The sequence below is a fragment of the Eurypyga helias genome, unplaced genomic scaffold (genome assembly GCF_000690775.1).
Source record: "Eurypyga helias isolate BGI_N326 unplaced genomic scaffold, ASM69077v1 scaffold3184, whole genome shotgun sequence".
Lineage (NCBI taxonomy): Eukaryota > Metazoa > Chordata > Aves > Eurypygiformes > Eurypygidae > Eurypyga > Eurypyga helias.
In genome coordinates, this window is record NW_010246629.1 from 1 (window position 1) to 51,724 (window position 51,724).

General features: G+C 42.8%; 1 protein-coding gene across 1 annotated transcript; it reads left to right on the forward strand.

Moving 5' to 3' along the window:
- Positions 1-925: 925 nt before the first annotated feature.
- LOC104508732 (piezo-type mechanosensitive ion channel component 2-like) lies at positions 926-37,893 on the forward strand (the record flags this gene model as incomplete). Its single annotated transcript, XM_010150454.1, has 22 exons — positions 926-1,037; positions 1,443-1,445; positions 2,769-2,834; positions 6,036-6,202; positions 7,634-7,809; positions 13,833-14,000; positions 16,038-16,430; positions 17,787-18,045; positions 18,550-18,732; positions 19,156-19,409; positions 20,139-20,270; positions 20,699-20,846; positions 20,962-21,176; positions 23,497-23,655; positions 25,017-25,164; positions 27,610-27,798; positions 28,230-28,322; positions 29,448-29,620; positions 31,566-31,682; positions 33,734-33,813; positions 35,883-36,063; positions 36,956-37,893. Coding segments are annotated over 22 exons (3,669 nt in total), but the record flags the coding sequence as incomplete, so codon positions are not given.
- Between the last annotated feature and the right edge of the window lie 13,831 nt (positions 37,894-51,724).

Consider the following 51,724-nt stretch of genomic DNA (forward strand, 5'->3'; position numbering starts at 1 on the left):
CTTTCCTGATTGAACCCAGCACAGAGTGTTACTGCTTTTTTTCTGTAACCTTCCTTACAGCTTGAGCAGAACTATTCAAAAAGTTACTTTTGAGTAACTTTTTTTTTTTACTTTTTGTTTTTCCACTGCTGTAGCATTTACATGTATTTCGGGCCAATTCCATGCTTCATGTAGTCATACAGGTCAACAGACTGTTGATCTGAGTGAGTGCTGTGGGCAGGATTTGGCCCCATAAAATCCCCTTGATGTATAGGTAAGTATTACTGTCTTCAGTTTACAACTGGAAAAACAATAGCAGAAGGATTCATAAGTGAACTTATCTGAAGCAACAAAGGGAGCCATTGTCAAAATCAGGATGAAATTTGAGGGATTCCTGACTGCCAGGTTTGGGACTGTGCATAGATGGCAAATATGTAAATGTTCCTCTGGGATCTGCAGAGGGGAATAAAAACACCTGAAGTACAAAGAACGTACGAGCACAAATACCTGTACGGAGATATGACTACATCTTTTGCTGCCTTATTGAGTTGATTACAGCACTTTCTCTTAAAGTTTCCATTATTATGCATCTTGCTTGTAAAATGATAAAGTAGAAATATAGAATTAAATGGAGAGATTCAGGTGCAGTAGCTCATATATACAACAGGGTATTAATTCCCAAAGTTCAGAGCATGAACTTTTGTGGGTTCTAATGAAACTCGGTTCACCCACAAGTGTTTTCACATTTGGTTTTATGCTTGCAAAAATAGCCCATGAAAACTCAGCAGATCTGCAGGGGAGGTGTTTGATTTGGGATTCAAAATATTTCCTTACTCCTGCAGATCTGAATGTGTTTACTCAAACTATATAGTCCTGCTTGTGGCTTTTCTATGGCTTGCTCTCAAAACATGAAGAACCTTGAAATAAATGAGTTTGTTCCTTCCAGTTTGTTTATCAGGCCTGGATCACTGACCCTAAAACAGCGCTACGACAGAGGCGCAAAGAGAAGAAAAGTTTTGGGAAAGAAGAGAAGCGAAGGCGAAAAGGATCTGGGGATGGTAGGTAGACCTCTGTATTTAAGAAAGAAAAAATGTAATGTTAACTAGGCTGCCTGGGAGTGAGAGGCAGCTGAGTTTTAGAGGCCAAGTGCTTTCAGTTCTGGCTAGGAACTGGAAAAATGAGTTTGGCTTTGGTTGGCTGTCTCTCCCTTCGCCAGCCCATGACAAGACCAGCCATAGCTACATCCTGTCATTCTACACAACACACATTGGGGGAGATAAAGAAGAAGAGGGGATATATGTGTTTTCCATGGAGTTGCAAGACACATGCCCATATCTTTTTCCAAATAGGAAGACTCAACACATGGCAGAAAACATCAGCTATATGAAAACATTTGTGTAAGTGAAGTATTTGCAAGAGAAAGCCGTAACTCTGTGAAGGCGTAACTTTATAAAGCAAATAAGCTGGTAGTTAACAGTGTTTCTCCAGAATATGGGGATGTAAATGCCAGGTGTTTGGCCAGAAACAGGCGGAGCAGGGACGTTACCCTTTCATTCCCTCACCTCATAAAAAGGTTTGTCTTAGTCTCCAGGTGTTTCTAGGGTTGCTCAAACTCTCTCATTTTGATGATAAATTCATGTTAGGGAAACTAACTACCTGCTTCATGTTAGGGAACTTTCCCAGGGAAAGTTTGGCATGCGACAGCCTTACGTTTTGTGTTGAAGAACTGTTTCATGAGGAAGCTCCTGAAGAGCTGCAGTTCAAGTGGAGCTGTAAGAAAAATTCAATGAAATAGCCACATATTATTTCTTTTTGTCACATTTCCTATATTGTTCCCTAAAGAAGCTTGAGTTGATACATGGGGAAGAATATCAAGAAATGTTTTTCACTTTCCATGCTGTATTCACTGAGGAACCCAAACATCCTTACCCCTGAATTCACAGTGAATTCAGCAGGTAGCAAAAGGAAAACATACAAATGTTAATAGGTTTTTATTGGCACTGTAAAATCATTCATACCTCTGAAAAAAACACCTTATATGTTGTTCATATCTCTCCATCTTTTTCTTCTTTTTTAAACAAGAAAAAAGTAGAAATTCAGAAGCTTTTCTGGTTGGTATAGATGGGGAATTGGGAGGCCCTTTCAGGCTGAATCAGCTGCACTTTTCCTCCGTTTGGCACCTTCATCCATCAGAAAGAAGGAGCTTTATAATTTGACTGCTCCACTGAAACTGTAGCTTCAATTGTTGGATGTTAGATAGAAGTCTGTCCTTCGGTTCTGCCTGCGACTCTACATCACTCTTCTGCTATGGGCTGTGGTGGTTTCAAACCAACTGCTGCTTCAGGTCAACCTGAAGTTCCCCCTCAATTTGTTTGGGTTTGCTGGGTCTGGGCAGGAAGTCAGAGCACTGATCAGGTTGCCCTTTGCAGAAGCTGAAGAAACGAGCTCAAGTGTGAGTCAGCGGAAGGTGATGCCGCTGAGTGTGGAAGTGGTGTGACTAAGGAATCACCTGGGTTTACACCAACAGATGTTCTTGCTCAGCAGCCTATCTAGCAAGAAAATGTCACTGCAAATTATGAGAGAGGGGTGGTCATTCATGAACACCTTCATTGACAGGGTTGTCGCCTCACTTGAGCCCTACTGAGATGGAAATGTGCTTTTTGTCATAGAGGTAGGTGAGGAGCTTGTCACCACTGCTTAGTAACTGTAGTGTTTTCTAGCTTGAATGGTATTTACACCCACACTTCCACAGGTTTAACACTCACTGTTTCACTCATTGTTTACAATAGGGGGTACTGATGCAGACTGTGAAGACAGTGAAGAGGAACCTGTCAAGAAGAAATCTGATGGACCTGGTATGGAATGCAAAAGGAGGATTTCTCTGCTGTTACAATGCAGTCGTGACTGGTGGCATAAGCAGCATATCACAGAGACAGTGTGGCAGTGATCCCACAGTTGCTTGTGTAAACACCACAACATCCACTCTAACCTGTGCAGTGAGAACTTCCTAGCTACTGTCAGGTTTTCATTTGCCAGATTTACAAGTCCTGAGCATAGGAACATCTACTTCTGGACTATTAGCTACTGCACCTATTCTCTACCTACTTTAGTAAAGACATCTGCAGGCTCAAACTTGAGCTCTTGCTATATATTTTACATATAGAACAACTTACACCTCAGTTTAGCTTCCAGTCCTGATAGCATACAGCTCTGTGTTAAAAACTCCATTGATTTTGAATGTCTGGAATGTTATTATTAGCACAAAGACCTTATGTTCTAGCAAGGTTGATATCATGCTTTTGTCTGGTACTCACCCGTTCAGCAAGATGCGATAATCTCCTCTAAAAAATGGTGTTTCCCCAATCTTACCCATTCTCATTCATAATCAGACTTAAGGTTGCTCTCTGCACAACAGAAGAAATGCCAGCAGTTTGCAAGTTCTTGTCCACATTAAAAGTTTTCCTACAAAGAATTGTAATAGATAATAAATCTAAGCTTGTCTCTTTGCTTCTAACTGGAGTAGAACAAGAAAACAGACTCTCCTCTTAAGTAAGTCTTCATCATGGCTTACTTTGAGTGAGACTTTGTCTTCAAAAGCTATTTTTCTTCTCTATTGCAAGTTAGTTCCCACAGGTGCAATTAGAATTGTATCCCTGAGTGAATGACAGGCTAGAAGATGTTACAAGGATGTGGGAGTTCTAATTTCTTTCTCACAAGGGCAGTGGTCTCGAAAAAATGAGTTGCATTGCTGTAGGGGGGGTTTTGGTGGGATTTGAGAGCATTTTTATTTGTTACTTGCTGGCGATGCATTTACCTGTGATAAAACACTGAAGTGAATCACTCAAACACATCTCTAGGGAAATACTGTTGGTGCTACACAGGAGTTAGGGAAAAAGAAGGAAGTTTATAATTAATTTATATTGAAAATACTCAATTTAAGGTGCTTTATATTTTAGTTGAAATACTTATACCATTCCTAGGTAAAATTTGTTAAAGAAGGTGGTTGGGAAAATTAGATGGTAATTGTTTAATGAAGCATTAGTATCATTATTAACCTTAGATCAAATTCTGCCTCACACTCTCTGGCAGAGAGAAGCCTTCTCTGCATTTGACCCTTTAAGTTAGAATAACAGTCTGTGCAGAAAATAAATATTTGCTTCCCTTTTTGAAGATGTTTAGATGCAATCGATCCCCAAAAGATTATTTTTAAGAAGTTTTGGAGACCAGCAAAAGCTGCCAGAACAGCTACAGCATCATTAAAAATGTATACTTAATCACCTTCATCCCAGAGAGAAAAATGACCTTTCATATTAGACTGGGAGTGCTTGGCAAAGCACAGTGGTGACACTATGGCATGCCAGTGGTGGCCAATAAGGATAATTTCAACCTGAGAGCTGCGATTCTCCTTAAATCAGTAGCAGAAGTTAGAGAGGAAGAGTGTGGGTTAAAAAAAGGACATTTATATATTGTATATTTTTGTGTTTGAGTCCTACGTTTTCTTTTAACCTATTCATAATATTATCTGGGATTCAAACGAAATGAATGCTTCTTAAAGTAGAAACAGCCCTTACGTTTACTTTTCAGTGGCAAGATTTCCTTAGCTTCAAGACCTGCACATTGAAATAAGAGTGAATAAAATTTAAGTAGATAAATCTTAAAATATCTCCAATTCTAAATGACATAGAAAAAGCCTGGAAAAAGGGGAAAATGTTACTGAAATAATTACATGACCAAGTGAAGGGGGCTAAATGCTCTGACGTTCAGAGGTACCAGACCAGTCCCATGGCATCGCTCAGGTACATTTCAGCATCCACTTTACTGCAATGTACCACGTGCGTTTCCCTCCATAGGAAATCCTCAGCTTTGTTACAGCTTCACCTTTGCATCCTTTAGAATGAGCAAATGTGCGTTCCACAAAGTTTGGCGTGCCATCTTGTGGTACAGCTGAGAAGTGAGGCTGTTGGGAGCATCGTGCTTTAGCACATAGGTTGGCTCCTTGGTATCTACTTCGGACATTTTGTCCCTGCATGGCAGATTATTGAGGGTTTTCTGTTATTTCTTAGACTGGCTACTCTAAAACTGATCTTTACGAAGAGTGTTCTGGGATTTGTAGCCTGGCAGGGACAAGTGTCTCTGGAACTGGCTAGTTGGAAAGAAATTTTTTGGTATTCATGCAACACTATATAAGAAGGTAGTATGGTGTGTATGTTTGTGAGTGGAAGAAAAATATGCTGAAAGTGCTGCTTTTTTGGGTGAGAAATGAAGTTGCTAATGCTAAAGGAACTACTGAAATGACAAATTAACTTGAGACAGCTGTGCTGAGCAAAATAAAGCTACTGTTGTTGGTATAAGCCCATGGGGAAGTGTACTGTTTTGGCAAAATGGTGCAAGGGTAATGTTTTATAAAATATTTACGTGATTTGTCCTAGTGGGGCTAGTTCATCTGAGATCACTGATGACACAGTGCAGCTTATTTAAACAAAGAGAGGCTTTGGAACCAGTAAATACAGAGAGGTGTGCTTAGGTGGCTGGAAAACTGGGAGAGAGTCAAAGATTGTTTAGGAACATTAGACTTTAACACTCAGCTAAGCAAGTTCAAGCACAAAAGTTAAACTCTGTGCAGAGAGAAACCCGCACAATTGCATAAACAGGTAAGAGGTTCACCTCAACACGCTGGCTGTTGAGATCACCACAGCTGGGGACGTTAAATAGGTGTCAGGAGATGTCCAAATCTTTGGGTTTCATTTTGCAGACCTGTGCACACAGCATCTCTCTACAATCAGGGACTGTTTATGTGACTAGTGAGTACTGAACTGGGGAGTTACAGGGTGGAAAAGGCATTCCAGATGATGAGCCTGGACATACAGGCAGTAAAGTGGCCCAGACAGCCAAAAGGCCTGCAGAGAGGCATCTCCTTCAGAGATGCCTTCCTATGACAGGGTCTTGCAGCCTGGATTATTATTATCAGACAATAAAGGAAGAATGAATCTAACTCCAAGCAGAAATACAATGAAAGATACTTGTATTCATTAACTATTGCTTTTCCTTCCCCTTAGATAACATCATCAAGAGGATATTTAATATCTTGAAGTTCACTTGGGTCCTTTTCCTGGCAACACTAGACAGTTTTACAGCTTGGCTTAATTCCATCTCAAGAGAACACATCGATATCTCCACTGTCCTAAGAATCGAGCGCTGTATGCTGACCAGGGAGATTAAGAAGGTAATGCCTTTGGTCTTTTTTATCTGTTAATGCCATTTCCAGCTCAGGGAAAAAAGAAAGGTTGTCTTTTCAGATCACTGTGTTAAGGAGAAAAATTATAAAAATCTCACTTACACATGCATTGTAAAATAAGTCTAGACTCTTTTATTGCTTGCTGGTTTATAAACATATAAATAATAAGTTACTTCCATTGTCTGGTCACCAAACAAATTATTAAAAAAAATAATTCTTTGAGAGGTTGATACAAGGATTTGTTTGAAACACCCCTGTGATAAAGTGTGGTTTTGAGGGGACAGGATAGATGTAAGTAAAGAGGAAAAGGCATGACATTTTAAACAGCTCAATAGCTACCTCAGTCTGCATCTTTCAGTCTTTTTGTAGACAAACCTGCCTTGGAAATTACTGAAAACATACAGGCATTATTTTCTTCACTCCCAGTGAAGCTATGCAGTCCTCCACAAACTAGTTATATATTAGTAAAGCCCATTATTATCCAAGATTAATGTGAATAGTGTAACTAGAAATGTATTTGGATCTTGAAAATGCAAGTACTTGATACCTTGAAGTTGAATAAAGCTCTCATTTTAAGCACAGGTGTTTTTATATATATCACTGACTACCCAACTATTCCTGGAAACCTGGCATAGAAACCTCATTTTACTTTTTTTCCAGTTTTTGTTAAAAGCTGCAGACTGTCTCAGATGAATAGGTCGAAAAGGTCAGCAACTTAGTAGTACTCCAGACCTTAATAAAGCCCCATATTGCCCAGCCACTCTAGAATTCTGATTGCAGTTTTGTAGCCAGAAAGACTTGATCCTATGCCCAGATATGGGCTGATAGTTAATAAAACCATCATTTCATAAACTTGGTTGTATGTTGAAGTCACAGAGAAAGAGTAAAGGTCTTCAGTGTATTTTTCATGGTTTTCCAGCTGTATTTATACTTCATGAATCAGTTCTTATTTTGAGAAACTAATGAAAGTCTAGATCAGTTTGTACATGCCCTGTTTCTTTTTTTTTTTTTGTTTAAGAAAACTGCTACTGAGTACTAATCTTAGAGTCGGTGAAGCTATCTAAATGAGGTATCTCAGGAGTTGATGGAGTACAGGTTGAGTCACAGTGCCAGCCCACAACTCATTTCCATGCTGAATGATCTGCAGTCCCCCCAGCAGAGTTTTGTTGGCTATGTATAGCCTGAAACCACTTGTGTTGCTCCAGTTTTACTTGAAAACCCAACACTTTGTGTTGTGCTTCTTTAGGTCCAAAGCTGACTTGCATTCTGAAAAGGAGCTATTAGTGGGAGGTTATTATTTACTAGGAAGCTGTTTGCACAGTCCTTAGTCTGTTTCTTTCCAAATGACAGAAGAAACCCGTTCCTCAAAAAATACACATCCCCCCTGCCATGTACCTCTATCTCTACTCTCTTCCACAGGGAAACGTTCCGACGCGGGAGAGCATCCATATGTATTACCAGAATCACATGATGAAGCTCTCTAAGGAGTCAGGACTAGACTCAATTGATAAAAATCCTGGTCAAGCTTCTGGTTTGCAAGCATCTGAGAGAATGGATAGTTTAGATTCAGCAGCTTCTCGTGACAGTATCTCCAGGTATTGATTTAATTTTATTTTGTGAAAGATGGAAGGATCATGCAGTAGATGGAATTTTAGGTAATATCTAAGTACTGATAAACTTTCTAATCAACGTTGAATCCTCTTTTTGATTTATCCATGCCATTTCCATAGTGAAAACTGCTATTACTCCTTTATAGTGGTGGACTCAGTCGTTGGCTTAACTCCTTTTCCACTTCATGACTACCCCACTGCTTTCTGTTTCCCTTTGAATTAGGAGTCACTGACAGGGGTTCTGGTCTTGTAAAAAGTAATGGAAAATAAGAGCCTGCTGAGGTTGCTTATGGGATACCGTTTTAGGAATTCAGGCATGGAGTTTGGGGAAGGGTGATTCATTGTGAATGTTTTGTCCTTGTAAAAATAAATTGTTGTCTATTACCCACAAATCAAGAAAGGATTTGCATTGAAAAGGATGCTGGATTTGAGAGAACAAAATCCCTCTCTCGTACACACAGGGCAACGATCATCTGAAGAGTCTGATTTCCTAACTGCTATGATTCAGTCCAGCAGAGCTGCACAGTTTGTGGATGAAATAGCCATACTAGTTCAGGAAAACCACCTTCCTCATTCTTTTCTGAAGACGGAGGCCGTCAGGTCCCTTGCCAAAACTAATGCATGCTCCTGCTGCTCTGTGCACACAGAGGCACACACATTCACTTCCTTCTCTTACAGAGGCAGCCTGTTCCCACCGTGTCCCTGGTGTTCTTACAAGAGACTGCAGAAATTGTTCAACATGGGAGGGGGTGGGGGAGAAGGGAGGGCTTTGGAAATCCAGCTGTTCCATAATCCATTGCATTCTGCTCTCTCCTGTTTTTATCTGAAGTGTGGCAGTATCATACTGTGTTTCATACTCCCAGCAACATCGGTAGCTTCTGTGTACAGTAAATTATGCTTGGCTTTTGCTAATGACATATGGGTGGATGTTAGCAGACTGAAAATAACGAGGTCTTGTCTTCCTTTGTGATGTTATTGAAAAGCAAGTGTAAGAGAGTGCCTGTGAGTACTATGCATCAACAAAATATTCACAAATTGGTCCCCAGGGTGAGCACTGACCTTTGGGAGGTTCACTCCAGTAAAAACACCAAATCCCAGCAAATCTTTCTCAGTGGCTAGCTACCCAACTAAGCAACACCTTTGTGTTTTGTCTCAAAGTTTTACAGGAGTCAGATGACATGAGAAAAATGTAAAGCCAAATTCTATTACCAGCTCATTTGGAGCCACTTGGATATCTACAAGGCAGAATTTAACTCCACAAAGTTCTGTCTCACCTAAAGAAAGAATACTAATACCAGTCCTGTTTTCATTAAATAGTTTTTGGTCACACTGTTTACTATAGGTAGAAGAAGTTACCATTATTATACAACCATTAACAAGAGCTTTAACTAGAAGCACAGGGAAGCCAATTCCCAAATGAATTATAAAAAAAGAAAGACAACTTTTCTAATTTTTTTGTACATTCTGCCTCTTCATTGAGAGGGTATCCAGTGTTGAACTCCACTTAGGTCTTTCTTCAGAATAACCACCCATTTGTCACCCTGCTTTCAGCATGCATTTAAAATCTCTTTTTCAAACTCAGAGAATTTCGTGGTTCTGTGAAGTTGCTTTGCAACAGAAAAAGTTAAGTCTTTCCCATGTGTTACTTTCATCTCCATTTCCTCAGAAGATGTCACAGGACCTGTCAACAAAGGAATAGCAAAGGCAGTATTATGACGGATTTCTCTAATCTTGTATTCTCTTTCTGGCAATAAATGATCAAATATTTTTGCACTGAGAGTATTGACAAATCGTGCACATCTGCTACCATAATAATGACCTGTAATTCAGGAAGCAAAAATGAGTCTGGTGATTGAGTGATAATGCCATCTGTTTATTGGGCCACCATTGCATGTCTTTTCCTGGGATTACAGAAGTGCTTATGAGCTTTTTTAGGAATGTGAAATGTTTTAAACTTACTGAGTGATTTTTTTTTTTTTTTAAATTGCCCAAACAAGAGAAGGGGGCATTTTACACTTCAAAATAATGATTTCCAGTAAATGTAAAAGCAGCTAATTAAATCTAAAGCATCCCCGTGATCATGGTTCTAGGATTGCAGTAGAAGACTTTTGGGAAGGGGCAGAGGGTTCCTAACCAGCATTCTGGTTATTCTACTTTGGTTGCCTCACACAAAATTCTGTAGTGGACATTAGTTCCATGAATAAGATGGGCATGTCTGGAAGCATACAGGGCTGCAGAACCACAGAAGCTATTCTAGTATAAGAATGCATATTCCTCAGTACTCAGGACAGGAATAACTGTAGGTATCTGCTCAGTGCTCTGAACACTGGATTTTCAGAGGGTACAACCCTCCTGATCAGTTGCAGGAACTCTTGTGAAGTCCAGGGCTGACCCTTGTAAGTCTTATCCAGAGATGATGTTCTTAGGCTAGATAAAGCTCTAAAAGGAGTTTTTCAGAGTGTCCTTTGGGATATTCTCTTTTAGTAGAGAGATTTATTCTCAGTCCTTTACTCTCAGACTGTCATTTATTCTCAGTCCTTTTTCTATACAGAGGTGTAACGAGGTATTCGTAATGTAATTTTTCGGTTTCTCTTCATGTATAAATACTCTCATCTATCCTAAAGGCAAAGTGCAAAGTTCATATGGGCTAGGAGGAGAAGAGACTGATGGTGATCCTTAAATCTTTGAGGACCACCACCAGATGGGATCCGGAGCTAGCATGGTAGAGCATTCGCTGGTGTTTGTTTCCATTTGACTGCTGAACTATTTTCAGTAACATGGTTGGAAACTTACTAAAACCAGTTGTCAGCCTTCATGGGACTTTGCCTATGATTATGAAATGACAGCTAGATGCAGGTCCTGAGTCAGATTTCACGATACCCCAGGTGTTTTATCTGGCTTAGTTTGTATTAATTTTTGTCCATCACAAATAATGTATTCAGTTTCTAACTCCACCTGGGTGTAGGCTTTTATGGGAGCTTCAGGTGTGACGCCCTGACCCTCCTGTAGGAACATGCATGTGAGGTCAGGGTATTTATGGACACCACTTTTCATCTGTTCTTCCCTCACCAGATGTGACAATAGGGCTGGAGGCGGGGAGTGCTCTAAAGTAACATTTGCCTTGGGAGGCAACAGAAGGGATGAGTGGAGAGTCCCAGTTTGGGCCTGGATCCGGGTTTGATTTAGGAGTGTGAATGGTTAGGAAATGTTGGGGATCTTTGGTTGCAGGTGTGGGGTGTGTAGTAATTCATAAAGGTAATTCTGGTCAGTAACTTGCCCATGGACAGAAAAAAGCCCAGAAAAATTTGTAAGTCACCCCTTAAACTAATAAAGTTTCTGAGAAGGGTAAATTTGTTTTGCAAAAAGGAAGTCATAAAGTAAGAAATTTCCTGCTCACTGAGGATAAAAACATCTCTGCTATATATATCCCCATTTGAAATGTATACCAAATCAACTTTACATAAAATGCTTGAACTTGGGGCTTTTAATGAACATTCAATTAAAAATACGTAGTCCTTGAATGATTTCAAGAGGCTAATGCTTTTCAAGGTCTCCAAGGACACAAATCTGAAAAGTCACCCAGGAAGATATGCTTGGATTAAATTTATGTGATAGTCGATGACTGAGTCAACATCAGCTTTGCCAAGTGTAAATCTCTCAGTTTTATTGGTGTTCTCATTTCCTCCGTGTTCGGAAGCATGTTCCTAAAGTACATAAAGAATATACAGATAGGGCTACAGGTGTCATCTCATACGCGTCTCCTGACATTCAAGGATACAGAGCAGCTACTCCGACAATAATTCTACTGGTGATTCATCCTTCATTTAGGACAGCTTTAAACCAAATTACTGTAGGGACTCTGTCTGGGTGCATTTTTTTATCTTATTGGGATTAGTAGATGTTTTTCCTTTGATTTTTCTGGGACCCAGCTCAGAACTTACATCTTTTGGAGGGCAGCTGACATAGGTTTCTTCCACATGAACAGGCATGTGCTACTTTGATTACAACAGCTGCTCTGCTTAAGGTCCTTGGAAGGTTCCCTTTGAACTGTGTTGGCACTTGAAATACTTCAACACCTTAGTGAGAGGTGTTGCTCTTAAAAAGAATAAACTCAGCCCTTGAGATGTAAAGTAACATGTGGATAACATTGTAGCACACAGAAGGATAATCTGTGAAAACAGATTGTCTACTTGCTGCCATCTCCCTATATTTTAGCACCAAGACCTCACTGATAGTACAACCTGGCTATACTCCATATGTGTATGTGCAGAGGGAAACCTCCTCCCTCACGACACCCTTGAGTCAGTAACACGGAGCTCCAACTGATTTCTGTGCTGCTGAATCAGGCCTCTAAAGTGGATCTCCTGTTCCCGTAGGAAGCACCGGTCACTGCTTCATCATAACCCTGCGCCGTGTAGACAGCCCTCCAGGTTTTGTCTGGAGAACGCTTTTGTGTGCCTTTGCGTGCACGCAGCAAAAAACAAGTGGCTTGTGAAGTGTTTTGGCAGAATGAACTGGCAGGACAGAGGTGCCCCTGCCATTAATACTGTTTTTAAACAAAGTATTTTACAATACTTTTGGGTATCTTGGTGATACTTCTATTCAAGGGCCAAAGTATGCTTTTAGCCTCAGCCCATTCTGTCAAAAAGGACCATCAGTGAGTGTAGGCCTAAGAATAACTCCTTCTTCGCTCCACGTATTTTGCTGTTTTCCTTCCCATTTTCCTTAAGGCAAGAATTGCAAACCATCACTTCATGCCGGCAGGCTGTTTTCCTCACTTCAAGCTAGCAAGACCGAAGTCACATGGAAAACGCCATTGCACTTCCCTTCTGACCTCTTTCCCAACGCTCTCTGCCCCTCCAGACATAATGCTTGCCAAGGAAGCAAAGCCCCAGCTGCCGCTGCTCAGGTGTAACACAGATGGACTCTGAAGAAGAAAAGTAGAGTGCAAACCCTGCATTTTGGGGTCCTTTTTTCTCTCATTCTATCTGAGAGACTTGGGCGGGTCACTGCATGTGTTAAAACACCAGGTCCATCAACTTACTTCATAGACGTCTGTGTTTTTCAAAGATATTTATAGGAGAAATAATACTTTTACCTACCATATGTCATTAATGTATTTGCTTCTTTCCTGTTGCTACGTTATATGCTTGTATTTAATTATGTACCTTCTTTCTCATAACTCACCCAATTCTTCTTCTTTTCTCCAGTAACACGTAAATGCTTCATGTATGGTGTATGTCTCTGGTGTCCTGTTGTATTTGATAAGTGAAAGGAGATAAGGGTTTATTGTATCTGTTCTTTCTTTCAAGATGTGCATGGTACCAATTTTGCAATAGTTTTTAAACTGCGATTGAAATAAATGAAATCTTCTGGAAAGAATCATCAGGGCTTACTACTAAATATCAGAATAAAAGCCATCCCATGCAGAGCAGGTTATATTTGGCATGCATGTACTGGCTAAGTAACATATCCGATTTGGCTCTTTGGTTCGGAAAGAGGATTAGCCAATGTCTGACAGCTATTTTTCTATTTGTGGAATATGATCTTATTCAGTTTTAAGGGGTCTTTTAGGGCATTGGCTTGTACCTGTGTAAAAAGGTTCAGCACAGTATATCATTAATAAAATAAAATCTCTACAGAGGAGATCACTTCTCAAAACATTTTTGTGGAATTTGGAAATTTTGGGGGGAAGCAAAGAAAATAAAACCTCCTCGCACATGTAAGTTGGTGCCCCCGGAAAGCATGTAGAGCATTGTGTTGTTTTCGTATCTCTTTGGATAGTGAATAGATGGCTGTTAGTCTTCTGTAGCCCCTGTATGAATATGACCATGAGCAACCTGTGCGCTCATGTTTACACGGTGACTCACAAATCCTTATCTTCTCTCTGAACGTTTTTTCTCTGTGTCAGTGTTTTGCTGCATGGCGAGCATATTTGTTTACTGAACCATGTGTATAGTAATATCATTTGTATTTAACACTGTCTTTATAACTGTTTGCGCTGCTAGCTGCTACACTGAAGCAACCATGCTGTTCTCAAGGCAGTCAACCCTTGATGATTTAGATGGACCAGACACTGTTCCTAAAACAAGTGAGCGCGCTCGACCTAGGCTTCGTAAAATGCAGAGCATGGATATGTCCTCCTCATCAGCTGACAGTGGCAGTATAGTGTCAAGGTGCTTAACTCATGCATGCTTTGTTCACCCCTTTATCCATACCATTATACTTGCTGCAGAGTACATAAATACGAGTTTTGCAGATATGTGGTGCACAGAGTGGTTTGCGTAGTTAATGGAAGCTTTCCTCCCTTCTGTGTTGTGGCATGATTCTGAGGCTCAATGTCAGGGTCATAATCTAAGGCTCTTTTGCCGTTTCACTTCTTATTCTGTGTTGAGTTGGGTTATCTTGAATTCATGTATTTTTCAAAGTTGTTCCATTACATTATACTGGCTGTCTAAAACCAGACTAAAGTCTGTATTTATTCAGCTAAAAAAGCCTGATTTTTAGAGTTACTCGGCTGATGGTTGTTCTTATTAAAACTGGAAGCTGGAAGTGAAGTTTCTCAGCTAATCAGTTATCCTAAATATGGACTTAGATGTCTAATTTTAGAAACTAAGATAGGCAAACGTTGGCCCTGCTCTTTGAATTTTTAGTTTTCCCCATATAGGAAAGATTGCTAAATATGTTTTGATTACTTAACCATTGATTTACAGTCTGTGAGGTGTTGGAATTAAGAAAGGCAAAATAGCTATGCAAAGATAGTGAATAATAGTAATATCCAGTGTAAGAGAGAACTGTTCAGAGCCGTTCACTCACTTTTTAGCAGGTAAAAAACAGGGTTTATATGACATTGGGAATCAGTGTGTCACCTAGTATTATATATATTAGGTGACATTTTATGGTGTACTACATCATTCTTTTTCAGTGTTTAAAGTTGGTTTACAAATTTTTGGTGTTGATCAGTTTTGAATTGATGGGATGTTATGGTTTTGTGCATTTTAACCAGGACGAATGCTACCATGAATCATCAAAACACACGTCCTAATAATAGCGTTAGACATTCTAATTAAAAGTCTGCTAGAAATAGTGATCTAACGTAGCCACAAGAAGTTTGGAAGCAGTGTAAAAGAAAAAGAAATGGAACTTAATTTTTAATTTTGGTAGGAGAGGATAGTGCCAGCTGGCTTTGCCAGTGCCAGTTTTCTTTAAAAGGTTATACTTTAGGTGAAAATATGACCCCATTCATTTCATAGGAACTATGTGGAATCTGGTATTGTCTCTGTTGGGCAGCAAGAACATGCAGCCAAGAAAAGACACTGAATTGATGCCTGTTGTCTAACCTATGGAGAAGCACTGGAATGTTGACTAAAAAGAGAGAGTTATGGTGAAGGGTAGGGGTGAAAAAAAAACTTGTGAGGGATGAAAAGGGTGAAAGCAAAGCCAAGAAAATATTTTTTAAATGATGGTGTCCAGATTCCCATCTGGAGTCATGAATTTACATCAGCTGAAACTGTTACAGAGCATTAAGAAAAGAAGTGATTATGAACATGCAATGCTGAGAATAAGCAAGGTGAACAAGCAGAGAACTGAACAGAGTGAATAAGAACAGTTGAATACGAAAATAGGTACATACAGAAGAAAGCCAAGTAAGGGAAAAATGAAGACTGTATTGAAGAACATAGGGCAATCTAAAGGTAAGCAAGATACCCTGTTGCTGGAACAGTTTTGTTATCTGGGTTGTATTTCTCCATGTTAGCTATTTACTTGTTTTTTTATTTGGAATCAGAGTTGATGTGTGTGTTCAGCTCATGTTCCAGTTGCATACTGTACAGTGGGTGTTAAAAGCATGTTTAGAAGGAACCCCATGGCCATGTATCCTTCACTATGGAGCATGCTTTACATAGATGTAACAGAAAGTCCCGATTCTGGTCAGAAAGTGTTTGAACTACTTTGAGAAAGTTAATGTAGTTTCTCTTGAATTATGTTGCCCTTTGCCGGTGTGAAAAGATAGTGAACCACTGTGAGTTCACTGGAAGCTCGTTCAGGGGGCAGATGGTCCATCTGTGTAAGGGGAGATCATGATGATATGTTTTCTACCACATTATATGAACTTTGAAGGCCTGGGAGTGCGGTGGGGCTTCTCAGCTGTCCGCGTCATTCTTTAGCAATTAACACACTTAGCTTGGTTATCTCTCTTTATCCGTCCCCGACAGTGAACCTACGCAGGTCACCATGCTCTATTCTCGTCAGGGGACGACAGAAACCATTGAGGAGGTAGAAGGGGAGCATGAAGAAGAAGGAGCTCATTCTGCATCAGGGCTGGAGGAAGAGGAAGTGGAAGATTATAGCCTGGGTTCAGAAGGAGCTGCGTATACTCCCGATACTGATGTGCCATTGTACTCCACTGTGGATAGCAACGCAGAAGCTCCACCTTCCTATAGCAAAGCTGTTAGCTTTGAACACCTTCCATTTGGATCCCCAGATGACTCAGCTGGTAAGAGCCTCATGATGGTGAGCCCAGACGACAGTCGGACAGACAAACTTCATGATACGATTCTCCCTCCATTGACGCACGAGCTAACGGCTAGTGAGCTGCTTCTGAACAAGTAAGGACCTTCAGCAGGGAAAAATTATTGGTCCCAGTCTGTGAAGTTTTGTCATTACTTGGTTTCCTTTGTCTCAGAACTAGCATACAGTTTGTGATCCAGACCTTGTGCTAAGTTTGATTTAAGGGAAGAAGCTCATTTCCTGCGCAGTTGTTCTAATTACAGATTTCTAAAATGATTCAAACTCACATTGGAAAGAATCTCCTCTTTCTCCCCAGATACCATAGTTAATTGTTCCAATTAGCATCGGATTTCTGTGCTGCAATTGTCATGGGGTGAAGGACTTTTCTAAATATTCCTCATGGAGAGGGTTTCTCTTCTTCAGGCAGCTGTGATTTCAAATAAGTTTCCTCCAGGGCTATCTGGGAAAATGTTTCTCCTTTAATTATTTTGGATTACTATAAGGGAAACTCTGACCTTTGGCAGAGTTTTTATTTAAGCCAGTAGGAACTGAGGGCTTTGTAGGGAATTCACCTTGCTAAATACTTTCATAAGGGATAGAATGTTCCCTCTTTGCCCCTCAGACACTGTGCTCAGTAGTACAACCAGCATTGAGGTGTGGGTGGTGCCCCTGCTCTTCTTCCTTTGCTTTCCGTCTCAGCTTGGGGACAGCTTCCCCAGATGCAAGAACAAAATCTTAAACCACAGAAATGCCTTTCAGCCTGACTGCATCTGGTGAGAGAGAGGCTTAGTAGATCTGACTTTGCAGGTGTAGTGTCTTTTCTTCTGTTTTTCCGTAATAATTTTTGCTTTCCAGTGAGATCTCTTCTCAGGCTAGGGCACTCTTTATGAAAAGCAAAGAGAATTGTGAATGTATGTCAAAGTCGTATAATGATTTCTTGCTGCCTTTTATATTTATTTGAGTTAGGTAAAGGGGAGAAGATTGGACACATCTAATGCTCAAGGGTATTTATTATGTTCTAAACTTATGTCACAGGACTGTTCATAACATATGTCTCCTGATGGGCCTCTGGAGTTTCTCCAAATTCCCACCTGTGTTGATAAATCAGATATGAATCCAGACAGGGCCACACCAGCATGGTGTGATTTACTTGATATATATTGGTTGGATAACTGTAGGAAAGTGGTGCTTGTAGAAGTTCTTGGGCCAGGACAACTCTCTGGGTAAACTAAAAAGCAGCAGAACAGTCATTCTAGTTACTTTGCCTGAAATTGTTTTCTGAGCTTAGAATCAGGCTATTTGATGATAGTACCAAATTCCATCTTTTTTTTTTTTCCCCATTGAACTCAGCAGCAGAATTTTATACTTTTTCAAACAGAAAAATAGTAGTGATTTAAGAGGCAGGTCTTGTGAAATTAATTTTCATTTCATTAACGGTACTTTGCTTCTCACAGGATGTTTCATGATGACGAGCTGGAGGAGTCAGAGAAGTTCTATGTTGGTCAGCCTCGAGTCTTGCTTCTTATTTATGCCTTGTACAATACGCTGGTGGCCCGGTCAGAAATGGTGTGCTATTTTGTGATCATCCTTAACCACATGGTCTCTGCTTCCATGATAACCCTGGTGCTTCCCATCCTTATATTTCTTTGGGCCATGCTGTCTGTTCCTCGGCCAAGCAAGCGTTTCTGGATGACAGCCATTGTCTACACTGAGGTATGCTGCTGTTTTTGCAACCCCCAGTCTAACACAGAAAGGTTAAATTGTAAGCTTTGCATAGTGTCTTTTCTGGTTTTGATCTCTTGGATCAGGGGCCTTTGGCCCTTCATATTAATATAAATATTTGCTAAAATCCTCAGCAATTTTCTGTGGTATGAAAAGGTCTTGTTTGCTTTTTCTTCATTGCAATGAGCAATGTCCTTCTTGGCATGTAAAGCAGTTATCACAAGAACAGACCATTTGCAAACAGAATTGGTAATCAAGAGACCGAATACACTGCTTGTGGTATTTCAGGTACCATTGAGCATCATCTGTTGGTAAATGTTGATTGACTTTATTACTGAGGAAATGTGAACTGTTGTTCCTCTGTAGCAATGAATATGCTTGTTTATCTTCTCATAAAACTGACAAAATAGTCGTATTTCTCCCCTCTTAATGTCACGAGGCTATTATAGCTGCCATGCTTATAAAAAACCTAAAGTGTGTTGTGTTTCTGAATAGGTGGCCATTGTCATCAAATACTTCTTCCAGTTTGGCTTCTTTCCTTGGAATAAATATGTGGATTACACGAAGGATAAACCTTACCATCCACCCAATATTATTGGCATTGAGAAGAAAGAGGGCTATGTGCACTATGATCTGGTTCAGCTCCTTGCTTTATTCTTCCACAGATCTATTTTAAAGGTAATCGGAGTTCAGGTAGTTTCTTATTTTATATTTAATTCTGGTTTAAAATTTTTTAGTCAGTCATGTGATGGAGGAAAGTCATTCATTTGCATATTAGGAAAAATTTCTGCACTGAAAGGGTTGTCAAGCACTCGAACAGGCTTCCCAGGAAGGTGGTTGAGTCACCATCCCTGGAGGTATTTAAAGGATGTGTAGATGTGGAACTTCTGTAGATGGGAAATGGTTTAGTGGTGGACTTGGCATTGTTAGGCTTGATGGTCTTAAAGGTCTTTTCCAACCTAAACGATTCTCTGATATCCCAACACAATGAATTTGTCTTGAATCATAGAATCGTCTTCTCCCTTGTGAACACATGACTGAACTTAGCGATTCCTGTGATAAATCTGAGGTTGAAATGCTCTCTTCTTCTTTTTCCACTAGTGCCATGGATTATGGGATGAAGATGAGAAAGGGGACAGCTCCAGTAATAAAGAGGATACCGATGATGACCTCTCTCTGACAGGAGGCAGGAGAGACTCTTCTGCCTCTTTGAAATCTGTCAATCTTGCGGCATCGGTGGAGTCCATCCATGTCCACTTCCCAGAGCAGCAGACTGCCATCAGGAGGAAGAGCTCTAGCAGCGTATCGCAGCTTTCGCACAGGTCCAGCTTCTCCTCACACAGATCTAAGAGAGGTAAATGTCATGGCATTTCTGGGATTTGAGGAGCAAACGTTCATTTCCCATTGGATCATCCTGCCGAAACCTTGTGCCAGTTGCTGTGGAGATCCCAGAGGCTACTGAATGCTGCTGCTGCCTCTCAGTGAGGAAACAGGATACAAATCAAAGTGTCTTCATGTTTGAACACGCTCCAAGCCTTCTTAAAGTTCAGAGAGCCGTACTTTGTGATTCACTATGTTTTTAAAATGACATTATCCAAAAGTTGGGAGAGGAATGCTCAGTGTGGCCCAGGTCCAGAATTTCTGGTTCAGCCTAATCTTCAACTAGAGGAAATGCAAAGCATATGTATGTTTTGTATCTACATGTGATGATTCTTGAAGTGAGAAAAAGTTTTGATTAGGTATCTTGAAACAGATTACCTCTCCTGTCTTGTAAAAAGGACAGGCTTACTCTAGCCTGAATGCATATATTACCAGTCGAGATGACTGAGTCAGACCAATCTAATACTTGCCTTTATCACTAGTCTTCTCTTTTTATAGTTTTTAATCAAGGTTTGATCTGGCAGCGATTAGACCTTTGCTGGATGGTCTGAAGATATTATCACAGCGGAAAAAAAGCATAAGAATTCATTTCAAAGCTTCCTTCAAGTGTGGGACTCAAGATACAGGATGGGAATCTCTAGATTTATTACTTTCTACGTTTTTTTAATTTAAACCTTGATTTTGAATTAGCTTCTCTTTCAAAAAAAAACCAGTACACGAAACAGCAGTCAGAAAGGAAGCAGTGTTTTAAGCATCAAGCAAAAATCTAGAAAAGAGCTTCTTATGGAAAAGTTTCGAGAACAAATGATCAAAGCCAAGGCCTTTACAATTAAAAAGTGAGCAATGTGAGGTGCTGTGTGGTTCGGGGGGGGAGGTTCCAAACAGTGAAGCAGTAAAACATCGTTTACTACTACTGTTAATACAAGGGAATGAATGAGTACGTACACAGTTCATTGTATTCAGGTGCTTTCACTCTAAATCCCACCAGCTGAACATTAGACAGATCAGCAGTTGTTCAAATAGCATCTGCCTGATTAAAAAGCTAAATATCCCACGTGAACTTGGTCAGCTATGTACATTTCTATGGAACAAATGCTAATACAGTGGTTTAAAAACATTGAGAACAAGGGGCTGGTGTCTGTGAGGGCTGTCAGAGTAGACCTTAGATATCTTTAGAAACCTAAGTCACATCACACCCAGACATCCTTTTCTTCAGTGCCAGTTACGGTGTTGTTAAATCACATTGCGGTCTGTGTTGTTTTAGGACTCTCCAGGTGTATGTGCCCATCAGACAGTTTTTCTACAACCTTATTCATCCAGACTACAGTGCGGTGACTGATGTGTATGTGCTGATGTTCCTCGCAGATACAGTGGACTTCATCATCATTGTGTTTGGATTTTGGGCCTTTGGGGTATGTCATAGAGGCATCTATTTTTAAATCCTTGGTGGGATTTACATGCTGTAGATGCAAAGTCTTACGTGAGTGTCCTCCTGCCTCAACCACTCTGTTATGTTTTTCTTTTCAGAAACATTCTGCAGCAGCAGATATCACCTCTTCATTATCAGAGGACCAGGTCCCAGAGGCATTTTTGGTGATGGTGCTCATTCAGTTTGGTACCATGGTGGTAGATCGAGCACTGTATCTCAAAAAGACTGTCATGGGAAAGGTCATCTTCCAGGTCATACTGGTTTTTGGAATACATTTCTGGATGTTCTTCATCTTGCCCGGAGTGACAGAAAGGTATAACCCTTATAATCACACAGTATGGGTTGAATACTGATGCTGTGCAAAGTTGTTTCTATTTAAAGTTGAGATGGTTATAGCTCAGCTTTGGAATCATAACCAGGTTTCTTCTTGGTCTCATTTCTAAGCAGAATGCTCGAGTGTCTTTTCACAGCAATAACTGTGGCCAACATAAGTTTGAGGAAGAATTAATTTTATAAGTATGTACAGAAATATTCACAACTTAGGCCAAAATTCAAGTGGTTGAAGAGAACTTGCTTGTAATTCAGTGATTAGAGCCCTCAGCTGAGACAATGTTGGTCTCTGATTCGGTTTCCTACTCTTAAGACTGCTGCACACTGATTTAGAAGAGCGAGTAGAAAATGTCTCTCTCAGAGTAACTTATAATTTAGCACTTTCCTGGAATGTGTGAACTGTGGATTTAAATCTTTGACTGAGGAATGTCTAAAGCCCATGTCTCTTCTGAAGCGCAGTTGTTCTCCTCCCCTGCTCCTACCACATGGCTGTGGAGGTGATGTGGCAGTGGTCACCTGCTGCATGAAATCACATGCCCGGTCAGGTTCACCCCCAAATCTGACATTTCTCATTGCATAGCTCAAGGCAGTTACCATCTCAGTCTGCATTGCAGAGGTGTTAACGTTCCTTCTCTCGTGGTTGGCTAACTCCCCTCTTACTTAGGACTTCAAATTGCCTTGAAGTATGTACCTCACACTGACAGGGAAATTGAGTGTGTCACCTGGGCACATTACACTTTGCTAGTAGTCAAGTTATTTTACTGGGAAAAAAACGAAATAGATGCACAGTGTAAAGAAAGGCTGGAAGGTCTCATTTCTCATCAAAAACACATGTCTATTTTCCTCATTACAGTAGCGATTGTGCCCCAACTTGATAAAGATTGCATTTTTCAAGTAGATTGCCTGTGCACTGTGCACAGAATTGATATGAAACTTACGGCTTTATTTGGTCACTTGAAAGGCAATAAAATTAGTTTTCCTTTTTGTGTGCTTTTATGAAGTTTATATCAAGTTGTTAATCTCAGATCTGCATCTGAACCCTCCTAAGTCAGGCTGATTCTTAGAAGCCCTTGCAAATTTCTTAATGAAAACAGTTTTGCGGGACATAATTGAATATACTGGACCTTGTTTGGCTCAGGAATCCTGTCTGTCATGAGACATCTCCTGCAGTTCCACCATGCTGCTGAACTGCAGTCAGAAGTGGCACATGTTCACCATGATGGTCAGGGGAATGGAGCATATGGCATGTGAGGACAGGTTGAGGGAACAGGGCTAGTTCAGTCGGGAGAAGAGAAAGTGAAGAGCTGTTTTCAACCACCTATTAAGAGGGCACTGAGGAGAAGCTAAGCTCTTTTCAGATAGGACAAGAGGCCACAAGTTGAAAATAAAGAGAAATTCCAGTTACATGTGATGAAAAATCTTTTCACCGTGACAGTAGTCCAACACTGGAGCAGGTCGCCCAGACAGGCTGTGGGATTTCCATCTTCAGAGGTAGTCAAAACTCAACTGGACAGGTCTCTGAACAATTTGGTGTAATTAGGCCTGATTCAAGCTGCGGAGGGTGAAAAAGGTGATCTTCAGAGGTCACTCCAACTTAATTTCCTGTATGATGAGTTCATGACCTTGGAGATGCCCCCATGAACACAAATAGCTATTAAAGCTGTCTAGATTCAGTCCAGATGTCAGCCTTCTGAAAAGCCAAGAACAGCAGTGTCTACCCAGGGCTCACAGAGGGATATGCTGCCCTGGGGGCTGTGGGCAGACTCTCCTGTGTTGAGCAGCAAAGCACTTCTAGCATCCAGAGGGAGAGGGCACTACCCAAAAGCCCTAACTCTTCAGGAAGTCTATTCCCAGTCTCTCCCCTGTGACCCTGAGGTGACAGCAGATGCTGTTCATACACTTTCTCATCCAGCATCTTTCAAATACTGAGAACAGCAGTGTCTACCCAGGGCTCACAGAGGGATATGCTGCCCTGGGGGCTGTGGGCAGACTCTCCTGTGTTGAGCAGCAAAGCACTTCTAGCATCCAGAGGGAGAGGGCACTACCCAAAAGCCCTAACTCTTCAGGAAGTCTATTCCCAGTCTCTCCCCTGTGACCCTGAGGTGACAGCAGATGCTGTTCATACACTTTCTCATCCAGCATCTTTCAAATACTGTCTTAACCTGCAATGAGGTCAGAAACCAAGGGCTTTTCAAAGGATCTCAGGAAAGAAAATGCCAGGAGCATGAAACATTTCAAGCTAATTTGGTCATACACATATACAAAGCTGATCATTTTCCCTTATCTGTCTTTTTCCATTACAGGAAATTTAGCCAGAACACAGTTGCCCAGCTCTGGTATTTCGTGAAATGTGTTTATTTTGGCTTATCAGCATATCAGATACGCTGCGGATATCCAACTCGTGTTCTTGGCAACTTCCTCACAAAGAGTTATAACTATGTCAACCTGTTCTTATTTCAAGGGTAAGTCTAGACCTGCTGCCCTCCTCCTTTCTTTTGTGAAGTAAGGATCTGTTATGATGAGATGCTGGGGTTATTCATGATTTCTCTTCACAGGCTGCTGGAAATAAGACAGCGAATTTTGCACAGCACACTCTATATATGCCATATGTCCCCTGTAGTCCACAAAAAATGAATTTCAGGAATGCAGATTTCAGAAAGACCAGTCTCCCACTCTGAATCCAGAAGCTGACATACCAGTCAGCCATTCAGGCTCCTGTGGCAGAGACATTTCTAACACTTCTAAGAAATCACCTTTGTGAACAGAAATAGGGGCTACACATTGTAGGTCATGTTACTTGCTCTGCAGTCCTAAAAAGCAGTAAGGCATCAAACCCCAAAGAGGACTTTGGAGCAGGTCTACAAGCTCTGCCTCAGGAGGTGAGAAGAATAAAGTGGAAGACAATACACAGGAGAACTGAGGAGAATCTGTGCATCAAACAATGTTTCCGTTGTGTATCTTTTGAGAAGTGCTGCACATTTGAAACTCTTCTGGACTTAGGAGTGTTAGTGCAACTAACAGGCACAGCGTCACCTCGGAGTGAAAGGTGGTGTTCAGGAGGCATACCCCACCCTACTGTTACCATGATGTTGTGATTAATCCAGTTCAAAGCACATACATACTCCACAGAAAAGCTGGAATAGTTTCAGCCTTTTTTCCCAGTATTTTCAGTATGGGCTTGTTGCATTCCAGTAGAAAAAGTTACAGAAGAAAGCTTTCTTCGCATGAAATAGTCTTTGTGACCTGGCCAAGCAGAAAAGTGTGGGACTACTAAAGGGAATGAAGCACTTGCAGCAGCTGATATATGCATGTTGGTTTCCTGTTAGCCCACCTACTTCTGCTGCTTAATCCCGAGTCATAACGCCCAGTTCCATACGCAGCTGAGCTCTGGCTGCCTACTGCAAAGAAGCCATGCACCGCTTGGTGTAAGGAGGTATAAACCAAATTCCCACCATCCTGTGGAAAAGATGTTCCTCTACTCTGCTCCCAAGTCAGAGGAATATGAGGATACAAAAAAGTCTCTCTTGTACCATTCTATTGGTGGCTCAATAAAGATGACTCGACATAATGATACAAGGCGTATTTATGGCCTGAGAAGGAGATCTAGAGGAACATGAGATATGGCAAAAGTTACCACCCCCAAAACATAAATACTAGCTGTGCAATCTCAGGATATGATTCTGTTTGTGTTTGCAAAATCTCCCATTAAACTATCTTTTAACATTGGCTTAATTCTCTCTCGCATCATATATAGACTTACTGTGCTCATTTAGTGTGATCCCCCCCCATTTCTGATGAGTTACCTGCTGTGGTCTCCCTTCAGGTTCCGTCTGGTTCCATTTTTGACTGAGCTGAGAGCAGTAATGGACTGGGTTTGGACTGATACCACTCTCAGTCTTTCCAGCTGGATCTGTGTTGAAGATATCTATGCTCATATATTCATCCTGAAGTGTTGGCGAGAGTCAGAAAAAGTAAGGAAGCCCCATTGGAATGATCCAGGCCTTCTCTCCCCCATGCAGAAATGAAGATAAATAAACACGAGTCCCTGAATAATTGGGAAATCCACCATAAAACAAGTTTGATAGAAGATACACCTGGTGTTTATGTTCAGAAATATTCAGACTGTTGGGTACTTTATGTTAGCTGGCAGTCAGCACACGTAAAGTTTCAAACGGCTTCTCTTTTGTGCCTAGCTGGTTTTTCCACCCTTAACGTGAACTCCACAAGCATGCTCCTGCTAGCTTAATTGCATGCCTGAGTTTCAAGGCTGGGGTTGAAAGTCCTGTTACTCACACAGGCTCGCTTTGTCCATAACAACTAAATGAGTAACCGCAGTAGCAGAAAAACTAGCTGAAGAGAAAGGTCAGCAGAAGGAAGAGCTCGTACCTCCACGGTGTAGGTCCCAGGGACAGCTGGTTCGTGTAATCGCAGAGGGAATCCAGCTGGCTTCTTTATCTCGGGAGAGTCCCCGCACATCCACAACTGAACTGCAGGCCAGATAAACCCACCATTTGTCTGACTGAAATTTCAGTCTTTTTTAATCATTTAAGCTTCAGTTCAAATTAAACTTGCAAATTCTGGATTCCTCCTAACCACTCTAAAGATTGCAACCATATGCTTGCTTATTTTGCCAATTTGAAAAAGAAATTAAGCATTCTTTTAAGAGTGACCCAACCAGTCAGAAATTGTACATCTGCAATGAGATGGCTGTATTTTTAAGTGTTACTGACGTATTTCTACTTTTATTATAATCCTGCTTCTTAATGGCAATTACTTTCCAAGTATGTCACTAGATTAACTCAGAGCTTAAGTGCACGCAAATCTTGTATATAGGCTTTTTCTGTGTGACTTTCATGTCTGCCACGAATGGAGTGTCATCCGAGGCTTCAGGAGTCAGAGAAATAATCCAGTTCCACATTGACTGTCCATCTTCCTGCATTTTTTTACACTGCAAGGTCACTCTGCATTCTGTAAAGCATAGATCTGACGTGGGAAGATTTCCATGTCTAAGCTAGCATGTGAGTGCTAATGCCATGTAGAAAAATAACTGCCCGTGGCTTTATGAGTGTTGTTCAAGGTACTTTGGTTCCCTCTGTCTCTCTCACATTGAGTGGTATGCCTAAGTTCTTGGACTGCTAGAGGCTCTCTGAGCTGTTCAGTAACATCATTAAAGGTGCCTGAACTAATCTCATACAGACAAGTAATATAGCCCTGGTGATCTTGATATGATACTTTAATGAAAACAGTATTCTATAGTGCAAGACAAATGCCTTGATACACTGCTTTTGAAAAGTAACTAATTTGTTTTAAATAGAGTATTGTATTACAAATTTAATATTCTCCTAGGGCTTTATGGATTCATGTTGTAAAGCAAGAACAATTTCCTGAAAGCCAGATTCCTGGCATGTGTTTGAGGTGCAGTGCAATACAATGCATCTTTATTTTGCACATGCAGTATGTGAAAGACAGGATCCTAAAAACCTAAAAGAGGATATACCAAAATAAATTACAGTGATGGTAAGGCATTTTAGAGGATGCTGAGACTATTAAAGTATTCAATCATGAGGCCAATAACAGAGGTCAGGAATTATGGACAAGGCAGAACAGATGTGCTCTATAATTGGCTTTGGAAAGAGAAGGGTAAAAGCAAAGTCACTTTTGGTCTGAGAAGCTAAGAAAGGGAAGGATGTTACATCAGCAGTGTCAAGACTTCAGGAATAGCAACAAAACTTTAAGTCATTTAAATGCAGTTGGTGTGGGATTCACTAGAAACAGATCGGATCAAGCCTGTGAGCAACTCCTAGAAATACTGAACGTGAGATGTGAAATGAGTGTGGAGGTAGTGCAGGATCAGAGAGTCCTACCGATGGCACATGTCAGTTACTGGCAAACAATTTTTTTCCCCCCTGAAATACAGTTTGCAGCCTTTCAAGCTCTGTGAGACAAATTCTTCCTTAAGGAGCTCTGTGATAATTTTTTTGAAGAACAGATACAAGAAAGCGGGCCATTTCCAGTATAGGTTTTTTTAACAAGTTGGTGTGTCACTGTTGGTGCTATTATTTTACGTTTGGTCCCTGTGAGTTCATGCTTGCACTCATTCAGAAAAAAAATTAGATTACCCTACCCAATTTTTTCCCTTCTTTATGGTTGTGAATTTTTTTCTATTTTTCAAACTCATTTTCAAAACTATTTTTCACACCAGACACACACTTGACATGGGTTCCTTTGGCACTATTCTCTGTCGTCAGTAAAAATTCAGTGTCTGTGCAGTTTGGCCTAAAATCTCAAAATAACGGCCTGACAATGGAGACCACAGATTACCACAGAAGATGGTAATCAATCAATATATATTTACCCATCAAATGATACTATCTCTGATAGGTGAGACATTACCATGTTGCTGTTTGCTTTTGCAGAGATATCCCCAACCAAGAGGCCAGAAGAAAAAGAAAGTTGTGAAGTATGGAATGGGTGGCATGATTATCGTCTTGCTGATTTGTATTGTCTGGTTCCCACTGCTCTTCATGTCTTTAATCAAATCTGTTGCAGGCATCACCAACAAGCCTCTAGATGTATCAATCACAATAACTCTAGGAGGTTATCAGGTAAAAAAGAAGAAAGACTAAAAGCAAACTCTGTTTTTGCACAGTATTTCCTTGTGCTATTTCTTATTCCCTTCATTGAATTGAACCCTTCTGCCTCATTCAAGAGATGAAGCAAGCTCCCACAAATGATCCCTTTTGGGTTTAAAAACATGTTAGTTTATCACTGATGTAAAATATCTTCATTTACAAATTAAAACCGGAACCTAATGGCAGTGGAATCTGAATAAATTATCCTACATCAGGTGTGCTCAGATAACTGCCTACAGGCCCACATGGTAAATATAATTGGAGGTAGCTTATTTCTTAGTGAAAATAACCACCTGCTGTTGAACTGAGTGTAATAATTGTCTTGGACTGTGATGGAGAGGATGCTCTACTGTGTGTGTAGCAGCTGATGTAAAGTGACAAGTGTATGTTCTTTTGTTTCCCAGCCTATTTTTACAATGAGTGCTCAACAGAGTCAACTCAAGGATTTGAATCAGACTGGTTTCAATGCGTTTCTGGGAAGCTATAGGGGTAACACTGTAAGTGAAATGTAGAATACCTCATTACTTAAAAATGTGTGCATGTTTCCTTGGAGGCCTTTTGTGAGTTTTGTTTGTGTGGTTACAAGTGGTCAGCAGCACTGGCGTCATTTGGAAGATGCTTCTGTAAACAGGGTTTGCATGAGTAAAGGTTCAGACAGATCATTTGACAGGACAAGGCTGGGTTATGGTGAGACAAGTTACTGTTACTTGGGACAACTTTGCACAACATCGTGGAAGACACAAACCCTGGTTGTCCTGTCACCTGAATAAAACCCTCCCCCCTAAATGACACAAAGCTCCAGAAGATGTGATGCTGTTGGTGTGCCGCCAGAACAAACGCTCTGTGGGGACACAACGGTGTTGGCACTTTTAAGCCCCGTGCTCCTTCCTGTAGCACACAAAGCTTTCACCTCCCAGTGAGGAGATGTGGTGCTGTCAAAAGAAAGTATGTATGGCCTAGGAAAGTTTTGATATTAAAATGTCAAAACATAAATATTTAAACATAGTCTCACTGTTTCATGGTGCAAGATGCACAAAGTTATCACAAATTTCTACAGGAAAAAACCCCCAATAATTAGTAGGAGCTGTTGAATGACTAAAGTAACTGGGTTTTGGTCTGACATAACTTTAAAAATAGTGCTTGCTTCTGGCCCATTCAAGAATGAACTTTTTTGATATTAGATCCTACCAAATAGCCCATGTATTACTGCAGAATATTATAATCTTGATCCACTTTGGAAGTTACCTGTTTCAAGCTGCCTTATTCTTTGCAGACATCTTCCTATGCAGAAATATGCTTAACAAAAGACAGAGTACAATTTTAAATTAAGTTTAAATAGACTATACAGAGCTTACCTGATGAACTTTCAGACTCACTTTGGCCTCTGCAGCCATCATTCTTCAAAGAGCAGTACCTTTGTTTTGCCTTCTTACCTCGGCTACACTTTGTTTATTCCCCTTCCCATCTAAAGCCCCAGTTGATACCTGTGGACAACAGCCAGTGCAAACCACTGCACTTACAATTAACCAGACATTTACAGTTCTGCCGGGCTAGGAAATGCGGCTCTGTGTCTTCTGAATATCACTGCACTGAAATATTCTTTTCCTCTTCTGCACTTGCAGGCTGCTTTGCAGTTTCTAGAGGGCTATGGAAAAGAAGATATAACTCTAGCAGATCTAGAGGGAAATTCAAACTCCTTATGGACCATCAGCCCTCCCAGCAGAGAGAAAATGATACAGGGACTGCTGGATTTTTCAGCAGAGTTCACTGTAGTTCTTTCATGGAGTATTCAAAGGTAATTAACATGGCTGTTATGAGGTCGATGGATCATTCACTCAGCAGAACAGTTCCACGCTGCGTTTTTGGTTTAGTTTTTCAGCAAATTCTATTGTACTGCAGAGGGGGAAAAAAAAGAGAAAAGAAAAGAAAAGTGGGAGAGAGAGAGAAAGAAGAGTGATCTTTGTTATCCATGAAAACATTTGTTTTCTGCAGTTCTCAGAAAATAAAGAGGTGGAGTCACTTCCAAATACATTATTTAAAAAGGCAACGTGGAATTTTCAGTGGGACTTGAGGGAAAGGGGGGAAGAGTAAGAAAATTTTAGCCAAGTTTAGATTGAGATGTCCAGTTAAACCACCCCAACCAACATCCCTGTTAGCATTTATGGCCACTGAATACTTAGACCCGGTTAAGACAGAAAAGCTATGAGGAAATAGAAACAGAAGCACTTGTTAAGCACTCTTATTAAGGGACTCTGGAACTGACACAAACTATTTTTTCAATACACATATACTCAGAGGCTTTGTTGTGCAAATAGCATAACAAAGGCACAGATGAAGTTTGTTGAGACCTTTATCTGTTTACTTGTGGTTGCTTTGGCCTCAGTGAACTCTTACTTTACAATGAAGTTTTTGCAAGAGGCAGCCTAGAATATAAGGTAGTTGCATGCAAGCTAGAACACACCCAGTCACCGAGGTGGTTTGTTGGCTACTGTCTGCCAGCTAGGATCCCTGTAGACTGCTGGATTAAACTGGAGTTAAGTCATCACTCCTTGGAAATTAAGTGTCTTTGCAGCCTCAGTATCTGTATACCTGTTTTGTTGGAAGTTGACACTGGCTTCCTAAAGCAATCTTCAACAAAAGACTGTGCACAAGAAGCAGGTCAGCTGAATCACTGTGGGATCTCTGAACATGCTGGGTCAGTCCTTCCACAGTGAAAATTAGGCTTGTAATGAATCTGCACCCTTAATTCAACTTTATTTGACACACACAAACACACACCCCCTTTATTTTCTTGGAAGCATACAGTATTAGCTAGTGAATTACATCACTCCATCATTTCTGAACCTTATATTAATTATTAGTACTGCTGCTCAGTTTGCCCATATGCTTGCATAACTACAAACATTCGCACACTAGTTGAAAGAGGCCTTTTTCACCGTCAAATTATGTCCTGTGCATTACATTGTGACTGTGAATGACTGAAAGTGATAGAGACTTACCACAATCACCTTCCACGTTTTCTCTGTAAAGGGAAACTGCTGTCTTTCATCTAGGCCAGGAGACTACAAGCAGCTGTAAGATGAGCCTTCTGTGTCACTCAGGCAGCATCCACCCTTTCTGACTTTGCACATCATCTGCCGGGGACACGTCACTGCAGCCCCCAGCAGCCCAGGAGCTGCCTCACCCAGCTGCTGCATCCAGACCCACCGCAGGGCATGGCACGTTGCAAAAGCCGATCCTGCCTACGCTGTGTCCTGCAGCTGGCGTGAAGGAAGACTCGGGGCAGGCATGGGGGTCCTATCAGCTTGTCAGCCACACGTTTCTGCAAGGCTGAGGCACAGTTTGGGGAAGCTGCAGCTGACTGCAGCATCCTTAGCTACCCTGGCACAGAATGTGGGATAGCGCAGATGGTCCTGTTGCCTAAAGCCAGAGCAGGTATTCTCCCTTGCCATTCACTTTTGACTGATGTAATGAGCAAAATCACATAATTCTGTTGCCGTTGTCCCAGAATGCATACGAAGGAATTGTCAGTTAGAAAAATACACCTTTAAGGCTGCTCTATGTCCTCCGTGGGGAAACGCACCATCTCGGGTACAGGTAGCATGAGGCTTGCTTGAGCAAAGACCGGGGTCGCTGGGGTCAGTGCAGTTAGACAGCTAGACCTGGCATTCAGCCAACTGTTGTTTAGGTTATGCTCTCATTGTAGGCTGACAGTGTCTCTTCCCTTGTACTTACAACAGAAATCTCACCCTTGGTGCCAAAGCCGAAATAGCATCAGATAAACTTACCTTTGTCCTACCAGAGAACACTAGAAAAGATATTGCTAAAATGATGTCTGGACAGCAGCTGGAAAAGGTGTAAGTTATTTTCTTTGCCTGTTTACTTTCAAACCTTCCCTTTTTAAACCTGATTTGCTAAGGAGGTCAGGCTTTTGCACCTGTGTTGTTTGTCTGTGCATCTATCCCCCTCTAATAAATTTGGTGCCTGGTTCACAAAGGCCAACAGCACTGAAGTCCTACAATAGTAACATTAAAGGTAAAAACTTACTTCCTGTGATAAATGTAGGCTGAGGAGACCATGCACACTGGAACACCACCAATAAGCATGGTGAATCTATTAGTTACTTTTCTTTGATTTATTGGATAAGCACAAGTTCATTACAGTATATTCAGAGTTAAACTCTCCTTTAAGTTACTTGAGTTCAGCATGATCTGAGGATGTTGTGTTGATGATTTTTTTGGTTCTAAATAACCATCCAGGCTGTATTTCTCATTGTTATTCTTGAATAGTGTTAGATTGGCAAGGAAGTGTTAAATCGCTGCGGTCAAAGGGTAACATCTGCAGTCGTTTCTGACATCAGTTCTTTTCCTGTAATGGAAATTCGCAAGGCAGAAAGAGCATGCTCTTCATATGGATATCGAATGTTATCCTATGGATATAGCCTTATAGCATTAACAGCATCGGTGCCTCCTTTCAGATTGGAAAGGAGTCCGGCTCTTCCTCCTCCGCCTGGTCCCTGGGGATTACTTTACAGCAGTAGTTTCTAAATACCGCTAAGCCAACACGTCATCCCTGAAGGCCACCTGATCTGATTTGTGGCCTCCAGAGTTGAAAAGTTAAAGCTGAAGCCAAGGGGGATAGTGAAAGCTCTGAGAGGTTCATCTCTTCGTAGGTGGAAATGAGATTTGTCGTTTTCTGCGTACAGCTATTTTTCTGCGCACAGCTATTTTTCAGCACCCACGCACACTTGTGCATCCAAAAAGAGTGCTGTTGCACATCTGATCATTGCATTTAAAAAATATTTTATGCCTCTTCTGCTTTTCTGCTGTGTGAAGATACAGAAATATTTCCTACGGTGATGTAGTGCCGAGGAGGGTAGAGTTTGCTATTTTGTGGGAAAAGGTAATTAATTTGTAATTCTCTCTCTCCAGGAGGCAAGCAGTAACATAGAAAATATACCTGCATTTGCCTGTGTTGCAATATTATTGTTGATTTAAGCTTTTTTTTACTTTGTCATAAAGGAAAAATAGTTGTTGCAGGTAGTAGCCATTTGACCACTTCAGCAGCGAGCTTGCTGCCACCACCTCTCCTGGGACAACTTAGCTGCTGTGTTCTTACCTATCTTTTGGGCCTGTTGGACCATTCAGGAGGATTTTAAATTGGCCACCTCTGTTCTTCCTCAGCCTGGTGTATGCAATGTAGCAAAGTGCCACAGGACTTCCCCGAGAGCTCCCCTTCCCTAGAATTTTTCAGTCATTTGAGGAAAAAAATAGGACAGTGTCTGTGCTTTTAATGAAATATCTCTCTCTCTCTGGATGCTGGTAATTTATTCCCACTTAAGATGATTTAATTTTGAGTCCAGTGGAAGAACTTTTACAAACCTCTTTCTTTTTAAGTTTGAAATCCTCCTACAAACTGCGAAAATATTTCTCAGTGAAGGGTTCTGGCAAAAGTTCTCACTCTTTTCAGGTGTTATTATTGAAACATCTTGCAATTCTGAAGTAATAAGTGTTCTCACCACATATTTTTCTAGCTACATATTTTTCTAGCTTGTTTACTACTGGTGATGAGTTGCCTTTCTTTGTGCTGCTTATATAGCTGACTATAAATGCAGCTTTGTTAAAGAAGGAGAACAAAATAGTAAGTCTACATTCCTTGCAAACACACATGCCCCAGGTGTGTGGGATTCATGGCGTGTGAATGGCGACATTATGGATGGAGCTCCCCGCTGACGTACTGACAGAACATAGTTAATAAATCCAGCTAATTTTCAGATGTGACATCTGAACTCTATAAAATCATAGCTTAAGCCAAGAATTACTGGGAACAGTGTATAGCTCTGTTAGGTATTTCTAAATTATTTTAGAGGTATAAAAATATGGAATATTTGCTTTCTCATTTTTTCCAGAACATTAGAGACGGTGTACCCATACTACATCAAGGCTCCTAGTGATTCTCTGGCAAAACCCATAAAGCAGCTATTGACAGGTATGTGTCCAGACCATGAAAAAGAGAGTATGGTTGAAAGAAGTGCAACACAGCCCTCACACCTGCACATTCACGGAGCTGTTATGGGGCACCTCAGGTTGAAATGCACTTACAGTGGTTTCTACCTGTGAGCTGTGCCTGTAAGCTTGGGGAGAGAGGAGGTAACACAGTATAAGGTCTAAAATGCATCTGGATGTATTTTAGCTTTGTATTTAATAGTGAGGACCCAAAGGATGAAGTCCAGCTCCTTTCCTTCAAGTCTGCTTTCAGGAACTGCTTTCCCTTTGTGTTCTGAGGAAGCGATGACAAGTTTCACTTCTCCACATCTCCCTGCTGCCTTACTGCTAACAGTCAGTAGTACTGCATGTCTGCAAATGTAGCTCCTCAGCTTAAGTAATGACACTGAATTATTTTTTTCTTAGCTACTCCTTCTATATAGGCTACAAAGAATCCACTTTAGATAAATTGTTAGATTTCGGACTGCTGTTACCCAGCCAGAGTGCTGACAGGTACAGGCATACAGGATACATGCATGCACATACACATATATGCCTGTGAAAAACTTGTTGGGTTGGAAGAGTAGGAACAGAAAAAAAAGAAAAAAGGGAGCTGTGCTCTTTTCAACGTCCGCTTCCGCAAGGACCACGCACTGGTGGGACAAGTTTTCGCCTTTGACGCTGCACCCTGGCCTGGCTTCGAGTTTGAGTTGAAGCTCTTCGCCGAATACCCCTGTGGCTCTGGCAGCATCTACGGTGGCGTGCTGGGCCTGGCAAAGTAGATGTTCCAGGGCTGCCTGCCGGCACCCAGCAAAGCCATCTCCTCCGGTCACAAGTACCTGGAGTACGAGAAGCACCGGGGCAGCGGTCACTGGCATCTACTGGGTGAACTCTTCACCAAAGAGCCACTCACCGCCACGCGAAGCCTTGCCGCAGCAGCACCCACCCCTGCTGCCGCGTCACCGCCGCAAAGCTTCGCTGGAGCCGGATGAACTGCCGCCGCAGCAGCAGCACCCGCTGGGCAAAGCTGAGGATCCACCTGTGACCCCATCGCCTGTCGGAGGATCTGGCGTCACCAGCACTGTGCTGCAGGTTGTGCCGACAGCAGTTGGAGGACACCCACTGTGTACAGTGCCCCTCGGTGTCAGCCCACCGGTTCTGCTTCCCCTGTGCCCGCCGCGCCGTCCAGGCACGGGGCGCCGGCGGAGAGGTGCACTGCCCCCCTGGCCAGGTCCAGCCTCCCCTGGGCTTTCGTGCAGGGAGAGGTCAGCGCCATCTCGGCCGGGGACGTGCACATCTGTGAAGTCTTTATCTAAGAACACTTTGCTCAACAGATTTGCTGCTCAGGAGGAGGAGGAGTACTATGTAGTACTTTACTATTCAAGGTTCAGTGAGCATGATTAGATTAACTGGGAAAAATAATTCTTGAGGCAGAACCTAGCTCTGTGAGTAGCAGTAAATTACGAGTACTCCACTGTCATTAGTCAGATCCTGACCTAAAGAACTCTTTAGGAAAACCCCTAAACCCCTAAAGGGCTGTGATGTATACACCGCTGATGTACATTCCCCAGAAACCTGTTCACCTCCTGTCTGTGTGATCAGTATGCACAGTAGGATAGCACGCTTTTCTTCATTTAAAAGAATAACATCTTTTATACCAAGACAGAAATGATTTACCGTGATAGTTTGACATACAGAAGCTGACCCCTGTCCCTTCAGGTTAAATATATTCCTTTAGGCCTACAATGCAGACATGCTGACTGTCATTCATACTTGGCCTGAAAGTACTGAAATGATTTGACAGTTGTACACAAGAAAATGTAGATGATATGGAATATTTTATTTGTCTAATGCACATTCAGATGAGATTTGCAGAATGAATACCACAGAACTCTAGATATTATACTTCTGTACAGAAAAAAATGTAAAATGGGTTTTAGGAGAATTGTAACGAACCTTTGCTCCTACATTGCTCAGTCATTTTATCATGCAGATGTTTGAAGTATCTGACTCAAAACAGTTAGACCTTTGCAATTCTTGTTATATACATTACCATTTCTTTTTTTTCCATAGACTGCAGATGGGAAAACATTACGGTTTCCCTGGTCAAAAATGTATCCGATGAGGGAGTGCGGGAGTGGTGGGTTTTGAATCAGCTTGGAAAAAGATACAAAACGTCTGAAGAGAGTCTTGAACTCTTCATATTCAGCGATAAAGTCAGTCCACCAAGCCTTGGATTCTTGGCTGGTTATGGGTAAGAAGGAATCTTTACATAAAATTAAAATAATGTCGATAAGAGAGCAGTAGAGGTGACTTTCTTTGCTGGTTTTGAGGTTTTATGTCCTTTGTTGTTGTTGCAGTGTTTGAAGATTACAACATTTTGAAAAGGGGGGTTGTGTGATTTTCAAATTCATGTCTATTAATATTATCTATAGAAGGCTTTATATTTCTAAGGAGTGGGATAAGCCTTGATACCTGCTCCCGGTGGGAAAAAAGGCAGAAGCACTCTTTGCACTGGTTTCCTATTGAAGTCAAATCATTCATAAAGACGTTAGTTTAGCTACAGGTCAAGTTCTACCCAAACTGTGCTGAGTTTTGGCGACCTTCCCAACCTCGTAGCCAGGACCATGGGTGTGAAACAGCTATGAAATACATCTCAACAGGCAGAGGAAGGCAGGAGATGGTGCCTTCCCAGGAGAAATGCCCTTCTGGCATGACTTTGGAGAACTCCTCATAGGAGAATTGTCAGGGGAGGAAAGGCAAACGTTAGTCTGTCACCAGTTGTGCGTACTTTAATAAAAATACTAGATATGAAACCTGACAGATCATTTGCCTTTAGCAGCCAGCAGTTGTCAGATTTCCCACTGTGACTTCCAAGCTGTACCAGACAGGACATGAGACCATCATCGACTGGGGTTAAACCATTTAAGTCAGCAGCCTCAGCTGTTTATGTTCCCAGATTTCTGTGGTGTTTGAAGAGCTCTTATTTTCCTTCATCCTGTAGCACAGCAGAAACAAGATCCTAATTAGAAATTAATGTTCACTGAGCTGACAGGCTACACTTAGCCGTGTAGGTGAGCTCCCTCACTCTTGGCTGACCCTTTTTCAGAGCATGATTTTGAACTCTTTGCTTTCTTGCTTTTCAGCATCATGGGACTGTACGCCTCGGTTGTCCTGGTGATAGGGAAGTTCGTCCGTGAATTTTTCAGTGGGATCTCTCACTCCATCATGTTTGAGGAGTTACCCAATGTAGACCGAATCTTGAAGTTGTGTACTGACATTTTCTTAGTGCGAGAGACTGGAGAACTGGAACTAGAAGAAGACCTGTATGCCAAACTAATATTCCTGTATCGCTCACCAGAGACTATGATCAAGTGGACTAGGGAAAAAACTAATTGATCTGTTTGGTGTCACACTGCGAATCAAGTTGATTTCCTCTGAATTTTAAAGGAAACAAACAAACAAACAAAAAGCACAACATTCTCTTAAGAGCTAAGCCTTTTATAGTTAGGTAGCAATGATTTTTCACTGAAGGAGTCCTGGAAGCTACGGCCTTAGGAATCCATGCTGCCTTTCAAATTAAGGATCAACAGTGAAGAAGGTTGGATGATTTGTTGTTTTTAATGTGCCACTCCTCTACAATCTGGAGACTGCTTTGTAATTTAATCAGCAAAAAGTTTGCATCTCTGTCTGGCTAATTTAATTTTCCAGACGATCATTACAACTGAAAGAGAAAAGAAAGGAGAGAACCCACAGATGACTCCAGTGTACCTTCTTAACCCTTTCTGGAGCCATACAGATTGGATTGTGCAATATGCTGTTGTACATCACTGACTTTCAAGCTACAGGAATGGGACGCTGACTAGCCTTCAGGACACCCAAGACCCAGGGCCGCAGCGGGAACTGAAGACATTCTAGCCATACCCATTTGCAGAAAAGCAGAGGTTCTGATGTACAAAGGACACTGTGGACAAGCCTCTGTTAGCAAAAAGAAAACAAGTAACACTCTCTTTAAATGCCTTATTTTATTTGTACAGTCATAGAAGACATTTCCACCAAACAACAATGACTTTTCTCAGGAAAAAAAGAAGAAGCAACTGAAACTTGACGCTTGGTCAAGGTTAACTGATGGCTAGAATAATTGTGGTGAATTATTGGGGTGTTCTGCTGGGCCATTCTCTTCAGAGTTACTGCTTTCCATTAGATGAGAAAAGAAAGTTAATTCAACCACCTAAGGAGCTACTTCATTTCTTATAACCCTTTAAAGACTGAATAGTGTGTGCTTCTCTGCTCCCCAAGACATGCTTTTTCCCATTTCGATGATTTAAGGCAAATGTTGTTTTGCTGTTTGCTGATATTCTTCTTCCAGTGTTTCAGGTATACGAAAATGTTTACATATTCCAAGTCACATTTTTACATCCGAGACGGGTTTTTTTTAAGTTCCCCCATATAGACATACATATGAGCTTGAAAAATGGCCTCTTTCTTAAATTACTATTATTAGTGACAGAAATGGCTCATTAGAGAACATTGTAGCATGAAAATTTACAAGTGCAAAGTAGGTTTCCTTCCATGTTAAAAAAAAAAAAGCATTGAGAAAAAGAAATCATTGAGTGGGTAGGGTATGTTAAAAAGGTATACTGTGTAGTTTTGATTCAGTAACGACTTAAAATAAAGCACATGTTGCAAAGTCATTTTAGAAGTATTTTTTCCTCTGCCTTTTTACATGAAATGGGAAAAGTTTGACATTCTTCTAACTCTGTGACAAATAAATCTCTTTCTTGTAGTTAGCTGCTATTTATTATATGAATGATGAGTTAATCACCGGAAAGAAACTAATACAACATAATTTGCTGGCACATTTTACTGCAGAACTTGATAAAACAGCACAACTAAATGAAGTTGCGACATACTCTGCTGAGTGCTTCCATGACAAATGCTGTCACGTCCATTCTATACTGTGAAAACTAACATCTTGAGCACCGTGAAGTGCTCAGAATAAAAATCACTTCATCGTATTGTAACAATAAAATCATTTGGTGACTGGAACTCACTGGAAGACAACATGATTTCCTCCAAAGCGTAATGGAAAAGTGGCTGCTCACACAGCCAGGCAACATTCCCCAGTGGAGAGTTTTGCTCCTTTTCTTCCATAAGACCTGTGAATGACCATCAAAACGTAACGGGCAGCCCTGACGTGGGATCCTACAGGGATGCTGAAATGTCCTTTGTGGTTAGGTGGATCCTCGCCTGGGTGTTCAGTGATTTTAAGGAGAACAATACTGGAAGGAGAAGTATGAAGGGTGTCGTGTGTTTTTGAAGCACCAGCCAGCAGAACCGTGCTGGCCACAGTTGGTCCTGGCTCCCTTCCTGGTTCCTTCTCTTTAACAGGCACTTCCTTTCTGGTGAGAAAAATCTCTCTGCAGAACGAGCTGTACAGTTATTTGGGCTTTGCAGAAATGTGCTGCTCTTTCTTTCATGGATTGATCAAACTTTGAAAATAAAAGGATTCTTCTGTTGGTTTTATATTTAATTTTTTCAAACAGTGGAACAGATGACAGGGACGGGATAGCAAACTAGAGCAGGTGAAAAGTCTACGGCCAGTGACCGTCCTTTGGGACCAACCGTCCAGGTAAAGTCAGACTGGCAGCCAGTTTCCAGTGACATCCTTTAGGGAATCAGTACCGGGGGCCAGTGCCATCTCATGTCTTTGTTAACACCCTGGAGGACAAGGCAGAGTGCCCTTTTCAGCACGGCCACACTGGATCTGCATCTGGGGAGGTTTGTGACAATGTGTATCAACTGCCCTCCTGAGGCGTGGGGTGGGCAGTTGTTACAGGGGGGGCAGGACTTAAGATGCTGAAGCTGCCAGGTTCTTCATGACGTCCAACCAGGCAGACCGACCCCAGGCAGCGGTGCAGGCTGGGTAGGTGGCTAGGGAACAGCTTTACGATAAAAGGAGGCAGGGCAGGGGTGGCTGTTGTGTGTGTCTCAGTGGAGTGCCCTTGAGGCCAAGAAAACCAGCAGCATACTGGGCTGCAGTTCCAAAGTCAAGGTGATTTATGAGTCCCCTCCCTTCAGCGCTTGCGAGACCGCGTCCTGAGAGCCGCATGCAGGTTTGGGGTCTCCAGTGCGAGACAAGTGGGTCTGGCGGAGGGCTGGAGGACACAGTGTACGAGGAGGGGCCGAGGGAGCTGGGCTTGTTCAGCCCTACAAAGGAGAAGTCCAAGGGGAGAGCAGATTGGTGTCTGCAGCAACTTAACAGTGAGGTACGGAGAAGGTGGAGCCAAGCTCTGCAGAGCTGCGCTATGATAGATCGTGGGGCAGCAGACACAAGTTGCAACAAGGGGGGCTCTGATGAAATAAAAGGAAAATTATTTTCACCATGAGAGCAGTCAAACACTGGAGCACATTCCCAGAGAAGCTGTGGGGTCTTCAGCCTCAGGGGGTTTCAAAACTTGACTGCACAGGCCCCAAGCAACCTGTTGTAACTGGCCATCCTTTGCGTGGGAGGTTTGACCTGAAGCTTCCTGAGGCCCCTTACAACCTGAATTATGCCACGACTTTAGGATTCTGCCGGAGACGCTGTAGCTGACCAAAGACTGTGTTGGCGGCTGTAACAACCACCTCCAAGATGTCATTTAGTTTTACAGAAACACTTGTACCTACAGACATATCTTGGTAAGCCCCTGTGTCCTATTTTTTGGAGCTGAGCGCTGCCAGGGAAAGTTCCTTTTTTCCCCTCTTCCGCCCTTGTAATCAAGAAATTATGGCTCACAAAATGATAACATAAGGTCTTCCCTATGCAAATGACTGAATTGGATGGATGGGATTGAATGACTTCTTAGAAGGTTACCAGCTCAGACTTACATGACACAGATCCTTGTGGTTATTTTTCCAGGTTTTAGGACTCCTTCCTGATTTGCTCTATACACAGCAGCAATTCAAGCTTAGGTAAAAAAAGAAGAAATGGCCTTAAAATCAGTTTTGTTTTACAAGACTCAGTGGTTTTTTTTACTTTCCTTACAGGATTTGGTATTTTCATGTTTCCAAAGAAGCTGCAGGTTTAGAGCTGCGCCTGGGGAGGTTTAGGCTGGACATTAGGAAGCATTTCTTTACCGAGCAGGTGGTCAAACACCAGAACAGGCTGTCAGTGTTCAAGAGGCATCTGGACAATGCCCCTAAGAACATGCTTTAACTTTTGGTCAGCCCTGGATTGGTACAGGACTAGATGGTCATTGTAGGTCCCCTCCAACTGAAATAGTCTGTTTTATTCTATTAGTCATGGTCAGCAATAACAAATTTCATGTCTGTGGCATGATCACAAAAGGCAATTTTTCCAACCTAGCCCACAGCTTCTGTGAAAAGAAACTGAAAGATGGGTTCTTTGTGAGGCTGAACTATGCTGAGAGTCCACCAAACACACCCTTGCACCATGGAGAGTCAGAGAGCTGAACCTAGGCTTTTCTGGCCGTCGGCACTGTTGGAGGAAGACAGACTTCAGCGTAAGATCACTTTGCTCAGGGGCTTGTCCGGTTGTGGTCTGGTCTCCAAAGATGGCAATGTCACAACCCCTCTGGTCTGTCCCAGTGCTTAACCACCCTCAGGATGACCAGAGCTTTTCCCCGTTATCCATTTGGATCTTCTTGCAGCTTTGTAGCATGGGAACTTGTCCTTTCGGCTCAAGAAGTCACTGTGTGTGTGTAAAGTATCCATCAAACAGGGTCTGCAGCCCTTCAGCTCTGCTGCCCTCGCCAGAGGACCACTCTGGAAGTGGCCTGGCCACCAGGCACTTGTCAGACGCCTTGGCCCAGCAGGCTGGCGAGCAGGTACCCACGGCTGTCAGGCCAGACTGAAGGAGAGATTTGCAAAATGCAAATCACCTTATGGTTACCACCACACGTTTGCAGCACTGTGGTGAATACAACCAGCCTGATGCACACATTTGCCAGAGTACAGTTCCTGTGTTTAGCTGGCAGGAGCGTTGCTTTCCAGGTGCTGGCAGAGGACATGCTGATTCCGCTGTGCTTCTTCAGGAAATGGGGAAGCACATGGCCTCTTTCAAGGTCCAAGATGGAGAACCAGGGATGGAGGAAGGAGGCCAAGTCTGATGAGACCTAATGCTGGCTCCCTTTGAGTTCTTCACAAATTTGGTGAACACTCATCCCAAGAAGTGTTTGGAGCATTTCCTGAGCTCTTGGCCATGACCTTTATGCAGGAGTTTCACTTTATGTGAGATCCAGGAGGCCATAAAGGGATTTTAGTTGATTCCTGCGGTGCGCTCTCCAAAATGCTTGAGCTCCCAGAGGAGCTGCTGCTGCCTGGAAAGCAGCCAGCGGCTCGTTTCAGTAAATGGCACCGAGCTGCTGCGTCAGGACCACAGCAACCACCCGACCCCGCTGCTCTTGGGCAGATCAGCCCGCTCCCTTACATGAAACAAGGTGCCAAAGGGTAGGAGGGGTTGTCCCTGGGGTCTGCTCCCAGCAGGTGCTTGCAGCTTCCGCACACCTTTGCCATACGCCACGCACTGTGGCTGCTGTCTTGGTACCCCATGTCTTGATCCCCCTACACAGCAGCCAGTGTCTGAAGAGGAAGAAAGCCGTAATTCTTTGCGAACTGTTACCACACCAAGATGCGCCCAGTTACCATTCTCCCTTGCAGTTAAATAAATAAATCCCAACGGACCCCTCGGCAGTTTCTGCCGTAGCTTCACTCCCGCGTGGGAAAAGGGCATGGAGCTGAGTGGCCAAGGGAAAATCCTGAGCACCGGAGCTGAACGCTGCTTTCTGTTTCCCCACCTTCCCACAAACTCACTGTTTAAACTCAAGCTGCTGCTCTGTTTTTACCCCGTTTTTCTGGTGTGGTAAAAGGTGAAGTGATATTTTGCCTCCACGCAAGCAAAGTGGTAAAAGGCCCCCAGGGTTGTCAGCACCGCGTTGACAGAAAACACTTTCTCATGCTGCCCCTCTCCTAGCAAACCCAGGTGGTTCCTGCAGCCTCAAGCACTAAATTGAAGATGATCCAGCTTTCTGTAGCCTCAGGTTTGGCAGCCCTGACTCGCTCACACTGCTGAGCTTTCACTTTTCCACTGCATTGTGGAAAACGCGTGTCGGCTACAACAGTTCTTACAGCAGCCGTGCGGCAGTGGTGAGCATGCCCCTGCATTTCCCTCAGTGACCCCTGTTGTTGAACACGGGGTCCAGGACATTTAGTCCCGTCCAGCCAACCTGTGCAACACCGCACTCACAGGCAAAACTGAACAGGGACACCCGTGTGAAGCCTGTGGGCATTTTACCACCCAGTTGTAAGGTGACAGGGAGCTGACTGTGAATTCCGTCAAGATTTTCTGCTGTTTCAAATAGATCGGTGTTTTTCAGAGATGAGGAAAAGAGCATGGCCAAGGACGTGATGTCATATTTATTGAAGTTTCAGTCATATCCCATTTCCAGAATTTATCTGGTACCACCGTTTAAAGAGACACCACTTAAAGCGCTCACATGTTAGCAGGCAGTGAATGCTGAGGATGCAGAACGGATTTCCCAGGTCCCATGGCAAGGACCCACCGCCTGCAGCCACAGTCACAAGCCAACTTGGACTTCAGCTTCAAGAGATGCCTCCATAGCAGCTCGTGTTCACAGTAAAAGCCAAGAGATTCACCACAAAGTTAGGCTGTGGGGCTGAGCCCTGGGAAAAAGCCGTGTCTTCCTCAGGACTGACAGCCTGACCCTGTGCCAGTGCTGGGCAGGGAGGGGTGGGGGATGAGGCAGAGGCAAGGCTGGGGCAGGAGCACCTCCCAGGCATGGCATTGTCTCCGTTCACATGCCTCTGCATCGTAACATGTCAGCATGAGGGCTGTGACACCAGTGCCTTCGGAGAGAAACAGGAGTTTCCATGAATTGTCTCATTTTAATTTGATTTCCAGTGGAAAAAAAAAGGAAAAAAGCTTTACTTATCAAAGGATTTTTCTTAAGGAATGTGGGATTGAATTTCATAGTAGGAGCAATGGCTAGGCAGGCTTCTCCAGGCAAAAGCTAAGCCTGCATTCCCAAGACATGGTTTAGATTGAAATGTACCTAAAATGTTGCCTTTAAATTGGCCACTCTTTTAGCCATTGCCAGAGACAAAACAAAACCCACAACTTTTTACTTTTTTCCTTTACTATAAGATAGCAGAATCACCACCAGCATTTGTTCCCCCGGACCACAGGGAACAGAAAAACCTGCTGGCTTTCTTTCCCAGCCCATCGATGTATTCATCCCCTCGTTACACCCATGGATGGTCCTGACATAAGGTCAGAAACCAGGAGGAGAAGCAGATTTCCGTGGCAGTATGTTTTCCTCAGCTCTATTTAGAAACCAGCCTGTGCTCACACACACAGGGTTGGTTGGTTAAGTCAGGGCAAGGACGGCTGCTCTGACAACACAGGCGGCGGATTAACACCAGGCGTCCCCAAAATCCCACTCAGGTGTGTGACAAGGCAAAGCGTTCAACTCCCGCTGTTTCTGTAATCGTGGCATTTGCGGGTTTCCCTGACTCGCCAAACTATGCTGTGAGAGTAGAACTGCTGCTGCCCTGCATGGCACCGGGCCATATTTAAAGTGTGCCTACCCTGGGTGCATATGGGCTCTTCCGGATCATTTTTTGTTGCTTCTTTCTTGAGAGGGAGGAAAAGGGAGGAAATCTACTGCTTCATTAAAAACTTGGGGAAAGCAATAACAAAGCAACCTGTGGGCGGGCAACAGGAAAGGCAGATTTCCCGTTAAGGGGCCAAGGGAGCAGAAGCTACGAGGGCAGTACAACCCTGCCCCACTGTGCTGAAGGGCTTCTGCTACAGGTTTTTGTTAGGGCCCATTAAGAATTAAGGTGGACACTTGGGAAAGTAGAAAGAGAGCTGGAGGAAAAACAATATTCAGAATCATCCAGTGAGACTCCTACGACTGAAGGAACTCCTTCAATCCTATGTTTCGAGTTGATAAAGTTCATGGTATGAGAAATCATTCACAACGTACCTTCGAGATTTGCCTGAGGGTTGTGCCGCATGAGTGGAAAGCCATGGAATCGGTCACCAAACACCTCTCCTTGCCTCTCCTGGCCTGACAGGCACCTCCCAAGGCCAGTGCCACTGACTGCTATTTAGAACTGTTATTAAACCAGAAATCTAATGGAAATAATATTTTGCTACATTTTGCTACGGAGAAGACTAGTTGGACAATGACTGATGCCCAGGGCACCTGCAGACTTCCCTCTCTCAAGAATAACTGGGGGGCTATTCACTTATGAAGGAAACCATCTTTCTCCCTCCTCAATATGCAGAAATGTTCTATATGTTTGCAACCAGAAAAATCCATGAAATGAAAAGCCCAACCCTGTCCATGTCCAGGCTCTGCAGTCACCAGGTCATGAGCCCAAGCCAGGGTCAGTTATTTAAAGGGACACACACCACACACAGAGCTCAGAGGTATAAGACCATCTCTTCCTGCCTCCCCTCACGGGTAGCATCATGTGTAGTCCTTTCATTTCTTTGTCCTGCTCCTTTCCCATTGCCTTTGGCACCGCTAGGTATGGGGTACCACAAGTGAAGGCATGAGCATCTCCCGCTAGCATAAAGCTCTTGGTGCTGTGGTTGCAACCCAGACTGCCTTCAAAGGCTTTGATGATCGTTTTTCAGAGGGAATCTGGTCTGACTGTGAGGAATCTGACACTTTCACAGGGCCTGAGGCATCCCAACTGCACCGGGGTGCATGCTGCTGCATCGCTGGATGCCAGCTACTGCCTGCGACGCAACCTTGGCATCTGGTCTTGTATGTTGAGGCACCAGCAGTCTGTACACAAAACACACATACATGGACATTGCGTGTGTGTGTCTTCTTTTTCAGTTGCACAGGACTGCCATATTAGTTCTCATTAATATTTCAAGCCGCTGCCTTCTGTAGCCCGTGCTGGGATGGGAGAGGGAGCTGCCAGCAGACACAGACGGCTCATGATGACGTGACCATCAGACTCCCGTAACAAACATTCAGGGAAAGCACATTTTTAATGTTGCGGCAGCAAGAGTGAGGTAATGCAGTAAAATATTAATGAACTCTTTCAGCTGACATCTCTAAATACATGGGAGAGGCTAAACCTTGGAGGTCAAGACAGCGTATTAATTCTTCCAGCTATAAAATCTCCCTTATTTTACCAATAAGGATGAGCTCCAGATACTTAATACAGCACCATTTAACCTGGCCTGCAACAAGGCAAAGAGGATATGCAAAAGTGCGTTCATTTGGTTTTATTCTCAGCCCAGAGCTCACCATCATCTGAGCACAAACATGGCGCTCATTACTGATGACTTTAATCATGAGCATCAGAAATACCAATGAAACTGCTTTTGGCTTTGTTATTCAAAGGGGAAGGAAAAAAAAAAAAGAGAGAAAACAGATGGAGCAACAAATAGATGAGAAAAACACCTCAAGGAATGCTTCTATCTACCAATTTTTTGCTGGCCAAATAAACAAAGTATATTACTTAAGTCTGCTTCAAAGGGGCACCTCAAGGACAAGAACTGTCACTTTTGCATGGCTTCACTCTGCTCGCTCTCTTGTGCCTAATGAGAACAACGTGGCTTTTACTGCTGGGCTGCCTGTCCCTTGTCATCATCTCACATGTGTCAGCTCTCAGACCCCCTTCACTGCCCCTTAAAAGTCCACAGGAGCTCACAGCTGCCAGGGCCCTGCTCCAGAGCCCTCAACACCAGCGAGCTCAGCCTCCTCCCCAGTGCTTCCAGCCCATCTCCAGCCCCGACCATCCCCCCACAAAGGGAGGCTTCCGCTCCTGCACTAGCACGAGGCACCGGGAGAGACCAAGCAAAGGTTCTCCTTTGAAATGGCACTGTTGTACCCCCACCCTAGCAAAAGACACTGTGAAAAAACTGAGGAAAACTAACAGAGCAAAAGGTACAGCCTTGCAAAACAAGATGACTGAAGGTCATTTGTGTGAGCAAGCAGACGAAATGCATTTCAGATGGCTTTTTGAATCATCCTTTTTGATGTTTATCTATCATCTGAGCTATTTCTTATGCAGTACTCAGCCCATCTGGTAATTAGCTCATGATGTGTGGATTTAAAACATATCCTTAGTACTTCGTTGATGAAGTAATATTTCTCCTGCTTGTTTTGCCTAGACAGACTCCACAGCCATTCCTCTAGTGCTGTGGGATTTATGTAACTACTTCAACTACTTTCAGCTAAAAAAAAAAAAAGTATTGGTGGTCTTGGGCAGGGTCCAAATGACAGGGCGGGCACTGGTCTCCACCAGGCTTCCTGACAGATGCCGACTGCTGTGCTGCTGCAGCAGACGAGAGATGCTCAGAACACAACCCTTGGAATTCTCTTTTCCCCTGCTCCAGCCAGCCCTTCCCTTTTCAGCTGATGGAGCTCTCCTCCCAGAGACCTCCAGGGAGATGTTCCCTATGCTGAGCACTTACTCAAGGTGTCCTAGGCAGCAGCTGGACGCACCAACCAAAGTGGCCAGCCCCAACTAGAGGGTGCAACCTTCTGCTGAGCTTTGTAGGGAACACCTCTGAACTGTCTGTCCTGACTGTAGCTTGGGGAAGCCAACTTCAAGGTCTGCAATCTGAGGTAGAGTCCTTTTTTTCCTGTGGCCAGGCTTGCTGATACCCATGCACTGAGCTCCAGCTCCTTGATGTGAAAAAAGAGCAAGCCATGTGGAGCAGTGAAGATGGCATCTGCCCAGACAGCTGCCGCTGAGCAGTATCTTGGAGCATCTCCTTGCAGCTCAGCACAGCTCGCTGAGGTTTCCTTCACTTCTCATGGAAGGGTGAGCTATGGGAGAAAGGATGAAGGGACTTGGGGCAGCAGGCTGACTACACCACAAACCTGAAAGGGGGTAGGCATATTCTAGGGCTTTGTGACTCAGGTAAAGAGCTTTTCTACCTTGCAGGTCAGGAGCTGAATGAGTGCAATGAAACAGGCAGGGGAAATAAATAGCTTCTTGAAAAGGGCTCTGTAGTTGACATACTCATTTTGAAGTTTGTCCTTCCTAGGCATGCCTTGGCTCCCATCAGAACTATTCATCATGTAAACAGTTGTAAGCCTTCGTTTACTACAACACTTCATCTTTTAATACTAGTATAGGTCACATGGGCAAGAAAAGACAATTAATTTACTTGCATTTGGGACTGCAGTTCAACACAGTATCTGCAAGAAGAAACACACACACACACACATATTCTGCCAGTCAAGAGAGCATTGGGCAGCAGCACAGATCATAACTACACATAGCAACAGGTGGGGAAGCTGACCCGTGAGAGCCCACATCTCTGGTACAAGGGAACAAACTGCCCTAAAGACAACATGGGAGGGAGCCTTTTCTTCCCCTCTGTGTGTGCCTGGGTGTGACAAGGACAAACCTTCCTCTCTCCCTCAACCTGCGTGCAGGCTGTTGTTTGCTCTCAGGGAAAAGTATTTGAAGGAATATGGATAATCTCCAAGGCAGAATATGCACAAGAACAACAGTAAGATAAAACGCTCAGAAATGAAAATGAAGTTATTAAATATTTTTCATAAGACCAAACAATTTTCTTCTTCCTTTAGACAAATGTTTTAATAAGGTTATGAAAACAAGGCAAAAAAACCCTCCCAACCAGCAAACAAAAAACCAAGCGCCATACTCAAACATATGCTGAAGAAAGAAGAACAGTGATTTAACACTTCTGCTCATACTCCCTATAAGGCTGAGGGCAAAGCAGGCTGCCAGCTCCTCCGTGCTCTGAACCGGGTCATCTCTCTCCACTGACCACGCAAGGAGCCCAAGTGCTCAACAAGGGAGCTAAACGATAAAAAGTTGTGTACGTGAATACCCTCACCCAAATACAGTTCTCAGACCTGCTAGTTTTAGACATCTGGTGCAGCTTTCCCTTATATTCTCATTGTCCAAGCTAAAGGTAAACACTCAGCAACATGCGATTTCACTCATCTCAAATCACGTTGGCATCATTACTTGGATACTATGGCAACAGGTAATATGGAAAAATGACGCAAGGGACCGACCAGACATGAGGGATTGTTAAAGAAAAACTAACAGCTTTAATTCTGAGAAAAAATCAAATGCAACCACTGGTGTTTACAGAAATGTGTTTTCTGTTTCAGCTGGCAACACCTATTTCCAAAAGCCTTCCTCCTATGCTGTTACAAATCCATCTGGAAGGTTTGCAAAGCAGGGAGGTTAGCCAGCTCCCCGTACACTGCAGCTTGCTGCTGACTATGGACTGAAGCTTTTCTTTCTTTTGTTTTCCTTTTTCCTTCCCATCAGTTTTCCCAACCTGTGCTTAAGAAACCTATCGAGATGGATCAAAATAGATCAAGGACTGCTGTACCTAATCAACGGCACGGTTTGGCTGCATTTCATCAAGATTCAGACACTGTGAGTCAGCCTGAGCCAACACTCTTGCTTATGACTTTCAAAAACCTGTTTCCCCTGGACTATAGTTGAATTCAACCAAGAGATGAAAACCTCAATATTTTTTGCACGTATAACCCCTAACTCACATAAGCCCCATAATAAAGAGGCAGAAGTAAAGAGGAAATTGGAGAGGCAAGAGCTTTGGGGAGGTTGAGATGGGGGATGCCTATTGAAGTGGCAAAGGCAGCTGCCCAAACACAGAGCTCACACGGACTCTGGGCTGCACGTGTCCTGTCCCAACCCTACGGATGCTATGCATGAAAGCAGGCTGTACAGCTTTGCTGTGGCAGCAAGCATCACCGTCACAACGGCACCGAGAGTGATGGAGCACAGACCTCTGTCCAGGTGCACTTGTCCTTGAGACAGGCAGACACTGCCAGAGACAGGCTGTGGGACGGGGACATGGGTTCCCCTTCTCCACCATCCCAGTTGGTATAGTTTAATGACATCACCTAAAGAAGGAAAAATAAACCTTGGCAATTCACTTTTTTTTTCCTTTTCTTGCAATAAAAATGTGTGCTACATTTAAGCAAGGCTTGGCAAAAAGTTTTTCACTTGTATAGTTAGATTCCAAGCCATGTAGGGGAAGATTTGGTCCTTCACGCTGTTTAAAAAGCCACACATGCATATGTTGTTGACATAACAATTAAGGCATTTACTTGCAGGTGTTTATAGCCTCATTCGATTTATATGTCTAATGGAATAGTCAGATTGAGAAATTAGACTCACAAAAGTCAAAAAGCCTGGAGTGTGGATTCCCAAAGCAGCTGTAACTTAGATCCCACTTTCATGTAAAACCAGGAGAGAAGTGGTTCAGCTGTCATGAGCAGTACAAGTCACGATTTCTTCTTCTTCTTCTTTTTTTTTTTTTAAGTAGACTCTTTCTTCCAGTGGAATAGGAATTGAACTCCAAACCACATCGGATTATTTCTGTTTCTGGAAAGCACCCCTAGACCTCCACCCTCTCTCACAAACAGGTTGCCAACCATCAAACAAGTGGAGTTGAACTTCCAGTACCTGCTGCACAAGCCCATCCACCCTACACAGGGCCACCTTCTGCAACCACAGCTGCAGAGAAACAGATTAAAAAAGAATCAAAAGCCACACTGAGCTGTTGTAGTCAGTCAGTAGGCTGTTTCTACTGGTACACCTGGTCCTCCATCACACACACTTCCTGAGAAACATCCACACCAGGAGAAAACCCGACCTCTACAGAAGGGGTGTCTATGAGACATGACTGTACTGCTCCTATTAATAACATCATAAAGCGTAAAAGCTGACCCCTTCCAGCAGTGATTACTAACGAAAGTTTCCAGATGGTTACTATCAAGATTTAGGACCATTCAAATCCATAGGAAAGGTTTATGCTGATCAACCCAGGGGTCTAAAACAGGAGTCTCCCCCTTCTACCCAAGATACCCCTCCTCCTGCACACTCTCCTTCCACTTCTGGCACTCCCCAGGCTGCTCACTGGGATCCAGCCTGTGGGACAAACCTACATTTAGTGCTGTTTCCTGACCCAAGATCTAGTCTCTGGAAGCAATATAAAACATTAAAGAGTGTCAGGAAACAAGTAAGAGAAGGCAGAGGGAGCTGGGGTGGTTAAAGGCAGAGCTGGCTGCCGTCTTCAGCTGCCAAGTAAGTGGCTGTAGAGAGGATGGAGCCAGACTCTTCTTCAATATGCACCGTGACTGGGCAGAAGGCACAGACACAAGTTGCAACAGGAGACTCCATTACATATGAGAATTTTCCTTTTTTTTTTTACCACGAGGGATGTGAAAGTCTTGTGGGATCTCTGTCCTTAGGGACATTGAAGGCTCAGCCAGATAGCCCCGAGCAAGCTGATGCAGCTACAAGCCTGGCCCTGCCTGGAGAGGAGCTTCCCCTGGGCCCTCCAGAGGTTCCTCCCAACCCAAACTGATCCTGTGGTCCTTTCTTCTGGGTCCCACCTTGTGCTCTGACAGTTCTGAGTCCAGCATCTTGCTGTGAAACGATGCTATGTAATTTCTTGCTCCCTGAATGCATCTGACTCTGTTTTCAAAGACACCCGCAAGACACTATCTTCTTGCTCCATCTCCTGGGGAAGTGTTATTTCTTCAAACTTTATTCCTGCAGAGCGTGCTGGTTGAACTTCGGATGTTTCTTTTTCTTTTTAAATCTGTCCAGGTGCTGATTACAGCTGATAAAATGGCAGAGGGTGGTTTTCAACAGGAGTTACAGTTCTGTCAAAAACAACGTTCGGGTGAAGCTTTACTACTGATGAAATTCTTCAGAACTCAACAACTAAACCAGATGCTGCAGCCCACTCCCCCAAAGTTTTACAGCCACTGCTCTTTCTGACAGTCTTTGCATGCCTCCCCCTTCCTTTCCATGCCCTGAGTGAATATTGGCTTGGAGGGTAGGAGGTGAAAAGAGGGAGGGGGAAAAAGTTATTTTTGGCTTTCAACTTT